This window comes from Adiantum capillus-veneris, chromosome 17 (assembly GCF_014529385.1).
Source record: "Adiantum capillus-veneris isolate H3 chromosome 17, ASM1452938v2, whole genome shotgun sequence".
Taxonomy (NCBI): domain Eukaryota; kingdom Viridiplantae; phylum Streptophyta; class Polypodiopsida; order Polypodiales; family Pteridaceae; genus Adiantum; species Adiantum capillus-veneris.
In genome coordinates this window covers 136,371,707-136,443,795 of record NC_140947.1, presented here as the reverse complement: position 1 = coordinate 136,443,795, position 72,089 = coordinate 136,371,707, and the positions used below count along the sequence as shown (strand labels likewise).

General features: G+C 43.8%; 1 pseudogene across 1 annotated transcript; it reads right to left on the bottom strand.

Moving 5' to 3' along the window:
* Nucleotides 1-40,920: 40,920 nt before the first annotated feature.
* LOC147438143 (2-alkenal reductase (NADP(+)-dependent)-like) lies at nt 40,921-66,058 on the bottom strand (annotated as a pseudogene). The gene is made up of 6 exons (XR_015184940.1): nt 65,617-66,058; nt 65,346-65,535; nt 65,090-65,256; nt 42,825-42,907; nt 42,517-42,643; nt 40,921-41,806 (listed from the first exon to the last, which is right to left on the bottom strand). The product of XR_015184940.1 is annotated as a 2-alkenal reductase (NADP(+)-dependent)-like (transcript).
* Between the last annotated feature and the right edge of the window lie 6,031 nt (nt 66,059-72,089).

Here is a 72,089-nt window from a genome sequence, read left to right as displayed (position 1 = left end):
GGCATTCTAGAGGCACTCTCAAATGCGGAACCAATGACAGAAATAGCAAAAAAGGGCATGATTTTCGATTATTTTAAGGGTTGTTGTTTGATTACGAAATTTTCTGAGTAACCCAAGTACATATGTCCTTATACAGCATAAAGCTACAGGTATATGGGGCCAAACGCCAAATCAAGCCCCTAGGTGTGTGTATATAAGTAGAAATAGCCATTTTTCAGGAAAAATATTGGTAAAATAGAGAAATCCAACCATAAAAATTGCATGTGAGTGTATATAATGTGTTGCGGTGATGTTTGTGATTTATTATGATTTTTGGGGATTTTTTGGGTTCTATTTGCTATTTTCCTTTTAATTTTGCTAATTTTCGGCAGAAAAACTTCAAAAATACAAAAAGCAGGTGAAAAACAGTCGTAATAAAAACAAAAAATATGGGGATGACCAGTGACTATAGGACAACCTATGGTACAATGGGGGTGCAATTATGAGACTGGAGCGAAAAGCGTGTTTTGGCCAGGTTTTGACCAGGTTTTGATCGAAATGCCAAATTTCTGGTAAATAGAGCAAATGGAGTCTAAATCAAGAAATTTTTGAGCCTAAACCGCATCTCGCAAGAAGATAGGAGCACATGTCAAATTTCATGAAAAGTGGTTCGGGGACCCTCATTATAAGAAATTTTCACCCCATTTTTAGCTCATTCTCACTATTGACTTTGTAGAGAGAGCTTCTGCCACCTAGAGCGGATCGACCTTCCAACAGCTTCTACGACGTGCACGTCTACCCGACCAGCTCCAGACATGAGAGGTAGGCTCACCACCTTCATTATGTCGCGAAAACTAGCGTAGGGGTCACACACAAAGCGAGCGGTAGAGACCTACAAGTAGAGACGGTGGCCTAACGGCTAACCCAAAAGCAAAAAGACTTCATCGGCAGCTTACCCTAGTCTAGGAGACCAGTCCTGGATAACCAAAGGCAGTGGAAAACCATCGGGAAAAACCCTAATTCACAGAAACCCGCAAGAGGCCACCAAATGGAAAATCGGCGAAACGGCGACCAAATGCTACCAAAATTCATGGGTAGGAGCATCTCGACATGCTCGACAAGTCTATATGACCCGCATGACCAAAAAGTGACCCGAAGCAGCACTAAACCTCAGAAACGGCATCAAACACACAAAGCGTCAAAATGCACTTGCGGCCAAACCGCAAGTCCGTTTGCCACCAAACTTCACGAGCGGCTTTCCTAGACCATCAACAACCAAGTCCTATGGTGGTAAACCACCACAAATCATCAAAGGTATGTAAACGCAACCACGGGTGCTTCTAGAGCGACAAATTGCCAAATAGAGCTCCGGTGAATCCAAAGTCGACGAAAACCATACGGCAAGGATCCCCAAGGGATCGGGAAGCTATGGAGACCAACATCGAGAAATTTCATCGCCAAAAAGCACTCCAAAAGTCAGAAAATGGCTCGGAGGCTCTGAAGTCCATACAAGGAGTTATACTCTATCCATTTGACTTTTTTGTTGAAATTAGGCTCAAAAGGGACTTAGGGGGGCAAAGGGCAAGCACTGGGAGCACCAGCACTGAAAAAATCACCAGGAGACATCCTACGCGTAGGATGTCTCAAGGACACTTTTTGACACAGACTCCAACATTTTTTGTCATGCACATGTTCTAAATGACATTGACAAGCCATACACCAAGTTTCATCACATTTGGACCAAGTTTGATCTCATATGCATGGAAAAACGCAAAGTTACAGCATACAGGAAATAATGGGCCAAAGACCTACCAAATCTTGTCCAAATCCCATGAAACTTGCACCACACATTCACCAACACATCAAAAAACAATCTGTGTGGTCAGGGAGAAAAAAATGATGAAATAGACATCCTACGCGTAGGATGTCTAATGGACCTTTTTGGCTTGCAAAGGATGTTTCATCATTCCAGATCCAATTACCTCATCATCAAGAGCCCATATGTCAAGTCTGAAGCAATTCTAATCACTTTTGACCCCCAACACCTTCAAGATACACTTTTTGAACCCTAAAACACCTCAAAGAGCCCTACAAGTATCAAATCTTGTCCAAATTCAAATCCAAGAACATGGCCATGTTCCATAGGCCAAGGACAACCCACAGAACAAGTTTCATGTCATTTTGATGAAAAAGACATCCTACGCGTAGGATGTCTCCAGCATAAATTTAGCCTTCTGTGTAAAGAATGACATCATGGGAGCCAATACCATGGTGCAATGAGCCCATATACCAATTTTCAACCCATTTGGACATCAATTGCTACCTATGATGGACATTCTACCCAAATTGTGACCTAAAGCCTGAATCAGTCCAAAAATCCACTTTTTGATATCCAAATTCAAATCCAAGCCTATAGCCATGTTCCATGAGCCTTACACTACCTGCATGTCAAATATGAACCAATTCTGATGAAAAAGACATCCTACGCGTAGGATGTCTAGATGGAAAATTTTGGCCAAATTTGCACTGTGAGCACATGCACAGCTTCACAAGTTCCTTTTAGGCTGTAATTTCAATTTTCAAGTCATTTGGATAAGTAAAACTCAGTTTCACAGCTAATATGAAAAAAACGCTAACTTTGGATTACTGAGTGCAACAGGATCTATGGTAGCCTCGAAGTCACCGGCAAAGAAGAAAAGAATGACAATCAAAGATTATCTGGATGAGGTGGAACCTTTTGTCATTCCATAGGGAACACTAAAGCCCACCAGCACTTGGATACAAGAAGATCTGTTAGAGTCAAACGACCTAAAGATCTACCAGGGAGTGTTCAAAGACAATGAAGGCAATGTAATAGAGCTGCCAATGCTGCTAAGAGAGCTCAATGAATTTGTACGAAGCAAAATGGCCGACTACTTGGAGAAAATTGACCTCCATAACTACTTTGAAGCAATACCAGCAAGTGTGGACATCAAAAGAGTATGGGAGTTTGTAATAACTATCAAAGAGGATGGAGTGGCCAAGGTGACAGATTTACAAGGCAGACCAGATACAGAGATCATAATCACAGAGCGGGTTGTAGCCCATGCACTCGACCTCTCCAATGAGGGGGACAATGTAACAAAAAGAAGGGATGAAGTCAAGGTGTACAAGGAGAAAAAGGCAAATTACACCTTTGAAGACATTGCCAACCCAAAGGTGGCAATAATGAGCCAGTTGTACAACCAGTACTTCCACATGTGCACTAAGAGGCCACAGAAGTACAGGATGCCGCCAGGTGCAATTGCCACAACGTTTACTTGGGCAATGACAAAAGGCATCCCAAAGATAATCAACTATGCGGCATACATACATGACAGCTTGGTAAAGATGGGCAACAAAAAGCCAACCTACATAGTGCCAGGAGAACTGATCACCAAGGTGGTATATGGGGCACTACACGCTAAAGGAAGGTGGCATGACCCCCCATCTCAGACTAATTGGTTGAGAGTAAAAGAAGACAAGGAAGATGAGCCGCAAAGGGCACCAAGGGTGGCTACGAGATTGAAGAGACGGCTGGAGCCAGTTGAAGAGGAGCAACCCGAGCAGAAGAAAGGAAAGAAGGAGTTTGCTCAAGTGCCGGCCAAAGAAACCAGGTCTCAGAAAGAGGCAAGGCTCAAGAAGCTGATGGAGAGTTTCCGAGCAGAAAGAGCCCTCAAGGGTGATTTAAACGAACTCTGGAATCCATCTCTCAAGTCTATGTCCGGATCTTCCCGAAGAGTGCAAAGGAACCACTTTGAAGATTATATCAAGAATTTTGAGATTCTTGATGCTGCAGCGGAAAACATTCCCCATGTCCCTTTCACAGAGGAGGAAGTAGAGCAGATAAGGCAGAAACTGCTAGATGAACAGGAAAGCCAAGAAAGAGAAAGAAAAACAAAAGCAGACATGGACTTAAAGGGCAAACTGGCAGCTTTACCAGAGAGCCCTAAAACCAGCCCACAGCCATCTCCACCGCCCTCACCACCTCCCAGCAGCCCTCCACAAGAAGATTATTCAGCTGAGGACAAACAAGACAAAAGGCAAGAAGAGAAGCAAGAGCAAAGGCAGGAACCTGAGCCAAAGGAAGAGGCCAAGCCTGAGTCTGAGCAAAAGAGATTAGATGAGGCCTACTACGCATTTTTGGACCTGCTAGCTGCAGGCTATACAAAGGAAGAAGACGCCACAGTCGCATCCGACTTGGCGAGAACAAGGCATAAAGAACAGATGTAAGGCATTCGGCTAGTGGAACTAAAATAAATTGCTACAGACACTGTAGACCTGCACCCGCCCTCCAAGGACTGGGACGTGGTGATGACAAAGCTAGCCGGATTGCGAGCACAATCCATGGCTTCAAAGAAAGAGATGATAACTCTTAAAGCCACCGAAGAAAAGACTAAAATGGAAAGGGATTCTGTGCAGGCACAAAGCCAAGGCCAAAAAGAGAGAGAAGCTAACCTCCAGGCCAGCTTGGCAACGGCTCTACAAAACTGCCAAGCAATGGAAGAAACAAATGAGGCAATAGCAAAAAGAATGCAAGCAGCTGAAGAAGAGTGTCTGCAGCTCAGTAAGTCATTGCGAGATGCCGAAAGAGAAAGGGATAATCTGACACTACAGCTGGCCGAAGAATCGAAAGAAATAGAGGCCATGAGAAATGCTAAGGAAAAAGCAGAGATAGAACAAGAAGCAAGCCTAGATGAAATCCTTGATCTCAAGGACCAATTAAAAGTCAAAGATCAAACCATCCAGAGGCTGCGAGCATCACCTGCTAGAGTTAGAGCTACGAGCTCGACTCAAATCATTTTCGAGAGTCAAATATATGAAAAGCAAATGCAGAAACTTCAGAAGGAGTTGACTCTCGAGAAAAAGCAGAGGTTAATGATGGCTGAAGGTTCTATCGTAATGCAAACAAGAATGGAGGAGGGCCAAAAAGCCCTGCAAGAAGAAGTGGAAAGCATAAAGAAAAAGCTCGAGGAGGCGGAAAGAGTAAACGCTGAACTTAATGACCTCCTCGTGAATATGGGCGGACAAGCTGAAGCGGAAAAGCAAACACTCCTCAGGCAAATTGAGGAGTTGAAAGGCCAGCAAGGAGGAGAGGCAGAAAGCTCAGGGCCAGCTGCCAATGAAGGCATCGACCTCGAAAATGTGGCAGAACCTGTGGACACACACATGCAAGAGGAAAGCATAGCAGGATCCTCTCAAGAGCCACATGATCTAACACAAGAAGAGGAGGAAAAATTGCGTAAGGCAATAGAGGCAGAGCTAAGAGAAAGCACAAAGGAAGCCTTGGAATGGGAGCAGAGGGTATTCAAATCTATGACCATTTAGAATATCGACACCAGCAATATCAGACGCGAGTGGCTTCAACCCTCTCTCCCATATCCATTGCTGAAATATGAGGCAGCAACAATAAACAAGCGGATCAGAGAAGAGCCAACGGAACCTCTCTACAATGCAGACACCTCGAAACCAGAAGGAGTTAAGTTTATAGTGGATTCTCAGCCAAAGTGGAGGAAGGCTTGGCTTACCAAGTACCCACAATACCTAATCCACTTGGTAGAGGCACCTAAACATATCAGATACAACTTCAGCTTCTGTCCTCTACCAAGGGTTAGGACGTGGAAGGCACAAGAAATTTTGCAAAGAAGCCAACCCACTTGGCTGAATTACCCAAAGCTGCCTGGTGTGAAGGCAGGTGAGAGAATAAGTGTCCAATACATGGTGAAAACCCTAACGGGCTCCATAAAAGTGTTCACTGGCTCACCTGACCTTACATGCATTATGATGAGAAAAATCTACAGAACCATCCTAGCAGTGTTCGAGACCTTCAAGCCAGGCCAAGTGACCGACAACATATTCTTCTTCCAGGATACATACAGATGTGCTTATGATCTGTCAGGTCATCCTTCCAAGGAGGTGATACATGCGTTGTATCAAAGAATCATGTTTCTACCATCCTATCACCTCCAGGCTTTTGAAGAAGCATTTTATACAGGGTTCTTCACCATGAATACAGATATCTTTGGCCCAACAATGGTGAACCTACATGCCAGGTACGAATCATTGCTAAAGATGCGGGAAACGATAAGATGAAGCAGCTGATCAAGGCCATGTCGGGGACGACATGAACAAGGAGGGGGGGGATGTTAGAAGCTGGACACACCCCACGGAATCTAACTACTCGGAGGACTATTATTTTTGTAATTATTCATTCAATGAGGAAAACCCGATTTTTCACCTTGTAAATATTGGGACTTACAGAAGTTTCGAGATTGTATCCCAGTTTTGATAGTTAGATTGAGTAGATGGTTGATTTTGGAACTTTAGGGTTTGCGAAGTTGTAAGGTATATATACCACTTTTTGACCTTAATTAAAAAACCTTTTGTCATTTCAAAACAAGTTTGAAGTCTGTGAGTGAGCGTACTGTGTACGAGAGAGAGAGTGTGAGCTTCATCTTGACGCTACGTGTGCTCCGGTGGTCGGAATCGAGTGCGGAGAAGTGCAGCGTGTTGCCCCCGACTAGAGCTACGCATCGATACCAACATTGTGAGCGTACAGTCCGGCTTTGTGAGCTCCTTCTACGAGCTTCATCGGTTGTTTGGGTGAGCATACGTTGTTCGATTTTGCATTGCAGCATGTCCACGTGTTCACATTGAGTAGAACTACACATTAGGCACTTTAGATTTCGGAAACGAAGACCTACAGATTTTGGCCAGACATCCTACGTGTTTCTGCACCAGGTGTTTTGGGTCGGGATTTTGGTTCCTAGACCTTAGGGAGAGCGACCTATTGGTATTAGTAGGGTCTCCTTCAAGTTCTCTGGTGTTTCGAGATCGTTTGATGGGTGTTCGGCTCTAGAAAGCATTGTAGGAAGTTTCCTCTCTTGCACTCTTGAAGGCTGTGACTTAGACAATTGGTAGAGACCTCTGTAGGAATTAGTTAGGAGTCGGTCAAGTGTAGGTTGACACCTTATGCTTGCTTCCACGCGCCTGCAGGTCGAGCTTCATCCTCAGCTGACATAACATGTTAGGTGAGTTCTCGCTGTGCTGACATCCGTTGCGGCGTATTCGTCCAACACCATGTTTCAGAGGCACGTACACTTGAGACTTCGCCGCTCTAGAGGCAATGAGTATTACTAGTATCGATTTTAACACTATGGGGACAGAGAGTTCCCGACCAATCTGGACCACCCTTCTCTTAGGCATTGGCAACCTGAGCCAAGCCCTCACTTTCCACCCCCACACTCACACTTCCTTGTGTGTCCTACTTACTACCACAATAATTGTTCAACATAAACATTCCTTGATTAGATTCCGAATCACAATCTTCGTTAAGGCAGCCCTTCAACGAGTATTACAAAACGGCACCAAGACAGTATTCTAGTAAAAACTCTACTCAAACTTATTCACTAAAATTCCAATGTTCTAGAGGTACAACATCCCCCCTCCAGCGAGAGTTTACTCCTCCCGTTGTCGCCTAGCTGCCCATACAACTAGGTATGTCCACCGCATACAAAGCACGACATGGACACTCCCATCGTATAGAAAGCAAGTCGTGGATTCAAGAGCCCTTAACGAGGAACTCTGCCCCCTGTGATTAGTAGGGGGATCAGGACTAGTTCAATATTGGAAATAGAATGAACATGTCGAGCTAAATTTTTCCTAGCAGACATTCTTTCCTATTGCAAATAGTATATCCATCAATCATTTCTTTCCTACTTTAGACTTAAATGCACAATGAATTCAAATGCCGAGATTTTCATCGCATTTCTCCAACATGTTTGGGGATATGTTCTTTCCTAGCTAAACGTGTGCAATGTTAATTAAACAACTGAAAAAAATTGTGACCTACCCCTTCCATTTCTTCGTCAATGGCTCGTGAGATGGCCGGTGCTTGTTCGTCCATGGAAGCTTTTCCTTTTCCGTTCACATTGCTCGTTCCCACCTCGCGGTCGTGGGCACCACCGAAGCGAGTTCTCTTAACCGGGGCCATTTTATACTCACTACTTAAACTTGAAGAAAAGAACTAAAGTCCAAGAGCATCATAACAATCCAAATGGCAGATTAGAATCATTGATCAATCCTCCTTATGCAAGAGGGTTAGATTTTTTCTTCGAGACCTAGTAATTTTTATGGGTAATACTTTACTTATCCTATGGGAACCGACTCTAAAGTTAATCACTTGGCTTAGATGATTAAGAAATTCAGAATTTTACTAATTGATTTACAAAAGAGATGAAGTAAGCAAGTTCAATCACTTTCCTAGAGCAATTTGAAGATGCAGAATTACTGCAGGCATGTGTGATAGAAAATTCTCTTCTTAATGGCCTAATGACGGTTTAATTTTCAGCCTTAATCACATCTTAATGTGGGAGAAGATTGAGTCTAATTTAATTACAATACTATTGAGTGGTAAAAGAAATGAATTTCATCAAATCTACACTATTACTGGCTGACAATTTATTAACTATGCTGCCTAGAGAGAGAATCTTTCCTAATCATGTATTAATCCTTGATTAAGAATGATGAATGGCTGCATAATTTAGTTAATTGAATGATGATTATGTAATGGAGTATAGCTATGTAAACTTAGAGAGCAGCTATTGGGAATTATAGCTAAAAGTAGGCATAGTAGACGAAGAATTTGGGAGAATGAAGAACCGGAATTAAACCATAATTACCGTGATTAGGGGCTGAGAATCCTCTTGATTTTCTGATCCAATGAATCCTCAAGATGAGAATTTCAGCAGCACCTCCCTCCTTGCTTCTCCTTCAAAAACTGTGTGTGTTCCAGCAGCACCTCCCCAAGGTGTGTGTGTGTATTGGGTGTGTGTGTGAGCATGTGTCTTGATGTGTGTGTGTGTCTTGATGTGTGTGTGTGAGCATGTGTCTTGATGTGTGTGTGTGTGTGTGTGTGTGTGTGTGTGTGTGTGTGTGTGTGTGTGTGAGCACACCTTTAAATAGGCCTCCTCAAGCTAAAAATCGAACCTGCTTGCTATTTGCATATGGGAGCTACTCCAGTTAAGCATAGCTAGTCCAGTTGCCTACCCACCAAGTGTCCAGTTGGCTTGGTTAATTAGCTCTCACACTTAGTTGCAAGCTTGGAAACTCTCCCAAGACTCCCACAAGGACAAAAGGCACCCCCTAGCTGCTAAAGCTGACCCGGAGTGGCCTGGGGCCTGTTCCCACACAGCCTCGGCTCCGGTGCCTCCCCGCTCAATTTTTGGAAAAATTGATTTTAAGCTAAAACGGGTCATACGAGTCGGATTTTAATGCCGTAAATTGCTATACTGAGTTCTAACTAAGGCGTACTGGCCTGTGTACCTACCATATTTAGCCCTCGGGGTCCAAAAATGCATTTTTCTCAAATTGTACGGGTGCAGTTTTTCGAGACGGTCAAAATTGGACGGGTCGGGTGACCAAAAACTTACTATTTTTGGAAATTTTTTACAAAAATTATTTTAATTCACATTTCAGCTTTAAAATATTCTAAACATCATGGCACTGACAGAATTCAGAAAACTGCTAAAAATAGTAACTTTTTTCCATTATGTTCATTTCATGGTACAATGATGCTCTCTTTGGGTTGGGTCAGAGACCTTACAACCTCCCCAACGTGAAAAATTTGAGATGTCCTCATCTCAAGAATGTGTTTGGGTAATCCTTTATGAGCGTTGGTTCGTCCTCCCAAGTTGCATCTTCTTCAGGATAATCCTTCCAGATGCTCCGTGATAGTTCTGTTGCATAACTTCCTTTCCCTTGTTTCAAGTATATAGTCCGGTTGGAGCTCGAGAACTCCTTGTGATGGCATGACTATTTGATGTGAGTCCAAGAATTGATCAGGGTTAGGAATATAGGGTTTGAGTAAGATGACGTGGAACACATCATGAACCTTCAAGTTTGCAGGTAACTTTAGCTTGTAGGCTTGGTCACTCACAACCTTAATGATCTCGAATGGCCCACAATACCTTGGGCTTAGCTTCTTATATCTGCCTAGTGATAAGTTTCTTTTCTTTGGTCGGACTCGCAGAAAAACCTTATCCCCTTCTTTGAAAGTTCTTTCCGAACGGTTCTTATCTGCATAGTGCTTTTGTCTATCCTGAGCGGCCTGTATGTCTTGGCGAATAGCTCTAGTCTGAGCTTCCATATCATCTAAGATCTTCCTAGAGGCTTCTACCTTGATGGTTGGATCTGAGAAGTTCAGTGGTGCTAAACAGTCATGTCCATAAAGAGCTTTGAAGGGTGACATTCCAATGCTCCTGTGTTCGGAAGATTTATAAGCATACTCCACCAAAGGTAGATATTGTAACCACTTCTTTGGTTCTTGCGAACAATAGGCTCTGAGAATGTCCTCGATGACTTGATTAACTCTTTCAGTTTGCCCATCTGTCTGCGGATGGTATGCTGTACTGAAAGCTAATTGTGACCCAATAGATTGGAAAAGAGAAGTCCAAAATTTTGATGTAAACTTGGCATCTCTATCACTGACGATACGCTTGGGTAGGCCATGTAGCCTAAAAATCTCCTTGATGAATACCCGGCTAACATCTAAAGCAGTAAAGGTTGTCTTTATGGGTATTAGATGAGCCACTTTTGTGAGCATATCAACAACCACAAAAACAGAATGATAACCTCCTGTAGAAGGTAATCATGTAACAAAATCCATATTGATGCATTCCCATTTCATCTGGGGTATGTCAAGAGGTTGAAGTTGCCCTGGTAACTTGATCCTTTTGGCCTTTATCCGCTGACAAGAAAGACATTGCCTCACATAGCGAAGTATGTCTCCTTTCATTCAAGACCAAAAATAACTCCTCCTGACAGCATGAAGAGTCTTAGCATAGCCCGGATGTCCAGATGTAGGGCTATTGTGTGCTTCATATAGAATAGCCTTCTTTAGAGCTGGGTCTCTGGGTACATAGAGTCTATGTCTGTAGTAAAGAAATCCTCCCATAAGAGAGTAATCTTTAGCTTCAGGCATCTTACTTTGCTGGACTAATGATACTATACGTTGGTACTTTGGATCTACCAAGGATGCTTCTTTGATTCTATCCCAGATAGGGTTATTTGGAATAGAGATAGCTGCGAGAAAAGATTTTCAGCTAAGTCCATTTGTAACTGCATTCTCCTTCCCTGGTCTATACTTTATGTCAAGGTCATATTCCTGTAATAGCTCTATCCATCGTCGTTGTCGCATATTGAGAATAGGTTGAGTAAAAATCCATTTTAAGCTCTTGTGGTCTGTAACCAGCTGAAACTTGCGTTCGAGAAGATAATGTCTCCATAACTTCAGCGCATCTATAACCGCTAAAAGTTCCAAATCATGAGTAGGATAATTCTTCTCGTGATCCCTCAGCTTTCGCAAAGTATACACCACTGGTCTTCCTTCTTGAGTAAGAACTCCGCCTAGAGCAAATTTGCTAGCATCTGTCACTACTTCAAATTCTTTACTGAAGTCTGGAAGTTTTAAAATAGGAGCGGAGACCAAGAATTCTTTTAGCTTAGCAAAGCTAGACTCGTGCTCGGTCTTCCATTCGATCTTCATTCCTTTCTTCAGGAGTTCCGTCAAAGGTGCAGCAATACGTGCATAATCCTTGACAAAAATCCTGTACCATCCCGTTATCCCAAGAAATCCTCTTACTTCGCTGACGGTGGATGGTTGAGGCCAATCAACGATATCCTTGACTTTTTCTGGGTCTACTGAAATCCCTTCAGCCGATATGACAAATCCAAGATAATTGACCTTGGGTGACCAAAAGGTGCACTTGCTCTCTTTAGCGTAAAGTTGGTGTTCCCGAAGAAGATCAAGTACTTTGTGAACGTGTTCTTCATGATCCGCCTCGTTCTTAGAATAGATCAGAATGTCATCAAAGAAAACCAAGACAAAAATCATGCAAGTAAGGTCTGAAAATATCCTGCATAAGTCGATTGAAGCTTGCAGGAGCATTTGTTAGACCAAAAGACATTACTGTGAATTCGTATTGTCCATACATATTGTTGAAAGCCGTCTTTGGAATATTTGATTCTTTAATCCTGATTTGGTAATATCCTGACCTTAGATCAATCTTTGTAAACATTTTGGCGCCGTGGAGCCTGTCCAAGAGTTCATCAATCCTTGGAATTGGATACTTGTTCTTGACAGTTACCTGGTTCAGTCTACGGTAATCTATGCATAGACTTAAGGTTCCATCCTTCTTCTGAAAAAGAACTAGAGCACCCCAAGGAGAAGTACTGGTTCGAATGAATCCTTGCTCAATGAGTTGCCTAAGTTGTTCCTTGAGTTTGATGGCCTATGGAAGTGACATTTTATAAGGTCTTTTTGAGATGGGTTCACATCCAGGAATAGTCTCAATCTCATGATCTACCTCCCTATGTGGAGGAAGATTCATAAGGTCTTCGGGGAATACATCATCATACTCCCTCAACCAGTTTGGTCGGAGTGAGGTATCTGATTGGTCCACCTTGTTGAGCTTTACCGCATAAATTTGCTGCCCCTTTCTTAGTCCCTTCAAGAGTCAGCTGTCCTTAACTAGAGTAGCCCTAGGTCTCCCATTTCCCCCCTAGATTAAGGCTTCATTACCCAGGTTATCTGTAAAGGTAAAGTTCCCTTGTGTGCAATGGATATCAGCTTTGTTTTGCTTTAACCAGTCCATCCCTAGTATCCCATCAAAGAATCCTAAGGGTAGGGTTCGAAATTGGGCAGAAGTTGGGTGTCCCCCTAAATCAAAGTTGATTTTTCCTGCAGAATGTTGAGATACTACTTCCTTGCCGTTTGCTAACTCTACAACTAGCTTGCTTGTTGGATACCTATCTAGCTTTAGCTTCCTCATGCATCTGGGTGAAAGAAATTAAAGAGTACTACCACAATCTATAAGGAAGTTAACTTGTTCACCTCTGAGAGATCCTGGTGTATGAATGACTGCATATTTCTCACAACCATTGGGGTTGTCAATTGCAGCATGCAGGGTTGCTCTCTCCACCACTTCATCACCCACAGTTGGTTGTACCACTGCGGCATTCACTCTGGCGGTAGCTCCACGCCCTCGCCCTCGCCCTCTGTTCATCCTTCCACATCCTCCTCTTCCATTCGCTTGGCCATGCCCATGGGTATTCAAGGGTATGGCATTGGCGTTGGTTGCCTGGGTGTTCCTAGGGCACTTGGATCTGTAATGTCCATATTCGTCGCAACCATAGCATCGAACATCAGGGAACTCCATGGTTGTGGTGGTAGCCACAATAGGGCGCTGGTCATATGCTTGGTTGGCTGGTCTGTTATTCCAAGCAGTCATCCTTGCCCTTTTTGCCCAATGATTTCTCCTATTCTGGTTAACCTTTTGTACTTCAAGAGCTAGAGGTTTGGCCCTCAACAAGGCATCCTGTAGTGTTGTTGGCCTGAGAGCTTCCAACCGAGTATTCAAAGGGTCGATTAGCCCTTGGTACAACCTCGCCACCTATTGTTCCAAGGTCATCTTAGGAGCATATCTCCAAAGAGTGACAAATTTTGCATAATATTCTTCGACAGATGAAGTCAACTGCCGAAGTGAAAAGAATTCATTCATCTTCGAGGTCCTATAGGCAGGTAGTAAATAACACCCCATTATCGCAGCTTTGATGTCTTCCCAGGATTGGGAAGATCCCTTAATATCCAGGTCCCTGCAATGTTGCTTCCACCATATCTTGGCATCGCCAGTCAAGCCGAACATCGCAAGCATGGTCTGATTCACGGGTTGGGTCCCCGCAGCTTCAAAGTAATCGTCCATGGCTTCCATCCACACTTCCGCATCTCTCTCCACATTTGCCCCCTCGCCCTTGAAGAGTGGAGGCTGGGCTTGCTTAAGGAGGAGCTTCTTCTCTTGTGCTGCCGAGTATAGAGCAATAGGCGGTGCCTACATGGGTTATACGAGATTCTTGATACCATTACTTGGATTTCAAAATAGACACGAGACTTTAAATAAAATTCAAGATTCCGCTTTATCAAGAGACAGATATTCAGAGACAAAAAGCACTTTATTGATGAAAATTTATTACAATCGAAACCCCTCAAGGTTTAGGATAACTGATGATCAACTTATTACATGGCTTTTTGGATTGCGTATAAAATACGCCTAGGAGATGGTGTTCACATGATGCACTACTTTTTTCGTGAAGTAGTTCCTGTACTCATCCTTGAGTGGATAATAAACTAAGATATCAAGCCAGGATTCTTCTTTTGGTACTCCAAAAGTTCTGACTTTGTTCGCTAGGATCACCTCGGTGACCTTTTCCAAGAGCCAGTCGTTGATGGTTTGATTGGAGTTGCCTGAAACAGTCAGGTCCAATCGGGTAGGCAGCAAGTAGAATAACTCCACCACCCTCAACTCTTCTCCCCAACGTATCTTCTTCAAATCGGTAGCCAGGCATCCTAGCTTCCGAGCGTTGATGTAGTAAACCCCTCCTGCAAGTGTCCAATCAAGTCCCCATCCTCTATCGATGCGAGTGGAGTGTGGCGTATGAGCCTTCATCAGTATCTCCATGACATCTCGCCTGAACTGGTAAACTGGGGATCGTCGAGCTTGCTCATAAATAAGCTCAAACACTTGGAACTTCTGATATTCTAGCACGGGGTCTTCCTGCAACACCAATGCAAGGAATTTGGATCAGCTACCTATATACTTCCAGTTCCTTTTAAATGTTCAAACAGTACGACTTTATTTCTCAGCCTAACCTAGGATCTGATACCAGGTGTGGGGTCCCCACCCCGCCGTATCCAACGACGGATCTGATGGTGAACCTAGTGGCCACTAGATCTATAGCGGAAGCAAACAAAGTGGTTCAGGGTTCAACTAGCGGACGATCTCTCATCACAAAGTGAGTCGAGCTCGAGCCTACTAGCAATGAGATCTAGCTCCACCTCGCAAGGGAAGCATACTTAAACTATCTAGCGATCCTAACACCCACCTTCCAAGAGGAGAGAAACCCCGAGTGCCTTTTTCCCCATGTACACTTGAGACTTCGCCGCTCTAGGGGCAATGAGTATTACTAGTATCGATTTTAACACTATGGGGACAGAGAGTTCCCGACCAATCGGGACCACCCTTCTCTTAGGAATTGGCAACCTGAGCCAAGCCCCCACTTTCCACCCCCACACTCACACTTCCTTGTGTGTCCTACTTACTACCACAATAATTGTTCAACATAAACATTCCTTGATTAGATTCCGAATCACAATGTTCGTTAAGACAACCCTTCAACGAGTATTACAAAACGGCACCAAGACAGTATTCTAGTAAAAACTCTACTCAAACTTATTCACTAAAATTCCAATGTTCTAGAGGTACAACATCCCCCCTCCAGCGAGAGTTTACTCCTCCCGTTGTCACCTAGCTGCCCATACAACTAGGTATGTCCACCGCATAGAAAGTTAAACATGGACACTCCCACTGCATAGAAAGCAAGTCATGGATTCAAGATCCCTTAACGAGTAACTCTTCCCCCTGTGATCAATAGTGTTGGGGTATAAAGCCCAATGTGGTCGCCCAGGTAAGTGGGCGGGCCGCCAGGTATGTACGCATATTCTTTTGTAAAAACCTAATAAGAACTCACTATGCTCTACACATTACAGTAGAGCGAGTTCACCATATCGTCGTGCTCTTCTTCTCGCACTCTCTCTCGCGTCGCACTTCCGCTCGTACTCCTTCAACTAGTATCAGAGCTCAGATCGAGGCTCGGGGCAGCACTGCAGGAGGCTAGAGTCACCAACTCAGATTAGAGTAAAATTCGACAGGCGAAAACACGGCCCCAAATATCGTGGGAGAGCTCGAAGGATTGGTGTTGTCAGAATTTCATTATGAGGTCATCTCGGCCACCGTTCGGCTTCGACAAAGGTCTGTGCAGGCCATTTTCGACTACGTGGTCTCGACGGGTGCAGATCCGACTCTACAAATTTGGGGTTTTCGGCCTACGACTGCAGGTGCTGAGGATATCGACACTCCTAGAGTGTTGATTTGTGGCTGTCTACACATCGAAGGACGGCTCACAGTTCTTGGAGGCGTGTCACATACGACATGGGCGCATCTACACACAGACTGTAGGCGACATCCACTAGTTCATCAGGTAGCTTGTGTTTGCTGCTTGATATTCCAGATTTCATCCTGACATTGCAGGTACTTCCACATGGGATGTATTGTCAGAGATGATGTATGTCTGTTGAGGGTTTGCTGGATGTGAGTCACGCAGCAAACAACCGCCGCAGCGGTTACAGCATATAGTGGGAAATTTGTGGATGTATGACTTTGTGGGAATTCTATGTACTATCAGATTTACTGCAGCCTTTGTTGAGGGTCGAGTGAGGTTTTATTGAGTAGGGGGATTCTCGAATGTTGAGATCCTTTCGGTGATACAGGTCTTGGAGCGATCCCTCGAGCACCCTTAGATAGGCAGCTAGGATGTATTGACTGTGAGTTAGACAGTTGGGATTGCATCTTTGCTTTACTACCGTTGAGGCATCGTCACAGTCTATGCTTACAGGACAGTGACAGGACAGTGAGAGACAGTACAAGTGTAGGACAGGTTTACCCGCAACTTACAGTGTCAGAGAGACAGTGTTTTTTGAGGTGTTTTTTGGTCTGTTTTTAGTACACCAGAGCCATTTTACAAAGGAGACTCTGCCAAAATTTCTGCAGAATCTGAAGCTTTCTTGGTTCATTTGACAGGTTGATATTGGTTCAGAGGTCAGTTTACAGGGGAAACTCTGCTGAATTTTTCCCAGAAAAGTAAACTACCGTGAAGCGTAGCTATGGCTGGATCACAGGACACTGTTCTTTACAATATCAAGAAGCTGGATGGAACCAATTTCCCATTGTGGAAGAAGCAGATTTGGCACGTGTTGGTACAAAAGAAGCAGATAAAACCTATAAAGCTCAAGGGGATAAAACCAGAAGATATGGACGAAGATGAATGGAGCGAAATGGATGAATTGGCACTTTCTACCATTATGCTGACTTTGGCAGAAAGCATTTACTTCAATGTAGCAGACGAGATGTCGGCTTATCAAGCATGGTTAAAGCTGAGTGATCTTTATGAGAAGCAGAGTGCGGCTTCACAGGTATACTGGCTTAAGAAGCTTGTTGACTTGAAGATGAAAGAAGGGACACCTATGTCCAATCATCTGAATGAATTCTACACAATCTATAGTCAGTTGTCAGCTCAAGGTGTCAAGTTTGATGAACCTGTTAGAGCTATGTTCCTGTTGATCACATTGCCGGAAAGTTGGGACACTTTTCGCACAGCTTTGAGTAATTTTGCACCTCCAGATGGTTTGAACATAGCAGGTGTAGAAGGAAGTCTGCTTACTGAAGAAACCAATAGAAAGACAATGGACAAAGGCAAAGGAACAGCCTTAGTTGTCAGGGGAAGGACCAAAGAAAAGTACAAAGGTGGAAAGAGGAATCAGTCTCGTAGCAAGTCCCGCAGTGCTAAAGGCAAGAGTGACATAGAATGCTACCATTGTGGCAAGAAGGGTCACATGAAAAGAGACTGCAGAGAATGGAAAGCAGAAAAAGGCAAAGAGAAAGCTGAAGACCATGGTGAGAAGAACAAGTCCTCAGTGAAGATTCAAGAAATAAATGTGACAAACACTGTTGCAGAGGATGACAGTCTAGTGTCAGGAGACATCTACTTCTTGAAGAATACAATGGACTCAGCTCTTCTTACAGCATCTAATGGAAATACACTGAGTGACTGGATTATAGACTCAGGGGCATCACTTCATGTGTCTCCAAACAAGGAGTGGTTTACTTCTTATGTGACCACTAAAGATCATGTTCGGCTAGGCAATGGGCAGACATGTGAGATCTTAGGTGTTGGAGATGTTCAATTGAAGTTTCAGAATGGCTCTTCTTTCACGCTGAAGAATGTGAGACATGTTCCCGCAATTACAAAGAGCTTGATCAGCACAGGTTTACTTGATGATGCTGGCTACGTCACCATTTTTGGACAGAACATGTGGAAGATATCCAAGGGTTCTATGACAGTAGCACATGGAGTAAAGTGTGGAGGACTTTACATGATTTATGTATCAAATGTCTCTAAAAATGTAATCAATGTAACCGAGCAGCCGAACGTTTCTTTGTGGCATAACCGATTAGGACATATGTCCAAGAAGGGAATGGAAATCTTGTCTCGTTCTGGTTATTTGCCTGGCTTTTCATTTAATGATTTTGAATTCTGTGAACATTGTCTGTATGGTAAGCAAACATAGCAGCCACATAAGCATAGAAGCAGTAGAAGAGATACACAGTTGGCACTTGTTCATAGTGATTTGTGTGGACCTATGCCTAACCTATCTCTAGGGGGAGCTTCTTACTTTATGACATTTATAGATGATTACTCGAGGAAAGTATGGGTTTACTTTCTCAAGCACAAGGATGAAGCGTTTAGTGTTTTCAAAACGTTTGTGACACTTGTGGAGAATCAGAGTGGCAAGAAGCTTAAATGCTTACGCACTGACAATGGTGGAGAGTATGTTTCAAAGGCCTTTCAGGACTTTTGTGAGTCAAAAGGTATAAAACGTGAACTTACTGCTCCTGACAATCCTCCTCAAAATGGTGTTGCTGAGAGGATGAATAGGACCATACAAGAGAAGGTCAGAAGTATGTTGTCTAATGCACAGCTGCCAAATGGGTTTTGGGTTGAAGCTGTATCAACAGCTGTTCATCTTGTAAATAGATCTCCTAGCAAGGTTTTGCAGAAGGATTCAGTCCTCCTTTGCGCAGGCCATTTTTGACTAAATAGAATGAACATGTCGAGCTAAACTTTCCCTAGTAGACATTCTTTCCTATTGCAAACAGTATATCCATCAATCATTTCTTTCCTACTTTAGACTTAAATGTACAATGAATTCAAATGCCGAGATTTCCGTCGGATTTCTCCAACATGTTTGGGGATATGTTCTTTCCTAGCTAAACGTGTGCAATGTTAATTAAACAACTGAAAAAAAATTGTGACCTACCTCTTCCATTTCTTCATCAATGGCTCGTGAGATGGCCGGTGCTTGTTCGTCCATGGGAGCTTTTCCTTTTCCGTTCACATTGCTCGTTCCCGCCTCGCGGTCGTGGGCACCACCGAAGCGAGTTCTCTTAACCGGGGCCATTCTATACTCACTACTTAAACTTGAAGAAAAGAACTAAAGTCCGAGAGCATCATAACAATCCAAATGGCAGATTAGAATCATTGATCAATCCTCCTTATGCAAAAGGGTTAGATTTTTTCTTCGAGACCTAGTAATTTTTATGGGTAATACTTTACTTATCCTATGGGAACTGACTCTAAAGTTAATCACTTGGCTTAGATGATTAAGAAATTCAGAATTTTACTAATTGATTTACAAAAGAGATGAAGTAAGCAAGTTCAATCACTTTCCTTGAGCAATTTGAAGATGCAGAATTACTGCAGGCATGTGTGATAGAAAATTCTCTTCTTAATGGCCTAATGACGGTTTAATTTTCAGCCTTAATCACATTTTAATGTGGGAGAAGATTGAGTCTAATTTAATTACAATACTATTGAGTGGTAAAAGAATGAATTTCATCAAATCTACACTATTACAAGCTGACAATTTATTAACTATGCTGCCTAGAGAGAGAATCTTTCCTAATCATGTATTAATCCTTGATTAAGAATGATGAATGACTGCATAATTTAGCTAATTGAATGATGATTATGTAATGGAGTATAGCTATGTAAACTTAGAGAGCGGCTATTGGGAATTATAGCTAAAAGTAGGCATAGTAGACGAAGAATTTGGGAGAATAATTATGAGAATTAAGAAGAACCGGAATTAAACCATAATTACCGTGATTAGGGGCTGAAAATCCTCTTGATTTTCTGATCCAATGAATCCTCAAGATGAGAATTTCGGCAGCACCTCCCTCCTTGCTTCTCCTTCAAAAATTGTGTGTTCCGGCATCACCTCCCCAAGGTGTGTGTAGGTGTGTGTATGTGTACTGGGTGTGTGTGTGAGCATGTGTGTGTGTGTGTGTGTGTGTGTGTGTGTGTGTGTGTGAGCACACCTTTAAATAATCCTCCTCGAGCTGAAAATCGAACCTGCTTGCTATTTGCATATGGGAGCTACTCCAGTTAAGCATGGCAAGTCCAGTTGCGTACCCACCAAGTGTCCAGTTGGCTTGGTTAACTGGCTCTCACACTTAGTTGCAAGCTTGGAAACTCTCCCAAGACTCCCACAAGGACAAAAGGCGCCCCCTAGCTGCTAAAGCTGACCCGGAGTGGCCTGGGGTCTGTTCCCACACAGCCTCGGGCTCCGGTGCCTCCCCGCTCAATTTTTGGAAAAATTAATTTTAGGCTAAAACGAGTCATACGAGTCGGATTTTAATGCCGTAAATTGCTGTACTGAGTTCTAACTAATGCGTACTGGCCCGAGTACCTGCCATATTTAGCAGCCCTCGGGGTCCGAAAATGCATTTTTTTCAAATTCGGGGTACGGGTGCAGTTTTTCGAGACGGTCAAAACTGGACGGGTCGGGTGACCAAAAACTTACTATTTTTAGAATTTTTTACAAAAATTATTTTAATTCACATTTCAAAGCTTTAAAATATTCTAAACATCATGGCACTGACAGAATTCGGAAAACTGCTAAAATAGTAACTTTTTTCCATTATGTTCATTTCATGGTACAATGGTGCTCTCTTTGGGTTGGGTCAGAGACCTTACACATCCATAACATGCCTATGTAAGACCTGTGTCGTTTAATCTACACGGTTATGAAAAGAAAGGTGTTAGGATAAATTTGTTCAAAGCTACAAACATCTCAACAAGCAAAGGAGCTTACTTATTTATATGCATAGCTATACTTAACATATTTACCTTGTTTGAGGAGTCCACACTCACCAACTCAATTTGAACTCTAGGGTGTAGATTGATGTCTCTCTCATAAGAAACACCTAGGATTAAAGAAACAAACAAATTATAAATGAGTTGAATACATATCTTAGATTATCCTCAATGTCTCTCAATAATTAGAATTACTTTCTTTTAGAACCCCCAGCCACAGGCCAACCTATGATTTCCATCCCATGTTTACAACATTTTATCAGACAAGTCAGCCCATCAAGTGTCTTTCATTTCTATCTCAAGCTCATCATTTAGTTCTTGCCACAACGGATTCCACGTCTGCAAGATTTCATCATTGACGTCGACAGAAGGATGTTCCAGTGTATCCAATGAGCATATAAAGCATCCCTTGGCTCATAATAACCTTCAAGCAAGAATGTGTTGGTCAAGGGTTTCGATCGTTTAGGGTCCCAACTAACCTGTCTCGCATTCTTCAAATTTATCAATCGACATAGTGGAACCCAAGACAATGGAGTCTCATGCTCTTCCTGCATTGCTCAAACAATATTAAAGCCCGTGCTTTGCTAGAAATATTTCTCTATTACACTCTAAAAGCTCCTATGTACCTTAAGGTTTTTAAGATGTTTGGACAAAATATCTTGGCATAGCGTAACATCTTCATTTATTGGAAATTCACCTCAGCATTTGCTTCAATGAACATATATGCTTCCATTTTTCTATCTTGGTGTAGCATAACATCTTCATTTATTGGAAATTCACTTTTAGCATTTGGTCCAGTGAACATGTATGCCCTTATGTACTTTTTCCTTCCCTTTTGTACCCTTTTTTGATGCAATTTTTTATGCCGCAATGGGTTGCAGGGGCACAATACTGATAGGTCTGCTTTTGGGATGTAAAGCACTAGCAAATTGAGACACATTTGATTGTTCTTCCCTTGATGTCTTTGAAACTCGATGGAGCACATTCAATCCAATATTTTAAAGTAAAATGTATATATGCAAAGGTAAGACAAATCTATATTCATTAGAGATAGTGCAAAATCTCACCAGATTGCTTTTAGGCCATGCGATGAGACTTCTCTCTTCCTTTTTTAGGGTGGTCATTTCCTCGTTGAAGGGACATGAGGGAGTGGAGAATCCTTGCCATCATGTACCTCAATCATAGCACCAGAATAACAACCAAATGGTAGTTTTCTCCCATGAAGACAAGCCAGGTTTGATGTCTTATCAATCTGGCCTTGGCCAATTGCTTCTCTATTATAAATGAACTCAACATATGATCCACATCAGATTTTTTCACAAGGGCCATCTTAATTCTCTTAAAAATTGATGCACATACATCTTATAATCAGTTATTTAATATCCATAGTTTCCCCTTGTGCTTGCCCATCCTAAGTTTGCCTCTACCTTTTCTTTCTCCCTCCCTCCCTATAACAATCTCATTGCATCCTTGTCTATCATTCTCTCTCTTCTTTCATGAGTTAAGTGTTCACTTAATGCAAGACGAGAACAAATGAGAGATTGAGAAAGGAAGAGAAATCAAAAGAAGCAATTACCGGGATGATTCTCTCAAACTAATGGCCTCAAACTTTTAGGGATATAGTAGCTTACATGGAGGTCTTTATATAGTGGAATTTAGAGCACTTTCCATTGCACTTATTCCAAAGATGCTCACTATCTTTCACCCTTATTCTAAGTCTCTCTTCCTTTATGCCTTCTAAAATTCTCTCTCTCTCTCTCTCTCTCTCTCTCTCTCTCTCTCTCTCTCTCTCTCTCTCTCTCTCTCTCTCTCTCAATCACCCGCTTTCTCTAATCTATCTCTCTTACTCCATGCCTTCTAAGTCTATCTCTCTATCCCACTCCCCTTCCCTCACTCTCTAAGTTTCTCCCTTCCACCATCTCCTCCCTCCCCCCCCCTCTCTCTCTCTCTCTCTCTCTCTCTCTCTCTCTCTCTCTCTCTCTCTCTCTCTCTCTCTCTCTCTCTCTCTCTCTCTCTCTCTCTCAATCACCAGCTTTCTCTAATCTATCCCTCTTACTCCATGCCTTCTAAGTCTATCTCTCTATCCCACTCTCCTTCCCTCACTCTCTAAGTTTCTCCCTTCCACCATCTCTTCCCCCCCCCTCTCTCTCTCTCTCTCTCTCTCTCTCTCTCTCTCTCTCTCTCTCTCTCTCTCTCTCTCTCTCTCTCTCTCTCTCTCGTGCTGAGAGTGGTGCCTTGCGTCCAGTTGACCAGCAAGAGAGAGAGAGAGAGAGAGAATAAAGGGGAGGGAGAGAGTCTAATTTTTTGAAATTAAAATTGCAAAGATATCATTTGACTCGACCATTCTCTTTCTCTCTCTAAGACAAGTTATTACAATACATGGAAAATTATTTATCAATGTTTATTGCTTGTCTATATCTGCTTATTATTTCCTCTACCTCGCTTTCTCCCCAACTAATGTCTATGATTTTTTGAAAGATGATGTATTTCCTCTCTCTGTCACCCTCTCTATTTCTCTCATCCTCTCTCTAGTTCTCTCTTTACCTCTTACTCTCCTTCAAAATTAGTGGAGATAGATTGTGATAGACAGAGAGGGAAAGAGAGAACCAGAGAGAGGATGAGAGCGAAATTTATGAATAAATGGAGTGAATGGGAAGGATAGTAGAGAGGGAGACAGACATGGTAGAAGTTGTTACGCGGAGAGAGAGAGAGAGAGAGAGAGAGAGAGAGAGAGAGAGAGAGAGAGAGAGAGAGAGAGAGAGAGAGAGATGGGTAGCCAAATAGAGATGAATAGTGCTTTAAATTGTCTATAAATATACCTTTGTGGATAACAAATTTCATCTAGCCATACACCTTAACCCTAACCAACTCTCTCTGAGCCATGGCTTCCTCTTCATCTTCTAAGGTGAGTTTGTTTTTGGATACTTTTTGTGTTGCACCAATATTCTTTGATTTCCCTACAAGGTTTGCAATGGTCGATCCTAGAGAATTTGGGGTTGTAATAAAAACGAATGTTTGTTGTCTTGTCTACCCCTGAGGGAGATACTCAAACCCAAGTGAAAGATGGTGTGACATTTGGGGACCAGTTTCAATATATATTGGACCCTACCTTGTCTACAAAATTTATCTTCGTTGCAACTAGCAGTCTGGGAATAGATATGCCCACAACATCAAACGTGGCAATGGTTGAGCTATCTGACACCTCTTAAGAAGAAAGGGAAGGATTTGATGGTAAATGTACAAAAAAAACCTTCTAGATTGTGGTTTTGTATAGAAAGTCTTGATGGAAGAGGTTTGGATCAAAGAAGAGAACATAGATAAGAACATTCCTACAAGTTCACAGAAGCTAGAGAAAATACAAAGTACACTAGAGTACATAGTGCTAAATAGCCAATGCTTAAAGCTTAGCAGAATGCTTTCAAGGTGCTTAATCAAGAAAAAGGCTGTGAAAGTGCCACAAGAATATAATGGTGATTGTGTCTATGAGTTGGATCCTGCACCAGAAGGTGTTTCCAAAATGGTGGGGATGGAACAAAAGTGTGACGGTCATTGTTAAGTGACGCTTGTTCAGTCTAGAATGAAGTATCTGACTATTATCAAGTGAAGTAAATGTGGTGGACATTTTACGTGCAAAAATAACACATGCCCAATCAGAGCAATAAATGGATGTCCAAATGAGACATCTAACTAAAAAGTTGATGACATCAATTTTGTCAGTAGGAATGTTAAGCTCAATAAACAAAAAATTTGAGGTGCTTCCATTGTGGAAAAGTCAAGTTCTTCTTTGGGAATGCCCTTGCACTGTCTATTACTTACTAAGAATAGTTGGACATGTTTGTTCATCCATCTTGAAAGTCATAACCACCCAATTGCAATAGGTGTGTTGCAATCTGCAATATAGCGGACCAAAGAGCTTGTGCCTTGTGTGGTGTCAGAAACACCTACGACTGGTCCTAGGCATTTGCAATTGAATCTTGCAAAGCAAATGGTTATGGGAGCAGTTGTTCAAGAAAATGAGAAGTCGCTTAATAGTAACGAGCTACCCTCTGTTTTGGAAGAAATGTGACCATTGATCCATACACAAAGGTGACATTGCATCTTATCTAGGGGGCTGGTCAACTTTCATGCATACTAACGGTCAAATGATTCCCACATTTTTAGTTTTAAGCAAAGAATCCCGCCACTGCCACGAGGAATGAAATTGGCACCGAGTCTCATTTGCTTAGGCTGAAGAACACATGTGGGTATAAGTATTTTCATGGCGTGCTATTTCCAAGACAATGCAAAGATCCAAACAAAAGGTGCCGCATGTTCAAAATGTCGATCAGTGGACCCAAGTCTGTGGACCCAAGTCTGGTGTCAAGCTAGTCAATAGAATGCAACAAGATGGGAATGGAGACTTGTGAAGAAGCTGGGTTTTCTTTTATTACATATAGAGGATTGTGGGTTGGACAACAATGGATGCAAATGTTTACGATAATGCTAAGTATTTCCTGATCAGTAATGAATCTTTTCTCATTCGTTTGGGGCAATGCACAACCTTGCATTTATGTAGAATTCAAGAACTGCAAGCCATTGCTATATGTGAGATGAAAGGAGAAGACATGCACGTGAAAGTAATGTTCTGGGAAATGATAAATGCAGTGTTGTTGGTGGATAACAGACACCGTCCAACTGATTTTAGAGGATTCATGGTCGATGAGGCTGAAGCAAAGTGGAAAGCCATTTGCACGGTGTTTAACGGAGGGCCAAAAAATTTTATGGATTGAAGAGAGCACTCATGCTTGTTTCACTGGGAGCAAAGCTTACAAATTCACACGCATCAATATAGGCATAGGAATTTCCAAGTTCAGCACAAGCGTATGTGTGAATTGTGGCACACATATGAGCTTGGTGGGAATTTGACAAAGTGTGTGATTAAAATCTATCGCAAATGGATAGTAGTTAGCTGAGTTTGTGGCATGTAAGATACCCTTGTTGAAGGGAAACACTTTGTTGGGGTAAACATTACAAAGCCATATTCACTTTGTTGGGGTAAAGTTTGTTATAGGCAACATGTATTGTCACTTACAACAACTATGTTGCAAGAAGTAGATTATTTTTCATATATTCCTACAACGAACTTGGTAGAAACAAAGCACGTGAGTTGGTTAGCAGGCAAGGGCAACAAGGAAATATTGAGCTTGTATGATGCTTGCGTGTCTAATCTATTGAATGCTTTGCTCCGAAGCGTGAAAATGCTTGCTTTCATGGAGGGCAGATATCATGGGGCTTGACCGTCTACAAAAAAATTGGCTCATCGAGCAGAACAAGGACAAGCACCCACACCAACCTCCATTGTAAGAGAAATTGAGAGTGAACTCGGAGGTACACCTCTCTTTCAACAACCATCAGTACAAGAAGACAATATTACAGTATATAGGAAGCAAAAATAGACAAGGCATGTCAGCTTTGAGGAAGAAAATGCTTCACATTTACCTGAGTTCCTAACACAAAACATTCCACGTAATTGAGGATGTGTCCGAGCAGCTCCTTGGTGGCCAATCAAGAAGGTGATGAACAATAGGGTGGACTAGTGGTGGTTGAGGAGACAAACATCTCAAAGACAATGTGGACAATTTTTCGTATACCAAAGGGTTGCACCATCCTTTTGGGGTATCAAAACTTGAGAAAGTGGAACACCAATGCCCGGCAAGAGTACCAACATATGGGCAGTGGAATAGGAAACAAACTTGACTGCTTCTGAGTTGCAAAATTTGGAGTCAGGAGGGTTCACAATAAAGAAGATTGCAGTTCAAGAAAACCACAATGTGTGTTATCGTCCAGGAGTTTCAATTCAAGCCTCTAAGAGAAATTGACTCAATAGTTACCATGCAAGCTCAAATTGTGCACCATACTGTTGTTAAGACAAACATGCATGAGAAATTTGTGGTTGAAACAACCAATTCATAGGTCCGAGGCGAGATGTACGAAGTTCATATCGCAAGTAGCCCAATGTGTACATGTGGAGACTTTGTAGAATGAGTAGCACGAAGCAAACTGTACATGGCTAGCAAGAATATTTACTATATCTTCCTTTGGTACTTTGGCTTGAATGTGAATCGTAACATGTTTATCCATCAAAGCAAGCTAACAAATGAAGATCAGTTCTCGGTGTTCAATTGTCGTCACGCAAAGAGTGTAGTGTATTTATTGTATCCTAAGAATCTCTTGGCCCTTTGATTTTCTTTTTTGTGATTCCTTTTTTAGAAATTCAACAAATTATTTCGCTTTCATGTTCATTGCTTGTATTTGCTCTTTTTCAACTAAATGGTGTCAATTAAAGAAAGTCTTACATGCTATCAATAGAGTGCATGATGTTGATAGCTCGTAGAGAGAATTCCAAGAACATGAGAGAATAAAAACTATAGATCCTAGAGAGAGAGAGAGAGAGAGAGAGAGAGAGAGAGAGAGAGAGAGAGAGAGAGAGAGAAGTAGTAGATCCTATAGAGAGAGTCGCACTAAGCGGGTTGACATTGTGTTTTGAAAGAGATGGCATGTAGACTAGTTAGTGGAAATCTGGTTAAGAGAATTGCTCCAAGTGATATAAGAAAAAAGAGTGATGAGAGAGAGAGAGAGAGAGAGTGAGTTCAGTTTGTCAACCACACTAGTTATTGTATCATTTCAAGGTCTCTTAATATAAAATAATAACAACATAAGCTCCCTTCTAAAAGCTTTAAGGAAGCATTTTTATAGAGATGAACATTTTAAGAAAAGCCCTAAAAAATCTCGCTCTAAAGCTCCTCAAAAAGCTTCCTCCATTTCCATCCCCATAAAACAGTCAACCTCTTTAAAGCGCTACAAAGTAGCTTCGATAACATTGCAACAGTGCTCAAGGAGAAAGATCCCATCTCTGCACTTGAAGATGCAATCAAATCATTTCTAGAGGAAGAGGAAAGACTTGGCACTCACACAAGGTCTCAAAATAGTGCATTGGTTGTAAAAGATAAAAGTTGCTCAAATTACGGTAAAAGCAACCATAAATCACAAGATTATTTTTGTATTAAGATGTGCCCTCATTGCAACAAGAAGGGACATGTACCTAATAGGTATTGTTTCAAGGATAATACTAAGAATCAAAGAATCCTAGAGATTATAAAGGCAAAATACATGTAATAGTAGTAGTATTAGAAGAAGAAGAAGAAGAAGAAGAAGACAATGTTAGCTCTATCTACCATGAGAATGTATTGTAATGGATTTAAACACTGTTCCAAACCCAAATTTTGGTGGTAAGACCTATCGTCTTGCATTAGATTCATCTTTGTGAGCCATATATAGTTACCTAATGTAACTCATATTAGATTCTATAATAAGAATCCAGGCTTCTAGTATAAGCTTCAACTTATGGGGGCATCTGCTAGGGTAATGTTGAGTATGTATTTACCCCTTGTAATTTTCAGTATTAAACACACACATATGTAAAGTTCTCATTATGAGGAGAAGCCATCATGCATAAAGAAAAATCACTTGCCAGAAAACCAAAATCTCCACGGCCAGTCCAGGCTTGTGGTAAAAGGGTTTTCTCAAAAGAAAGGTATTGACTTCAATGAAATATTTTCTCCTGCTGTAAAAATGAACTCAATTAATCTTATCTTAAGCTTTGTGGCTGCTCATGATTTAAATATTGAGCAAATGGATGTAAATACAACATTCCCTCAACGGTGACTTAGAGGAGAAAATTTGCATGCCTCAACCGAAGGGATATGAAGTAAAAGGTAAGGAGAAAATGGTTTGCAGATTAAAGAAGAGCTTATATGGTTTAAAGCAAGCATCAAGACAGTGGTACTTGAAGTTCGATCGATGGATGTTGGATCACGGATTCAAAAGATGCAACTCAGATCACTGCGTTTACACAAAGAATTTGCGAGATGGGAAGTTCATCATCCTAATATTGTATGTTGATGACATGTTGATTGCAAGTGCTAACATGCAGGACATCAAAGACCTAAAAAAGGAGTTGCCTAAATCTTTTCAATAAAATATTTAGGTGCTGCAAAGAGGATACTTGGTATGAAGATACCAAGGGACAGGACAAAGAAGACACTAAAGCTATCTCAAGAGGATTACATCAAGAAGAGGTTTACAATGCAAGATGCAAAACCAAGGATATGTGTCCAAAGACACAAGAAGAGATAGCGTATATGTCTACAGTTCCATATGTTGCAGCGGTAGGTTCTCTAATATATGCTATGGTCTAGACAAGGCTAGATATTGCGCATGCAGTGGGAGTTGTGAGTAGGTTCATGGATGTCCAGGTAAAGAGCATTGGCAAGCTGTCAAGTGGATACTTGGGTATCTAAAGGGGAAAACCACGAATGATTTGTATTTTGGAGACACTGACATTTTCTTGCAAGGGTATGCTGATGCAGATATGGCAGGTGACAAAGACACTCGAAGGAGCACTACTGGCTACGTCTTCACAATTGGAAGCACAACAGTAAGTTGGGCTTCAAATCTGCAGAAAGTGGTCTCACTTTCTACCACGGAAGCATAATATGTAGCAATGACGGAAGCAAGCAAAGAGATTTTGTGGCTTCACAGATTCTTGGAGGAGCTTGGATACAAGCAAGACAATTGTGTCTTGTACAGTGACAGTCAAAGTGTCATTCATCTTGCAAAGAATTCAGTCTTTCACTCAAGGACAAAGCACATTGAGGTGAGATATCACTTCATACGTACCCTTTTGGAAGAAAGACAGCTAAAGCTAGAAAAGGTGCACACAAGTGAAAATCCTGCATACATATTTACAAAAGTAGTCAACAAGGAGAAGTTGAGCTTTTGCTCATTTTCAATCGGCATTCAAGGATAAGAAGCCAGGATGGAAAGCAATCACAAGTTTGATGTGGAGATAAGTCTCCAACTGGAAGATTGTTACGTATGGAGCCTGATTTACCCCTTGTAACTTTCAGTATTAAAAACGCACATATGCAAGGTCCCCGTTATGAGGAGAAGCCATTGTGCGTGAAGAAATATCACTCATCAAAAAACCAAAATTTCCACGGCTTGAGCTTGAAACTGACTTCGTCGAAATATTATGGCCGGACGTTGACCGAAAAGTGGTTAAAAAACGATAGTCAATTGGCTGATGGCCGATAGTCACTGACCGATGGCCGGTGAACGGAAGTCATGGCCGATGGCCAGTGGCCAAATTCAATACGGACTTGTCTTCTCAAGGACGACCACACATGGACACATTGGAGAGTCCAACTTAAACTTGTCTACACAAGGGCGGCTACACACGATTGCCTCTCAAAGGAGGCCTTTTCTACACACATTTCGGATTATGAAGTTGATGCAGGATGAGAGGTGATGAGAGTGAAGCAAGGCGAGAGCTCCAAAAGGGTATAATCCCTTTGTAATCTACTTCTTGTTTTTGAAGTACTAAAGCCATTGAGTGAGTGTTTTTTCGTGGACGTAGCCCACATTGGGTGAACCACATATATCGTGTGTGCTATCTCTCTCTCTCTCTCTACTCTATAATCTCTCATATGTGAAAAATATCTCTCTCCATTATGCAAACTACTCTAATATCTACTTAGCTACATCCTATTTCCTAACAATTAAGCCTTTCGATTATATTCTATATATGACCAATTGCTAAAGCCAAGCATACTAGCATGCGCCCTTATATACATGGATACAGCCTCTTATATAGAGTCCTCTAATGCATGCTTCTCATGCTATGCACACATTGTTAGTATATTTGGAAGGTCTTTTGAAAGTCCTTTTAGAAAAGAAAGATATAAGAGCTCTCTAAGGAGGGAAGGGCTAACTTTACGTAGAAAACAGAAAAAAGGTTGATATTAACAAAATTATGAAAAATGTGTCACCTACTCATTCGATAATCTTGCAATCTTTGAAAACAATCACCTTTTCATCCAATGCAAGTGTCATTTTCATGAGGTAGATTTCACTCATTCAATATAACTTTTGTTATTAAACGAAATGAAAATTTTCACAAAATTATCCAATAATGGTAAATTTTGATTTTTTTGGCACCGCCAATGCATCCAGAACATCCAAAAACCTAAAAACCGGATGTCTGCTTGCCTTGTCCTGACACCCAAAGATAGAGAAAGTACCCAAAAACCCTTAGAAAGGGACTTTGGTCAAACGCTTTGTAGTGCATTTTAAGAAAATTTCCTAGAGAAACCCTTCAAATGATCTCCAAAATTTTATAATGGTTTCACATTATAGACACATGCTACTTGTTGTAGCCTACATGCTACTTATCCTCTATCATATTTGGCGCATATCCCTCTCACCTTTATTTCCACCTTCCATCTTGTGCATCCATAAGATCACTATGCTAAATTTGTATTCATTCTCATTTTAATCAATTAAGCAAGTTCATGTCATTGTATTGAGCACACTGTCCAATCAACTCTCTTTCTATTGCTATGGCACTTACACAATGATGAATGCCACATTGGTTTATCTACCATAACACTTACAACTTTCTCTCCTAATGCAATCAACTATGCTTGCATCTCAAAGGCATGTGAAAATTTGCAAGAAGTTGACTTCATTGATTGATGCCCTACACACAAGGGCCAAGAGATCCAGGTTGTTTGTAGCTAGGTCTTATCTCCAGATGGAACTTCCTATGCTTGCATGTTGAAAGCATGTGGTATCATGGTATGCGTCCATATGGGCTAAACAAATTTCATGATGAAATTGTCAGACGAGAGACGTTGTGAGCGGGATGAAAACACACACAGCGCCTCTATAACGACCCGTCACACACTCTTGGGAAGATACACACACACACTATGGGGCACCACTCGGCTTAGACAACACACCTGGCCGAGACAGGGAACACACCTCTGGAGTGAGAGGAGAGAGACTATCCACTTGCCCACTCCACACAGACACACACACACACATACACACCCAAAACACTCAGCTCAAAAGAGGAGAATTTCTGATGGTTAGATACAATTGAGCTTGGGCCAACACCAATGGGGCAAACAGCTCACACAATATGGGTACAAGATACCAGATACAATCACAAATTGGAGAAGAAGCTTCACTCACCGGAGAAGATTACACAGAAAAACAGCAGAAAAAGAGTGAGGAATTTGGCAAAATGGACAGCGCCATCGTGTCCGGAACGGCCCAAAACCCCACTCTACAATGTCAAAGTGCTCAAATCCGACCTCGGATGAGCAGTTTACGGCCAAAACAGGCTCCAAAATGGGCAAAAACACACCTGCGGCTGTTCCTCCTCTCTTCTCCACGTTTTTTCTGGTCTTCTCTCTGTTTTTTCAGTTCCCACACTTAGCCTTATTAGTTGGGCACCCTTGGCCTTTTAGATGACCTCAAACGGACCCCGAACAGGCCAAAAACTGACCTCGCAGTGCATAGTTGTCACCTTTTTGCATCATTCGCACACCTGGCACTCAGCTTTTTTCCAATAATGCATCTCGCCACCACGTGAAGTGGCCCCAAAAAAAGGTCCTCATGATGACCTTTCTGCATAATTCTCACAAGCAAACACCCACGTTGTGTCCGTCCTCATCTGCGTGCAAATATTGACCTCGTTCGCCCTCCTGACGCCACTAGATGCCATCTGACGCACCTGCTGACCTCACGTCGTCGGCCCGCGGATAGCTTCCTCGAGAAGTTTTACGCGCTACCAACTCCTCATTATTGTATAAAAAACACACTGGTACTGGTAATAGTGAAAATCGCTGCACTATGTACATGTTGTCCTACCTGTACACATGTGGGCCCCACATAACCACCTAGCTAAGGAAAATGGGCAATCCTTTATTTGATGCACCATGCATGTATATGTACATATGCGCAATCCCTTGCTCCAAAAAACTCCTGACATAATTTGCCCATCCCCTAGCCTGCTAGATCATTCATGATCAGCAGCAGCAAAGAGAGATATGAGACTCGCCGCATCACAGGTCTCCTCATACCTCACCAACACAGCTTGATCCACAGACAGCTCATCTTGCTCCACCATCATCAACCTGGCATGATACAACTTAAGACGCAATCCATTTACCCTTGACGTATGTAGAACACCATCCAGGTTAGCCAGCTGATATGTGCCATTTGGAAAACACTCCACTACCTTGAAAGGGCCTTCCCACTGAATCTGAAACTTCTTTTGGAAGGTGTTGTCCAGCTTACTATTGTAGCGCAAAACCAAGTCATGTTTCTTGATACCCTTACTTTTAACCTTTTCATTTATCTTTGCCAAAGCCTTATCCTGCATCTGCCCATAATGTTCCAATGCGCTCATCCTATCCAACTGGACCTCTTGTAGCTGCAAGAGCCTTTCTTTGAATGCATCACTAGGCGGCCCAAGCAACTTCTCTAACATCTTGACCGCAGGCAACTCTACCTCCACAGGCAATAGTGCTTCCTTTCCATACACCAAATGAAATGGAGTAAACCCTGTACCTGTCTTCACCGAAGTACGGTAAGCCCATAATGCACTAGGCAATTCCAAATCCCAATTCTTTCCTTGGTGCTCTGTCACTTTAGAAAGAATTTATACCAACTCACCATTGAACCTTTCATTTAAGCCATTACACTGCGGGTAATAAGGAGTGGTATGCTGGTGCCTAATCTTCATCTTTGTGCATAAGAAGTCTAGCAGTTTAGCTCTAAATCCTGGCCCCTTATCTGAAAGTAGCTCTAATGGCACCCCAAACTTGCAACATATTTCATCATACACAAATTTTGCCACATCCTTTGCAGTGATCTGTTTTACTGCTGTAGCCTCTGCCCATCTAGAAAGATAGTCCACTGCCGTCAAGATATAGCTTTTGCCCCTGCTTGTGATAGGTAACGGGCCTATTGCATCAATCCCCCACTTTTCAAACACATCAAACGCCATAATGGTTTTTCGTAGCTCTGGCTTCAACACTCTCTTCCCAAATGCTTGACACCTATTGCAAGACCTACACCAATGGTGAACATCCTTGTGCAAACTAGGCCATACATACCCCTCTTGCAAAATCTTATGCAAGGTGATCTTTAGAGCAAAATGGCCACCACATGCGCCTTCGTGATTCTCTTCCAACACTCTGTAAAGCTCCTCCCGCCAAGGTACACGTCTCAACACGAGATCAGCCCCTTTCATGTATAAGACGTCACCAATCAATTTGTACCTGTATGCTCTACGCACAAAGCCATACTTCTTAGACTTCTGAATCTCCTTTGGAATGATTCCTGTTAGCAAAAACTCCTCTTCTTGAGCCAAACTTTCCCGGCCATGATAAAGAGGTAAAGTGGTCCTCAACACAAATAGCTCCCCAATCATGCCTTGAGCTGCTTCATGTGCCTCTCCATTTAGAGCACGTTCAATGTGTCTGATACTCCATGCTTCAAACTTTTTTAACAGGCCTTTAATTCTGAAGCACATTTCCTTCAATGAGGTGTTCTTGCTCTTCCACACACCCAACACTTGCTTCACCACTAACAAGGCATCACCTTTTATGCTCAACCTTCGAACCCCATGCTTCAAACAAATGTGTAATCCGGCTTCCAATGTAGCATATTCAGCCTCATTGTTACTATGAGCATCCAATTTGAACCCTCTCTTGCATACTAGCTTCCCCTCTGGATCATAAAGTGCTATACCCCCTGAAGCTGCATCATGGCTCTTTCTGTATGAACCATCAAAGAACAACACATGTGCATTGCTGATCTGTGGCACTTCTTCAACTACCTTTCTCACCACCTCTTCCTTAACAATAAGGGGATTCTCCTTGTAGGTCAACAAATCAGCTAGGGTAGCCCTTGTACTATCTTCCACTAGAAAAGAGAACTCAAACTCTTGCAGCTCAATTACCCATTTCTTCACCACATTTGACATGTTAATACCATTAATTAACTGTGGCAAAAAGGCATAACTCGTCAAGAAAACAAAAGGCCGTGGTAGCAAGTAATGACGAAATCGTCGACAAGCAAATATTACACTAGCCATCACTAGCTCTACTTCCGATAACTTTCTCTCCGCTACCAACTTCACTCGGCTTGCACAATACACTGGCCTCATATAATGGCTGCCCTTCCCCTTTTGCAATAGCATGGCTCCAATGGCATCATCCCCCACTGATGGATTTACATAAAAAACTTTCTCCCAATCAGGAGCCTGCATGGCTGACAACCCCCCTAACACCTCTTTCACCTCTTGAAACACTTCTTCACACTTGTCATCCCATTGCAATGGATCATGCTTTGCCACTTGCTGTAATGGATAAAGAAGCTGCGAAGACAATGGAATAAACCGTGCCATGTACTTCACTTTGTGTATAAAGGTTGCCAATTGCTTCGTATTCATAGGTGATGGAAGAAGAATAATAGACTTCACCTTATCTGGATCAGCCTCAATGCCATTTTCTGACACCATATGGCCCAATAACTTCACCCTTGGCTGTGCTAGATGACATTTCTTTGGATTTAGTTGTCCTCCACATTCATCATATCGAGCCAATACCATCTGCAGCTTCTCATGGTGTTCAGCCCTACTGCTATAAACACAGAAGTCATCCATAAAAGCCTTAACACAACTACCAATGAATGGTTCCAGCACCCAATTTGCTCTTTCTTGATAGAAAGATGGTCCATTTGACAACCCAAACGGCAACACTGTGTAGCAATAGCAGCCCCATGGCGTAATAAATGTTGTTTTTGTGCGGTCTTTAAGAGCAATCTTCAATTGAAAATAGCCTGAAAAACCATCACACACACTGTACCTCTCATAACCTGCCACTGAATCCAAGATCTGATCGATGAATGGAAGAGGATATGGGTTCTTCTTAGTGGCTGCGTTTAAGGGTTTAAAATCTACACAAATTCTCCACTTCCCATCCTTCTTTGGACTGACTACTACTGGACTCACCCATTCTGTGGTCTCCACTGGAACTATGAACCCTGCCTTCAATAACTTGTCCACCTCTACCCGCAAGGCTTCCATTTTCTCTTGACCCATCCTTCTTAGCCTTTGCCGTACTGGCTTAGCACCTTCTTTCAGCTCTATATGCATCTCTTCGCCCTTGAACCCTCTGATCTCTTCATATGAAGTAATGAACAAATCAGGAAAACTAGCCAGCATATGCAAAAATATATCCTTCTCCATAGCTGAGAGGTCTCCACTAATCATTTGCGTCATTAATTCCTGGTTTTTTGACAACTCAACCTTGGTTTGCATCAGCCCTTCAATCACTTCATAAGGTCCTTCACTTTCATCTTCAACTTCATTCGCAAATGCGACTAAACCACACTCCTGGATTTCTTTATCCATCAAAAGAAATGCAACATCAACATCCTCATCACTGCTGGTAGTGCTATCACTGTCCTCATCTGTCACCGTGGAAGAGTCTTCATCACTAGACTCATCCTCATCTTCATAAAGCTCCTCTAATCGTTTCCTTGTGTCCATATTATAAAGCTTCTTGGTACCTGTCTTTCCATAGAGGCTAATCGTACCATGTCGCCAATCTTGAACAGCTCCCACTGCACGTAACCATGGTCTGCCCAGTATAATAGGATATGCTCCCAACCCTGCTGGCATCACATGAAAATCAACCACTGCCTTTGCATCATATGCCTCCACTTCTAAGCTCTTTACAACACCCAAGCATTTTACTTTTTGATGGTTTGCCAATCTGATCCGAAAACCTGACACCCCAGCCACTGTGAGACCCATCTTCTCAACGCATGAGTGTGTTATGACGCATATTTGGGCTCCGCCATCCACATAACCTTGTCCCAAATTTTTCCTTTTATGCCACACATCTACTATTGGACAAATGTCTGGTAGCTCGTCCATTGCCAACACCTTCACTGAACCTCTCTCTGGCTCTTTCTCCATTGGGTTAACCATCCTCTTCCACTGTCGCTTTAGCTTAGGCACCATCTCTATAAGCTGCCCAAAAGTAACATCTGCCTTCCTGCTCGTCAGATCCTCCTTCAAGTCATAGCTTAATTGCCCATCCCCTAGTGGAAAATCTGAAACATGAAACTTTCGACGAGCTCTCCTTTTCCTCTTGGCCTTGACATCCTCGCCTTCATGGCTCTTTCCTTTCTTCTTACTAGGACCTGGGGCACTTCTTCCTTCCTTATCCTCTGTGGTCCTCTTCCCAATAGGCATCACTAATGTATCCTCTAGCTTTGATGCCTTCTCCAAGGTGACTACACTTAGCACTTTTGTCTTTCCCTTTTCCTCCTGGGTCAGTCCACTGGTTCCTTCGTCTCCCTTAATTTCGATGCCATAATCATTTGATCTAGTTAGCACCTGTCTTGGCAATGGATACATGTCTCCCCCCATCCTTGGTGGCTTATCACATTGCGGGCTGATGTGACCCAACTCTCCACAATTATAACATGTGGGCGTCTGCCTCCAAAACCTACTATTACTTTGTCCAGCACCATTCCTAGGTCTTTCTTCACCTCCTGGCTGATTTGCAAACCGCCCTCGACCTCGATTATTTCCCACTTGACCTAGCATGTTTAGGCTGAGATTCTTCATCAGATCAACCACTTGCCTCATGTCTTGCCTTAGGCCATCATCTTGCACTGCTGTAGTGACCACTGCTGGCATAACCTGAGTAGTAACAGGAACCACTGGTTCATGATGAACCCCTGACATGCGCCCTTGTAAAGACTCTATAGGCTGAAATTCAGACCTCATTGGCAAAGACTCCACCCCTAACTGGCTCATTTTCCTCAGCTTCCACTCTTTGTTCCTTGCTACCTCTAGTGCATCTTCATATGTCCTAGGCTTCTTTAGCTCCACTCTCCAACGTATATTCTCCCAAAGACCAACCAAGAACCTGTCCTTCTTCATCATGTCAGGCGGGGGTACCTGTGGTGCTAAAGCCTTGCACATTCGCTCCCATGCCAATGAAAACTTACGTATGTACGCATCTACTGGCTCACCTTCCTTTTGCACCAAAGCCTGTACTTCTTGCCACACTTTGTCAGGGTCTTCTATCTTCACAAACTCCACTTCCAATCCATGCCTTAGATTGTCCCAACTCAATCTTATAGGTGGATCAGCCATACGCAACTCCTCTTCAAATGCTTTGGACCAAGCTCGTGCATCACTCTTCAAACAAATTTGGAGAAGGCGTAACATTTGCGTAGGGTCATGAATCTGGTTGCTAATGCAGGCAACCTCCATCTTTTCCAAAAATTCTTCCACATCTTCATCACTTCTTCCATGAAACTCGGGATAAGAGAAAGCCATGGCTACCCAAATTATGATGCTTTGAGAACCCCTTCGAACACACGTGCAAGAACCCAAAACTTTTCACTTCCCAATCCCTAGAAACTTCAATGGAGCTCAACTTTAGATAAGGACAAACACATGCACATCAAATGAGTTTTCATAGTTGATCATCGGAATGACAACAGGCAAAGGACATTCCAGGATCTCTCTCAATCTTCTTGGCCCAAACATAAAGACTATGCGCTGCTGGAAAAAGATCTTACTGGACACATGAACATTAATCTGAATTCTTTGCGTTAAATGAAAAGGAGTGAACTGAGGGCCATTTTGATCATCCATTAAAGCCAACCATGAAGCTCCCAAGAAGGCACACCTGACTCAACCTCTGATTTTGCCAAAATTTCAGCAGCATAACAGCATAAATGGCTCAAAATACCAAAAAACCAGCCATCATAACTTGGGAAAATTTCGACAGAGTTTCCCCAGAAGTAGAGCAGTAGGAACCCAAAATATAGACTGTCTATGTATGCATAAACTGTCAACAATAGAACCCGAGCATCAAGTAGGACTCACTAGTACATAGCCTATGGCGAGGTCACGAAAAGGGTGCTCCAGCTACCTGTATCACCGAAAGGATCTCCACATTTGAGAATCCCCCAACTCAATAAAAACCTCACGCTATCGACCCTCACACGAAAGCTAATGCAAATCGCGTATAGTCAAGTCTCAGAAATGACTATCTTCCAGACCAAGTCTCATAAATGGCTGGGACTGCCAAATAAAACTATATATGGCTCCACAAAGGCGTACAATGGCAGTTTCCACAAGTAACGTACAATCCAACAGACAATGCGCTCAAATAGGCGCCAAGTGATGCATTCCCACAACAACTGCAAGTGACATCACTGTACTCCAGCTACCTGTACCTGTGTGAATCACCTGTACCTGTCCCTGTCCCTGTTCCTGTAACCTGTAACCTGTAACCTGTAATCTGCAACCTGTAATCCCGAAGCTCGAAGCTCGAAGCTCGAAGCAGAAGGTACTCGAAGAAGATCCTCCGTGGGGGCGCCAAAAGAATGTGAGCGGGATGAAAACACACACAGCGCCTCTATAACGACCCGTCACACACTCTTGGGAAGATACACACACACACTATGGGGCACCACTCGGCTTAGACAACACACCTGGCCGAGACAGGGAACACACCTCTGGAGTGAGAGGAGAGAGACTATCCACTTGCCCACTCCACACAGACACACACACACACATACACACCCAAAACACTCAGCTCAAAAGAGGAGAATTTCTGATGGTTAGATACAATTGAGCTTGGGCCAACACCAATGGGGCAAACAGCTCACACAATATGGGTACAAGATACCAGATACAATCACAAATTGGAGAAGAAGCTTCACTCACCGGAGAAGATTACACAGAAAAACAGCAGAAAAAGAGTGAGGAATTTGGCAAAATGGACAGCGCCATCGCGTCCGGAACGGCCCAAAACCCCACTCTACAATGTCAAAGTGCTCAAATCCGACCTCGGATGAGCAGTTTACGGCCAAAACAGGCTCCAAAATGGGCAAAAACACACCTGCGGCTGTTCCTCCTCTCTTCTCCACGTTTTTTCTGGTCTTCTCTCTGTTTTTTCAGTTCCCACACTTAGCCTTATTAGTTGGGCACCCTTGGCCTTTTAGATGACCTCAAACGGACCCCGAACAGGCCAAAAACTGACCTCGCAGTGCATAGTTGTCACCTTTTTGCATCATTCGCACACCTGGCACTCAGCTTTTTTCCAATAATGCATCTCGCCACCACGTGAAGTGGCCCCAAAAAAAGGTCCTCATGATGACCTTTCTGCATAATTCTCACAAGCAAACACCCACGTTGTGTCCGTCCTCATCTGCGTGCAAATATTGACCTCGTTCGCCCTCCTGACGCCACTAGATGCCATCTGACGCACCTGCTGACCTCACGTCGTCGGCCCGCGGATAGCTTCCTCGAGAAGTTTTACGCGCTACCAACTCCTCATTATTGTATAAAAAACACACTGGTACTGGTAATAGTGAAAATCGCTGCACTATGTACATGTTGTCCTACCTGTACACATGTGGGCCCCACATAACCACCTAGCTAAGGAAAATGGGCAATCCTTTATTTGATGCACCATGCATGTATATGTACATATGCGCAATCCCTTGCTCCAAAAAACTCCTGACAACGTTGAAGACAAATGTGGTGGTGCCTAGCAATGTTTTGGTGGAGGTGTAAGCCAATAGAGGTGAATTCAACGTGGAGAGAGCATATAAGCTTTACATTGTGTTCACCTAATGAAAAGTGGGGGACTCTCATTAAAGCTAGTGGCTATGCTTGCAACTTGAAGGCATGTGGTATTATGCAAGGCATTGATTGCTCATACCAGACAATGATGAGATTGTTAGTCAAGGGTTGCTGAAAAAAAAACTCTTGTCTCTATACATAATGGCAAGATGTCCTCTATTGAGGATCAAGAAGGTGCCATGTGGCAAAAGAGAGAGATAGAGAGAGAGAGAGAGAGAGAGAGAGAGAGAGAGAGAGAGAGAGCTAATGCTTTTGTTATGATGTTAACAACACTAAGAGAAAGAGAACAGTAAGAGGTAATGGTGTAGTATTGTTGGTGACCTTGCTCTTGCATCCCCTTTGATTGTAATGGCCATATTTGTCAAATTTTAGACTTGAGTAGTTTGTCTCCTGCTTCTCACAAAAGAAATGCAGTTCAAGGCGTAACTTCTTGCACCCTTAAGCAAGCTCTCAACATGGAGTTGGGGGAATCAACATCATTTGCAACTGCCAGAATGTTGATAATGAGACCGAGCCCGAGCAACAAAGATGTCCCATGATAAAATAAGTATGGTGAGACGCTATAATACATCTATATTTAGCAAGTATTCTTGATTGACACATGCAGACAGATTGCCTATAGTCTCATCTTTGTGTCCTACAAACAATCTATATCAATGCACATGGAAAACAATATTACAGGGAATTGCATGTGTGCTTAGTAGGATTAAAGTACCTTCTTAACCATTGAAAGGGGAGTATGTGCCGGAGAAATCTTAGTGAGAAAATCCACGTTGGGATGATGACATAAGTTACTCTTGATTCACTTCCATTGGAAGGCTTTAATGCATTGCTTGGACAAGCTACCTCTTTAACCACTTCTTGCAAGAGAAGCTGGCGGGGCGGTGTACTATTATAAGTAATGTATGAATTTTATTTAGGCAAATGCAAGAGAAACTGGCGGGGCGGTGTACTATCATAAGTAATGTATGCATTTTATTTAGGCAACTGCAAGCTAATGATTGGTTGATGAGAGACAAAATGTGAAGTAAAAGTTTGATATCTTAGATGAAGGGGATATTAAGTGTCGATTGCCCCTACAATGCACATGACTGGGGGTGACATCCACAGCCAAAAGAAGCTCAAAGCAGAGTCTCATGGTGTCTCGCCATCATCTGTAAGCAAGACAGCTTTTCCAATGTTCTTGCCTCCCAACAATCCAACAAATGCTTTTGTAAACTCATCAATCCCTCTTCCAAGGATATCCATATGGTAACTAATCTTCCCTTGTTGCAACAACTCACCGACCTCCTTGATGAAGTCATCCCTCATATGCCAATAGTCTCCTACCATGAAACCTTCCATTTTCAAGCTCTTCCCAATGACATGCATCAGATTTCGCACACCTTCCCTCTCCTTGTACTCCTGCCATCACAATCACTAGTGAAAATGCAAGCTAATGGGCCAACAACTTGGACATTATTCATCACAACCATCACTACTTTCTCTTCCTCTCATGTGCTTGCAAAAACAAGCATATGCACGTGGGTGAAAGAATGTTAACATGCATAGAAAAAGATGCCCCAGACACTCTGATTAGCATAATTTAGAAGTATGCTAACGTGCATAATAACATGAGCTAGATCTCACAAATCTATGTCGTATTACATATCAATCGGAAGCTCTTAAAATAAGAAATCCAAATGTACAAACTCTTACAAATTTCAATATTATTTGTAAAAAATTTACCATATGACCAAGTTTTTTGAACTGTGCCAAGCTGAATATGTTGAATAGCACAAAATAATGTGTCGCATTAACATGCTTTCACCTATGTACATGTGCACACACATACAAGCAAAGCTTCTTTACTCTTTAATGTTTGCAAGAAGCCCCAATGAGCATTGAATAGTTTTGTATGCCTATAGTTCGCACACAAATTCAAGCCATGATTAAGTGGAGGGCTAATATGGGTTAAAGAACTAATCCCAGGACAACTTATGAAGCATATTTTTTGCTTCAACATACACCACTTATCAGATCAGTACAGACAATAATATTATAATCCTTTGAGAGAACATCAAAAGCAACAATAAAGATTTATTGCAGGAGAAGAGCACTTCACATAGTTGTACCTTGTTGTACTGAGAAATCATCCCACAAGCAATAATCCGCCCCTTTCTTCTTATGTTCTCGAGTGCTGCCTCGAGTGTGTTTCCTCCCACATTCTCAAAATAAACATCAAACCCACTTGGAAAGTACCTAGAAAAGATGACATTGATGTAGTGAACCCATCAGATGGGTTTGATAATGTATGAGCCAGCGGAAAACGAAATTGCAACTCTTTCCTACAAAGAATACCAACCAAACAGAAAGTGCACAAAGTACACTAAATACAACAAAAAACCAATGTACAGCGGAAGTCTTCAATATATCCAGGCACCTTTTTAAAGTTAAATTCAGATCCTTCTCAGTTTTGTAATTGAAAGCTTCATCGAAGTGGTAGACCTCCTTCAGCACTCTCACCTGTACAACTTTCCTTAATCTATCAATGCAAAATCCAAAACCATTGACATGACTTACATGTACAAGTCGTGACACCCAAACAATGCAAGGCATGCTCTAGTAGGTTGAAAAAGGGTGCCCATAGATAATCAAATGTTTATTTTTGTTTAAAACATAGATTCTTTTTAAGTCTCCTTTTCAAAAAAGCCACTAGGCTACATCCCTCTAATGTTGCTTACCATGTTCTACTTCTAATGGGAGTGATGCACAGAGGTTGAAGTCTTAAGTCAAAACATGCCAAATCAATATGTTGATTACATGTATGCATGCTCAAAAGAGTCAAATCCCATGCTTGAAGGTGCAAGTTGACCCAGAAGTAATTAGAAATGCCCTCTATACCCAAAAGAGAAGGAATTTTTCAACGGCGGAAAAAACAAAAAAGAAAACGCATGGTTTCATTTACCGGCCCTTAAACCTGGCTATGGCTCGACAAATAGAAGAGGGGAGAAGGGCAATACCTAAGGGGAAACCTCACTTTTGGCCTTTACAACCTACCTAGTACCTACACATAGAAGGAAAAATGTGGACTCAGAGCTATTGCCTGAGCACACTCTCCAATCTATGAATGCTTAAGAGTGTTCAGGAGGGCAAGTTGGCACACATAGTTAGTAAATCCATATCACAAGAAGATTTACAAATTTTCTCATGTAGGAAAATGGACTCTTTTCCAGTGTTTTTCATACAATGAATAACATCACAAGCTTTTGTTCGAGAGGCACTGCATACCTAGCTAGGTACGATTGGGGGCAGGGGACCACCGGCCCCCCACCGGGCCGGTGATCCCCTGCCCCCAATCGTACCTAGCTAGGTATGCAGTGCCTCCCTCACAGAAGCTCATGATGTTGAGGTAAGTCACAATGCGGGAATTATTATGAGAATTTGTCCAAAACTTCTTGTGTATGTGAAGGCTTTCCTGAGCTCAAGCAATGACACTATTATGCCAATAATGAAGGCTAAGGATCCTATGCTCCCTATAAGTAACTACTGCACCCTCCTGATACGCCACACATTGGCCAAGCTTTACGCTCATGAGCTGAGTCATTGGGCACAAGAGAGGGTGTCCGAGCACGGGTACACATGAATTCAGGAGAGGATTCTCTACGATTAATCATACATCTATATTTCGAGCTATACCAAAAATGTCGGAGAGTTTCAAGTGAGATTACATGGGGTGTCTTGGCATGCGACGGGTAGATCAAGTTCATGCACCATCAGAGATTGTTCACTCCATGGCAGGGATATCTGCTCTCTCCTATACTTTTGGTATGTATATTGATATAGAGAGTGATAGCGGTGCAGAGTTATCACCGGTTGAATACTCTTGTTGCTTTACACAGATCGTATTTATTGAGAGGGGCTACAAAGACAGCTGTGGAGCTAAGCACAGGATAGAGATTTGTCTGTGAACCTTGGCATCACGCAAGGTCGTTAGACTGAAATTGGGAGCTACACCGATTGTGGTTGAGGCACTTACAAGATCAGTATCTTCTTCTGGGGGCTTCCATGTCATCAACCTGTTAGATGCCGGTATGCACATTATAAACCTGGTTTCAATTGCATGGCTTTATTATGGACAGATCGACACCCTTTCACTACTCCTTGGACGCACCATCGCTTGCACTCACATATTGACAAGTCAGATTGTGGTTGAGGCACTGGAATTGAAGCTGATCTCTTGAGACAGCTAATTCCAGTGTTGGAAGGATTTCAACTACTTAGAGTAGGAAGAGTTCAGACAGCAGACTAGACAGAAATCAGAGACTAGACTGAAATGTGAATATTGAAATAAGAATCAGACTTAAGACTGGAATAAGGTTCAGATTCAGATTCAGAAGACTGTCGAGAAGTAAGTATCACTGGAATATATATACCATGATTGAGATTACAGCGAATATGATTAGAGAGAGAGAGAGAGAGAGAGAGAGTGTAGCCGATAATACTGCCACTGATGCTCAAGTGCAATTATAGCTCAAAGCGCTAATACAAGTGATAACAATTGCCAACCCGATAACAATGTAATGGGCCCTATTTATACACTTCGGGTTTACTGTAGTAATTACTCTAGTAATTACTAAGTAATTCGTTGCCCATCTTCTAAGAACACGTTCCCACATGGTGATTATCCAGCCATCTACATCCTTCCCTTTTGGCGAGATTCCAAAATTTTTGAAAAATTCCCGTCTGATGCCGATGTGAGACTGAAAAATCCATCGTCTGGTTCTGGTGTGGAACTGAAAAATCCATTGTCTGGTTCTGATGTTGGGATGCAGGAGTTCAAGAAGGCCAACAGATTGCGAGAGGCAGCTGAAAAGGCCAAGGTGGAGCTGTCATCTCTCCCTGCCTGCTGAAAAGTATCCTTCCATTGGACCGTCTTCCTTTTGCCTTTGTTCTTCGACCGGGTTGGTGCCTGAGAAGTCCCAGCACCAACATTCTCCTTCTGAATCAGTCGGTAAATGGCCTCCTGCTCAAGTTGATCCCGCCGGTCGGTGGTCATCTCTACCTCATAAGGTGTGAGAGAATGATAGGTTTTCGTATCAGGATCATAGAGTGTACGCCTGCCCTTGCTCAGTCTGGTTCTGGCCAGCTTATGACAATGCGAAGCAGTATGGATCCATCCTTGTGGAAGAGGCTGATTTGTTTTGACGCAAGCTTCGAAAAGAATCTTAGCCATCTCCCTATACTGCGGTGCCAGACCCGGCTTTGCTGCAATGTCTTTCTCAGGCAGTTTGGAAGATTCGACCGTTAGCTGTAGTAACTGATTAGTAATCCTAGTCAATCCTCTGACCTGAATCTTCCACTGGCCCATACACCGTTGAATCCTATGTAGCTCTTCTTTCATTGCCTAAATGTCATTGATTTGAAGAGCATCATTGAACAATGTCTGCCAAGTCTTCCATTCCACAGTTGATCGCTCATACCAATCCTGAAGCTCATCAGTTATTTTGAAATATGTGAGTCGATCAACTAGTTCTTGATGTTGAGGATACAGCGCTGGAAAAAATCTTGGCAGCTCAGTTTCTCTTGCCGGAATAGCATACAAGAGAACTAGAGAATCGGACACAAATTCCAGGAAATTGAGAACAGCCTGGTTCTCCTGTTGCATTATCTTTCTAGTGATTCTCACCAGTTGGAATAGGGTTCGGAGAGCAGTTGCCTGTGCTCCTACTGACATCCGCGTTTGGGATCCTCTGCTAGTGGCTGTCTGGTCCTCAAGAATGGCTTTCACTCTCTGATCCAAAACACCTCTGGCAGCTTGCAGTTGTACCAGAACTTCCTTGAGTTGGACCCTAACATCCTTCATGCAACGGTAAGTTGATTTGTTACCCAGCAGAAGTTTTAGTTCTAGGGCTAAAGACCGACAATCTGCAGTAGACTATCTTTGCCAGTGCGGGTTTACCACTCTCTCATTAGCATTGAGTATCCATTCCGGAACTCGTTCCAACAGCTGAACTGTACTAGGATGTGCAGGTAGTCTATAAACTTCTTGATCATGGAAAGCAACGGATTTCCAATGTGCTACCATTTCCCTGGCTCCCACATATAGTCTTTGAAATCTTTCTAAATCAGTCCAGAGAGCATCATCCTCTAGATACTGTCTGGTGATGGAGGCCTGTTGATATCTCAGCTGCTTATTCAAAGTAATGAGCTGCAGTGAATGCTGATGATCAATCACTGGTCCCTCGTCCTGAACCTTCATTTTCCCTTTAGCTTCTCTGCTGTGATGGGACTGATCAATTGGCTGATCTCCAGTGTTACTGGGCTGCTGCTCTTCAGTCTGCTGATGACCCGACTGGTGCTCTTTATCCTGTCCTTCCTGCTGACCCTCATTCTCTTCTGGTTGGTCTGGCTGTGATTGGCCTCCTTCATCTAGCCCTGTCTCACCAGTACCAGGTCCTGGAGGTGGAGATGGTGGTGGGGCATCATCATCATCCTTTGTATGCCCGGCTTCTTGATCATCCTCCTCCTGATCAACTTCATCTTCTTCGTCTTCTTCATCCTCCTCTGGGGAAGTCTGCTGCTCAATATAATCCATTATTGCTTGGTTCATAAGAGCATTGTTGAACTCACTCACCTTGTCCTGCAAATCGCTCTGCAGACTTTCCATCAAGGACTTTAAATTTTCTAAATCAAAAACAGAATTGCCTGCGGGGTTTAAAATTTCAGACAAGCTATTGTAGATGTATCTGTCAGTCAGCGAACGCTTCAGAGCTGTATGGTGTAATAGCAGCTTTCTGAATTCTGCCCGCTTCATTCTGAGCACCGTTTCAACTCCTCGACAGCTCTCAATGCTTCATTCCTTTGACTCTTTAAGATCATAATTTCAGACTCAGCTTTAGCTAACTTTTTGTTCAACAACTCCTGAGCCCTTTCTGATTGAGCTTCCAATACCCTGTGTTGTATGTTCTGCACTTCCTGGGCTTTCTGGAGTGCTTCTGCCAAGTCGGCTTTAAGCTTGTTGACTTCATCTTCTGATTCAGCAACCTCCACCAATTGTCCCATACAGCTGACAATGGTATTCCAAGAAGACTGTATCAGTACTGAACATCTGTCTTTGACCGTAGTTGGATCAGAATCAACAGGTTCATATATTGCCACAGGAGCCATATAGGGTAAAGTTGCATAATCACTTTTGCTGAGTGAAAGATGCCCTCTCAATTTCTAAGTTTGCATTTGCTGCAACTTATCCTTTTTAACCAGTTGTAGAGGGTTTCCAAAAATGGCAAGAATTGCTCCAGATAAGGTCGAGGACGCTGGACCTTTCCCTTTATCCAGTTGACTCTTGCCTTTGTCTCCTGACTGGTCTGATACCTTCTCCTCAGTGAATGACTGGCTTCACATGATCTTTCCCAGAGCCAGTAGCAAGAACTGACTGATCAGGCATAGTTTGCTGAGCAAATTGCTGCTCAGTTTTACTCTTCTCAACTTTCTCAGTGCTCACTCCCTTAACCTGGCTTTCTATTTGCTTCAAGAACTCACCGCTTTTTGTCAGCGTAATTCTTGGCTTCTTTGAACTGCCAGCTTCCTCTGCAGTGGCTTTCCTTTTCAGGTCATTGGAAATCGTTTGACTGTCCGTTTCCTCGTCGTCTGAGAACAGTTCAATCTTCTTTGGTTCAGAAATAGGCTGCTCACTCCAAGCCTGCTTTACCTGCTCATTAACATCTGCAGCAGTAGCCCAATACAGAAATTGCCAGACATACCATGCCTTGAAAACAGTTTGAGATTTCAGCTTGGCAATCTGTTGGAGTACATTATGCGAGAGTATTTGACACAAGTTGATATGGACTTGTGGATCCAGTATCTTGGCCAACAGCATAGCAAATAATTTTTCTGACACATAAGTTGGGTTATTCTTAAGACTGACGGCTTCAGCTACAAACCTGTAAGCAGCGGAGGCTTCCAGTCTTGCTACTCGAACTCCTTGAGCACTTGCCTTGCGCTTCTTTCTAGCTGTTTCATCCTCCTTTAGAGCAATACTTATTTGCTGCGCAGTCGCCACCAATGGTTTGGGCTCATTAGGCATCCGAAATGCAAATGCAATGGCTTCTGGTGTCACTGACACCTTCCTATTATTTATTATAGCACTGTTGTTTTCAGCATCAAAGGAATCAAGAACTTGCTTGATGATTTCTGCATCAAAAGCAATCCTTGTCGCTTGTAACACCACTCGCAAATCCCAGAGTTGTAGCAGAGTCATTGCGTGATCAGTAAAGACATATCGTTGGATTTTACTGTATGGAAGAACAGGAAGGCTTGCCTTTGCCTCAGCAACTATAGCCTGGGTTTCTTCAAGAGTTTCCTACATCTTCTCTGAGCGTTTCCTTCTACCCATACACTGTGAGGTTGACGACGATGAAACAAGCGAAGACGAAGAGGACTTGTGTCAAAGCCGTTTCTTGGTGTTGCTGGTAAGGCTGTCTGACAGTCAACTATTTCGTCAGAGGTTGAAGTTTGCGGCTGTAGTGAAGAAACTTCGGAGCTCGACGATGGCGAATGGTTGAAAGGAGGAAAGTGTCACGCAGGAGATTTATGAGGAAAAATGCTAACTCTCCTGATTGTTATACGTGTTCGCGCCATAAAAGCTCCACTACTCGCCGCTCCTAGGCTTGTGTGCGCCGTTGCTGTCGTGGCAAACATGCATTGGACAAGACTACAACCCATCCTTGTAATAATTACCACTGGCATACCACTTGACCGTTGCCCACTTAAAATTAGGAAAGTCTGTCCATACTGGTTCTGGACTGATTCCCACTCTGGCTGGACCATACTGGTACTGGTTCTCAGGTCAACCTGATCTGGTTCTTCTGGTACTGGTTCTGAAGCTGTAACTGGTTGCACATGAAAAAGACCAAAAATGTCTGATCCTGGTATCTCTTGATCAACATCCGCCAGTTCCTTAGTACCTTGTTCCAACCCAATTTCTCTGGTCTCTGAATAATAAAGTTTGATCTTTGCGCCATTATATACTCCTAGCAACATCAGTCCACATAAATCTTTCAATCTAACTGTGCCATTGGAGAAGACCCAATCCACCTCAAAAGGTCCTGCCCAGGCAATCTTCAAATTCGGCTTCTTGGGACCCAATTTAGACTGATATAGAAGCACTAAGTCTCCTTTCTGGAATTCTCGGATTTTAATTCGGCGATCATGCCAGTGCTTCCTTCTTTGTTGAACAATCTCCTGTTCCAATATAGCTCTTTGCCTGAGTTCATTTAACTGCATCGGTTCATCCAGTCTTTTCTTAAGATTATGGTTGAAATCTAATCCATACTTCACAGCCATTCTCAGACTGGGGATTACAAACTCCATAGGAACCACAGCTTCTGTACCACACACCATTCTGAATGGTGTCATTCCAGTAGTTACCTTATAAGCTGTCCTATAAGCCCATAGAGCAGTCTGAAGCTTTAAATCCCACCGGTCTGGTTTCTTTTGCACCACCTTAGTGAGAATAGTCTTGATTGTCTTATTGCTACTTTCAGCCTGTCCATTGCATCTGGGATAGTAAGGGGTAGATTTCCGATGCTTGACTGAAAGCATATCCAATAGGATCTCCATAGTATCATTGATAAAGTGTGTCCCTTGATCGGTCACAATTTCCACTGGACATCCATATCGGCAGACAATATTCTCAAACAGAAACCTTGCAGTTGACTTAGCTGTGTTGTCAGGAAGAGCTTTAGCTTCAACCCACTTGGTAACATAACAAGTAGCCATCATGATGTACTTGTTCTTCCTGGGAGCCACCTTCTTAAAAGGTCCCATAAAATCCAGTCCCCATTTCATGAATACTCCCAATGGTTGTATCGGCATTAAGAGAGTCATGTCTGCAGCTGTTGGTCGGCCCATTCTTTGGCATATGTCACAAGTTTTACAAAAGCTTCTGACATCAGCAATCATTGTTTGCCACCACAGACCTGCTTGCAAAATCTTCTTGTAGGTTACTTCGTTGGAAAAATGTCCACCAGACTCGCCATTATGCGCTTCTGAGATAACTTGCATTCTTCCTTCCATAGGGACACATCTTCGAAGTATACCATCCACACCTAATCGATAAAGTACTCCCACAATGATGGTAAATTTCAGACTTTTTATGATCAGAGCTTTCTTCGGATTCTGTTTCCAATCCTCTGGAAAAGCACCTTTGGAAAGAAATTGATAAATATCATACCATTCAAGATCCACTGATTCTTCTGCTTCTAACTGAAATAAATCAGCATCCACTGGCTCATCTCTCAGAGGTGATTCTGAATATCCTTCTGTACTTCTGGAAAGCAAGTCAGCTCCACAGTGGTTTCGGCCAGGCTTATGGAAAATTCTGAATTCAAATTCCATAAGGAACATCATCCATCTTATCAGCCTGCCTTGAATAATAACTTTGTTAATCAAAAATAGAAGAGCTTGATGATCCACATAAAAATGGAATAACTTCCCCAATAAGTAATGCCTGAACTTCGTGGCGCTAAAAACCATTCCGAGGGCTTCTCTTTCAGTAGTCGTATAGCCTTGTTCAGCCTGACTGAATCTCCGACTAGCAAAATAGACCGAATAGTCTGTTCTGCCATCTGGCTGAGCTAATATTGCCCCCATTGCCAATCTTGAAGCATCTACATGTACATGAAAAATAATATCCCAGTTCGGCTGCCTGAGCACTGGTTTATTGGTAATGGCTTTTCTCAAATTCTGGAAACTCTCCTCACACTCAGCAGTCCAATGGAACTTACTGGTCTTCTTTGTAAGCTCATATAGTGGTATTGCTTGAGAAGCAAACTTGTGTACAAATCTTCTATAGAAATTCACATACCCCAAGAAAGAACTCAACTCAGAAGCAGTTCTGGGTGCTTTAGCTTGCTGGACACACTGTATTTTGTCATTGGCCATTTCTATTCCATTGCGGGAAACCACATGTCCCAATAGCTGTCCCTTCCAAACCAGAAAGACAGATTTGAATGGATTTAAGAAAATCCTTTTTTCCTGGCAGCGTTTAAAAACCATCTCTAGGAATAGAAGGTGTTGTTCCTTATCTGAATAGACAGTGAAGTCATCCATGAAAATGGCGAGGAACCGATGAAGAAATTCATTAAACATCTCCATCATACACCGCTGAAAAGTAGCTGGTGCATTGCACAGGCCAAAAGGCATCACCAAATACATGAATGCTCCCCACTCAGTGATGAAAGTGGTCTTAGCCCTATCTTCGGGAGCAATCTGTAACTGGTTATAGCCGCTATAACCATCCATGAAGCTATACGTCTCATATCCTGCGATCTCATCAAGCAACATATCAGTAAAAGGTAAGGGAAATGGATCCTTAATGGTTTGGGCATTTAGTTTCCTATAGTCGACACAAACCCTTAATTTCCCATTCTTCTTAGGAAATACAACTATTGGAAATAACCAATCACTACTTGCTACTTCCGTAATGAACCCAGCCTTGAGAAGATTATCAATCTCCTCCTTGACCTTCTTTGCATAGTTGGGGTTCATCCAGTATCTTTGCAATCTGACTGGCCTAGCATCCGGTTTAAGTGGTATTCGGTGCTGACAGACTTCAGGATCTACTCCCTGCAAATCTGTATGTTCCCAGGCAAATACATCTTTATAGTTCTGGAACATTTTCCGTGCCTTTTCCTTCATTGCCGGTTTTAGATGCTTGTTGACTTTGTGAAACAGGCCTGTTCAATCCAAAAGGGCGGTAGACTTTACTTTAAACCTTGATTTAGCTTTCACCCATTATTAGTCGTCTATTATACCTGCGCTATAGTGACACAAGAGAGGGGAATGGGATACAGATGCTAGAATGCACCTGTATGAGAAGACCGACACCAGATTGGCCCCTAACTTAGGCACCCCTTTCGTTATTCTTTATTGTTTAAAAGAGGGAATAAACGCTGTGGTTCTTTCCAAGCTGCCCCGCACAACCTTGGCTGAATTTTGACTGTTCTGGCCTGATTTCGGCAACATAACTATACTAGAACCCTTCACGGTCAGTATTCCCACGCATTGAATGACTTTCCCGACGCATACGAGGACTTTGCAAAACCTGGCGAGAATCTGCAGCACGCTGAATTCTCTGTTTTCAGCCCCGAAAATGCGCCAGATCACCTGTACAGCGGTCCCCTTGCGTCCCCGAACCTCCTGGGGGTATTAGGGTCCGTTTAGGGCCAAAACCCTAAACCTGCAAAAATACACAGCAGGCTGTAATTCACTGTTTCGGGCTCCATTTCGCGTGCCGGTCGCATCTGTAGCAAGTCCTCGAGCTCCCGCACCTGTAGGGCTACTTGCCCTTTGAATCGGACGAGATTTCTGGCGTGAAACCTCTCCGAATTCACCTGTACCTGCGGGAGGATTAGCCGCTAGCTAATCCAGTACCTATACAAGAGGCTCTTGCCTCGGCAATCGCGCATGAACCCACACAACTGTACATTGGTCAAATGAAGAGCCCACTAGAGGGGCATAACATACTGCCAAAGGGGAGAGAGAGGGCAGTGCGTAGCGTGCAGGGCATCACTCTTGGCACCGCACTGTGCATAAGAGGGAAAGCAAGCACTCCATAGCTCTTAACCTGTGACAAAATCTGAAAATGAGCCTCTCCCAGCTTAAAATTCAGCGCCACTTCTTGTTGCATGAGGAAAGTGCACCAGAAGGTGCCACTTGGCACATTTACAAACATTTTCCCGTTTTGGGGTTGCCGCCTAAAAATCTCCCAACCGGTTGCCCAGTTGACTTCACGGCAGAGTAAGAAAATGTTCCCTTTGTCATTCCGGAGGTAATGACGCCAACACATTTTCAGGTCCCAAAATAGCAATTCCCTAAATTTTAGGAGATGCTGCCATTGTATCTTTCTAGGTCATCCGACCCTCTTTGTACACTGCGGCCAAATCCAGAACTGAAATGTAGCCTCTGTAGCAAAGGATTCCACTTTGGCTAGTCAATGACCCCACTTTGGCTAACCATAGTCCTTGTCCAACCTTAGTGCTCTCTTGCCCTCAGACCTGGACTCCCTCTGGACAGTTCCACACTAGCTATGCAATGCAGGGCAGTTAGATTTCCCGAGGGGTGTTTCCAAAAAGTAAAAGTAAATAGATAATAAGAAAGAAATCAACAAAAAGGATAGATAGTAGTCACACGCTGGTGACATACCCCCCTCTTGAAATCTCAAACGTCCTCGTTTGCATCTATGTCGTACAGGCTCCTAGTCAACATTGATGTATTCAACACCTGTCGACACATGTACGACACATACATGCTCATTGTCAACCCTCGTGTATTCAACACCTCGTCGACTCATGTATTGCCTGCGTGTGAACCCTGTCCCAATGACATAGTGGTAGCTTCGCACTCTGCCATTGCTTTGAGTCACTAACTTTCCAATGACAAAATGGTAGCTGCACATTTTGCCACTGTCTTATAGTACACGTTGGATCCCGTAACACTTTCGAGCATACCCAAACCGACAGTTTAAGAATGCAGTTACACATGTACTCTTCAATAGAAGCAATCACTGTATCCTTGACAAACTGACAAGAAATACTCACTTCTATAGCACTAACCAAACTTTTGGACATTCCATAAGAGCAATTGCCAAACTGACAATCTGTACAGCTCTAACATTCATGTAACAGGTATTTCATTTGAGCTCACTTTAAATACCATGTACATCATTTGTTTCAGAAGCCATTGTCACACTGACAATCCATGTAGCTTTGAAACTCAAGGGATCAAGGTAGGTTGCAAATCGAAGGCTTCCAGGTAAAGTGATAACACAGTTGGTGACTCTGCAAGTTCACCTTCTTCCATCCACTTAGCATCCATTGGTGGATAGTTTCTGAACTTTACCAAGTAACGCCTAGCAACCTTGCCTTTCACTTTCCTTTCTTTGTGTGCCAAAATCTGTTCAGGGACCAAGATCTCGTCAAGTTCTCGACTTCCGGCTGATCTTCAACTGGCATATCTTCTGGCACATCACCCACATAGGGTCTGAGAAGACTCACATGAAACGCATTGTGAATCTTCCAACTGTCAGGCAATTTCAGCCTATATGCAACATCACTGATTATGTCGCATACTTGAAAAGGCCCATAGTAATGCATGCTGAGCTTTGGAAACAGTCTTTCCTTGCCCTTCATCTTCTTTAACCTTGCCTTTTCAAAGCGTAAAAGCACCCAATCACCAAGTGAATATACCACTTCACGACGGTGACGATCAACTGCTTTCTTTTGCTTTGCCTGAGTCCTTTCCAAGGCCACTTTGACCTTCTTGTACATTTCATCCATGTCCTGAACATACTTATCTGCTTCAAATATCTTGTCCTTTGTATGCAATATGGGAGGAACTTTCTTGCCACCTTCAACTATCTCAAAAGGTGCCTTGCCAGTTGATGAATGCACTGTATTATTGTATGCATACTCCACCAATGGCAAATATTGCTCCCACTTTCCTTTATGCTCTGACACATAACACTTCAGCAGATCTAGGACAGTAGAATTTGCCTCTTCTGACCGCCCATCTGTTTGAGGATGAAATGACGAAGAGAATTTGAGCGTTGTGCCCATATTCTCAAACAAGCCTCTCCAGAACAAACTTGTCATGCGTGGATCACGGTCGCTAACAATCGACTGTGGCATGCCATGATACTTGAAAATATTGCTCATAAACAAGCGTGCCATCTGATCTGGCTTTATCTTCTTCCTGACAGGAATAAAATGAGCCTGTTTGCTGAATCTGCAAATAATGGTCCAAATACCATCGTTTCCTGTCTACGTTCTCGGAAGATCAAAGATAAAATCCATAGCAATACTTTCCCATGGTTTATCTGGAATAGGTAGTGGTTGCAATAACCCTGGTGCCTTTTGCCTGTCAAACTTGACCTTTTGGCATATTAGGCATTCTCGCACAAAGGCATCCACATCCCTTCTCAATGTAGGCCAATAGAAGAATGTCTCAACCGCTTTAACTGTAGCATCGATACCACGATGCCCTGCATACGGTGGGACATGACTCTCTTCCATGACTTTGCGTCGCAATGGCTTTGTGACACACAATCTGCCATGCATCATCATGAACCCATCTTTAAGAAGATAGTGTTCATGACGTCTATCCATTAGCTGCTCGAAGACCCTTGCAAAATCTTCATCATTTGCTTACTGTTCTCTCATATCATCAAGTTCATGATGATAAGGAATTGACACAGCTGAAATTTGTGGCTTCCTTGACAAGGCATCAGCCACAACCTTCTTCTTGCCTTCTACATGCACAATCTGAAAATGGAACATGGACAAGATATTCGCCCATCGCATATGCTTCTCAGATAACTTTGTCTGTGTCAAGAAGTATCGCAAGGTCTGATGGTCCGTTTGGACAACGAAATCTGCACCTAGCAGGTAGTGTTTCCAACTTAAGAGCGCATGAATCACAGCCAGTAACTCTTTCTCATAGACCTGCATGGTCATCTCTGGCCCTTGCAAAATTCTGCTCTCATAGGCTACTACCCTGCCATCTTGCGTTAGCATTACACCAATGCTACTACCACAGGCATCACACTGGACCACAAATGACTTCCTAAGATCTGGCAATACAATGACTGGATCTGAAGTCATCTTTTCCTTTAAGAGATTAAAAGCTGAAATCTCTTTCTGTGTCCATCTAAAGGTGACTGCCTTCTTTTGAAGAGCATGTAAAGGTGAAGCAATCTCAACGAAATTTCGGATAAACCTTCTGTAATAGGAGCATAGTCCCAAGAAGCTTCGGACATCATGCACCGTCTTCAAATTTGGCCATGACTTGATCGCTTCAACTTTTGCAAGATCCATTCTAACACCATCCTTTGAGACAATGTGTCCAAGAAAGTGGATCTCTTCCAGAAAAAATTCACTTTTCTTTGCATTGATGAGCAACCTATGACTGCGTAGCTCTTCGAATACAATGGCCAAGTGATGCCTATGCTCCTCTTCATTCTTTGAGTAGACTATCATGTCATCAAAGAATGTACCAACAAACTGCTGGTGTGGACGGAAAATTATGTCCATCATCCTATTGAACGTAGCAGGAGCATTTGTGAGACCAAAGGGCATCACTAAAAATTCGTAAAGGCCAAACGTTGTTCTAAAAGCAGTCTTGTGCACATCCTCTGATCTAATGCGGATCTGATGGTACCCACTCTTTAGATCTATCCTGCTAAACATAGCTGCTCCTTCTAATTTGTCCATAATATCATCAATTCTAGGTATAGGGAACCTATTCTTGATGGTATTCTTGTTCAATGCACGGTAGTCGATGCACATACGCCATGAGCCATCCTTTTTCTGCACCAACAACACTGGAGAACAGAATGGGGATGAACTGGGCTGAATCAGCCCCTTTTCTAACAGCTCCTGTACTTGGCCCATTATCTCTTTCTTGGCCCATTATCTCTTTCTGCTGAGCCGCACTAACCCTGTACGGAGGCTTATTTGGTGGGCTACTGCCTGGCACCAAATCTATCGCATGGTCCTCGGGTCTCTCTGGCGGTAATTGAGACGGTAATGAATCGGAAAAACAGTCACTATACTGTTGTAAAAACATTGACCTTTCTTTATCTAGCACACATAAATTTGATTCATCACAATCTGACACTTCACGTGCAAAAACCAAGTACGCAGAAAGATGCTTTTTCATTACAGAAGTAATAGCAGAAGCTGATACAGTAGGAATAGACTCCCCTTTAAGCTTTACATCCAGAATGAGTCTTTCCCCTGCTCTGTACAGTGATCTTTTTGTTGTAGGCATCCAGGATTCCCTGTACACGAAACAACCAAGGAATACCTAACAACACATCACATCCGTCCAATGGCATGATGTAAAATTCTTCAACATCTACATAGGACTGGATATGTAGACGCAACTTTCCAATGATGGGCGTCACAGCCTCTGTATGGCCAGGACATGCCAAACCTGCCTCTGCTGTATACCCCATCTCTTCAGGTTTGATTCCCAACTTTGAAGCCAATTCTGGGGAAATAAAGTTGGCTTTGGCACCTGGATCAAAGAAGATAAGCACTGTTTGATCCCTGACCTTTCCCCATGCTCTGCAAAGCCCACTTGCATCTGAATTTGGCTTGTCGCCCACCATATCTGGCACTAGACCAGCCATGGGCTTCTTTCCTTTCCTGTCCTCCTTGTCTTCAGAATCAGCTGGCCTTTTCTTTGTAGGACAATTGTAAGCAATGTGGCCAGGCTGCTCACATATAAAGCATTTGTTCTCTGTCCTCAGGACCTTCTTTTGCTCTTCTGACTTGCGAGGAAAACGTCTTTTCAATTTCTTTGCTGGTCCTTTTTCTGATTCAGCCGTAGCTTTGTCTTTCCCTGCGTTGGCTGACTCCTGAGTCCCTTTAGGAGCCTCATTGGGAACGTGCTTCTTGGCTGAATTTTTCTTGCCTGATCCTGCCTTGACGACAGTGTTAAATTCACAATCTTCTCCCTTGAGCAAACCATTGCCAGTGTTTGCTACCTCGATGAGCTGCGTCAAAGTAGTGACTTTTGTCTTCGTGCAGTACTTTCTTAATCCTTTAGGTAGGCCACAACAGTATTTTTCAATCTGTTCTGTCAATGGCACAAACCTATAGGAAGTTACTGGAAGTAGAGCTTTCCAAAACTTCCGATTGTAATCATCCAGATTTCTGCAAGTGGCAGCATTTAGCTAGTGCCATTCTATCATGACATCTGCTTCGAAATCATCAGATAACCATGCTGCTGCAAAAATCTGCTTGAAGTAAATCCATGTGGATGGAGCTTGCCCTTGAAGCAAGTAAGTTGTCCACCATTGTCCCACATTCCCTGTCAAGAAAGTGGCTGCCTTGCGGACCTTTGAAGCCTCTGTAAAGTTTCCCCCTGCATAGGCCTTGTCAAACTGCTGGAGGAATGAAAGAGCCTTCTTCCTGTCATCAAACCCTGTAAAGGTCGTGAATGACACTCCTTTGCCACCTTCTTTGTACGGAGTTGGCCTCTCCAGCGGCGTTAAATTGTCATATGGAAGTGACTGAAACATGGGAACACTGTTAGGGTTCATCTGTGTTCCTTGGCCGCTATTAACTTGACCTGGAAATGCCATATTTGGCTGTTGATTTGTAATTCCAGCCATACCAAAATTTGCTTGTGGCATCCCAAATTGGCCCTGAGTGCTCTGAAACCCTGGTAGCATGCCCGTGACACCATACATGGGGTTAGGCATCATCGTTTGAGCACCCCCGAACACTGTTCCTGGCGTGTAAAACTGATTTCCAGGTGCATGACCAGCCATGCTTTGGAATACCGATCCACCTCCAAAATAGCCAGGGTGTACTGAAGGTGGTGGGAAGACCTGTTGCATAGCCTGTAGGTTGCTTCCCTGCCCGTTAGAACCAGCTATAGGCTGCTGAAAGGTGGCGGGCTGAACTGGTACAGCCTGAAAGATTGGCATCTCAGCCACCTGTTCTTGCACCTTAGGCATAGATTGTGGAGACTGCATGTTCTCCGTCAAGTGTACAGGTGTTTCCATTGACTGTGCGGTATGAATCACCTGTGCTCGAGCCTTAACAGGCTTTTGAATATGATCCAGTGACCCAACTTGCTGAGACGGAACAGGAGGTTGCAGAAAGGCTAAAAACCTTGGGTTCTGCATTACTTGTGTGAACATAGCCACAACAGTAGCCAACTGGGTCCTGAATATATCGTCATCTGTCTGTGGTGGTCTTGAGGACTCACCCACTTCATGTGTCTGTTGACCCTGTGAAGAGGAAACCTCTTCAGTCACATCATCTGGTCTGTCAGCCATAATTGCAATTCCCTGTGTCTGGTCTATGATCCCCTGTGTCTTCAAGCCTAAACTGACCAAGGCTCACTGCTATGGGAAAAAGTGATTTAATCCCGTCGATGGAACCATGTAACCGGCCTGTTCAATCCAAAAAGGGCGGTAGACTTTACTTTAAACCTTGATTTAGTTTTCACCCATTATTAGTCGTCTATTTTACCTGTACTTTCAAGACACAACAAAGAGGAGAGGGGTACAGGCTGCTAGATTGCACCTGTATGAGTAGACAGACACCAGATTGGCCCCTAACTTAGGCGCCCCTTTCGGTATTTCTTTATTGTTCAAAAGAGGGAATAAACGCTGTGGTTCCCTACAAGCTGCCCCACACAAACTCGGCTGAATTTCCACTGTTCCAGCCCGATTTCGGCAGCATAACTGTACTAGAACCCTTCACAGTCAGTATTCCCACGCATTGAATGACTTTCCCGACGCATACGGGCACTTTGCAAAACCTGGCGAGAATCTGCAGCACGCTGAATTCTCTGTTTTCAGCCCTGAAAATGCACCAGATCACCTGTACAGCGGTCCCCTTGCGTCCCCGAACCTCCTGGGGGTATTAGGGTCCGTTTAGGGCCAAAACCCTAAACCTGCAAAAATACACAGCAGGCTGTAATTCACTGTTTCGGGCTCCGTTTCGCGTGCCGGTCGCATCCGTAGCAAGTCCTCGAGCTCCCGCACCTGTAGGGCTACTTGCCCTTTGAATCGAACGAGATTTCTGGCGTGAAACCTCTCCGAATTCACCTGTACCTGCGGGGGAATTAGCAGCTAGCTAATCCAGTACCTGTGCAAGAGGCTCTTGCCTCGGCAATCGCGCATGAACCCACACAACTGTACATTGGTCAAATGAAAAGCCCACTAGAGGGGCATAACATACTGCCAAAGGGGAGAGAGAGGGCAGTGCGTAGCGTGCAGGGCATCACTCCTGGCACCGCACTGTACATAGGAGGGAAAGCAAGCACTCCATAGCTCTTAACCTGTGACAAAATCTGAAAATGAGGCTCTCCCCTCTTCAAATTCAGCGCCACTTCTTGTTGCATGAGGCAAGTGCACCAGAATGTGCCACTTGGCACATTTACAAGCATTTTCCCATTTCGGGGTTGCTGCCTAAAAATATCCCAACCGGTTGCCCAGTTGACTTCACGGCAGAGTAAGAAAATGTTCCCTTTGTCATTCCGGAGGTAATGACGCCAACACATTTTCAGGTCCCAAAATAGCAATTCCCTAAATTTTAGGAGATGCTGCCATTGTATCTTTCTAGGTCATCCGACCCTCTTTGTACACTGCGGCCAAATCCAGAACTGAAATGTAGCCTCTGTAGCAAAGGATTCCTAGTCAATGACCCCACTTTGGCTAACCATAGTCCTTGTCCAACCTTAGTGCTCTCTTACCCTCAGGCCTGGACTCCCTCTGGACAGTTCCACACTAGCTATGCAATGCAGGGCAGTTAGATTTCCCGAAGGGTGTTTCCAAAAAGTGAAAGTAAATAGATAATAAGAAAGAAATCAACAAAAAGGATAGATAGTAGTCACACACTGGTGACACTTTGATCATTTTGGGATTTTCCTCTGATCCCAGGTTCCACTCCTCTACTTCCTGATCATCTGGAAGCAACCAGTTTGGTCCTCCTCCTTTTCGTTTGGTCGATTCTTCAACGCAGTCCCAAGAAGGTCCATTTATTTCTGAATCATTATTCTGATCAGGTGGATACTCTTCAGAACATGCTGATTCTTCCATTATACCAGTATCTGCTGGTTCCTCCATTCTTCCAGTTAGTTGAACGGTTCTTTCCCCAGTATTGACTTCGGTAAACTGATCAGGGAATTGTCTCTTCTGCTTGTCAGCTTGCTCTTTGTTCAGTAGGACTGCATTCAAATCAATTTCTGCCAAAGGAAATATGTTCATAGCTGGTAGCATTCGCTCAATTTTCTTAGCTCGGTATTTCTGACACAACTCCTTCGGCCTCAGTTCCTTTTTTCAGCTCCTGGTGTTGTTGGTCTGGATTTTGATTCTGCCAGGCTCTCCTTCTATGGTTAAGGTCTGATTTGTGTAGTCATGAACAGCATGTGTTGTTCTTAACCATGGGCGGCCTAATAGCATTCCATATGCGCCCTGCACATCCAAAACTAGGAAACTAGTTTTGAATTTCTCCCTCCCAACTCTTATCTGCGTGTTTTCAATCATGCCCGTCGCTTGTACGACCCGATGATCTGTCATTCTTACTTTGAATGGTGCTGGTTTCATGTTAGTGATACCCATTCTTTGCTGAAGATGGGCTCCCATTATGTTGACTCCTGCTCCTTCATCCTATATGACGCTTGAGAGAGGTTCCCACTGCTTCCTAACCTTGTAGTCTACCTAAATAAGTGGAACTTCATCATCCCGGACAGCTGTCAGGTCTACTGTTCTAGCCTCTGCCTCAGTCTTCCTACGTTGTCTGATAAAGTTGGCCACCTCAGGTAGGGTCTTTCTTATATCCTCCAGCTCTACAGTCAGCTTTTGGATTCTATCACAAATTTTCACCTGAATTTCCTCTTGCTCCTGGTCAGACTGATTGTCAGAGCTCGAAGAACTAGTGTCTTCATACTACCATTCTTCTTTAGCAGTACTTCTACTCTTTCCTTCCTCTTCCATCTCACCAGCTAGTCCATGTACCACAGCCAGCATGGTCTCTGTCATGGCCGGTACTAACTGATCTTTATCAGTCGATTGGGCTGGTATCTACTGAATGACTCTAGCCTCGGAACTTTCTGGCTGCTCTAGCAGCTTATTAGCTAAATCCTCTGTGATTTTAGCTGCTAGTTCCCGCTGCTCTTGCCACTCATCTACCACCTTTTCTTTACCCTTGGCCTTCCAAACTTCCCTTTGTTGGGCCCACTTGCTACTGTTGGGATTGGCTGGTACTTCTGAAATGTCTGGAATCTCTTCAATGATCACTCCTTTGCTCCTGGTAACTACTCTGACTGGGACTGGCTCTAGTGCCTTAGCCTCACCGGTGCACCTGGACATTGGGCTACAAAATGACCATACTTCCCACAGGTATAGCAAGTCATGCTCCTGGTCTGGAAGTTGCCTCTTCCTCTTCCTCTGTCCATTCCTGGTTGGTATCTGCCACGTCCTTGACCAGTACTACTGATACCTGGTCTCTCTTCTTGGGCTACTTTGATTGGCTCTGCCTTCACTGGTTGAGTGTAGGCAACCACTGATAGATCCTTTCCTTTCTTAAAATGGTGAATTCTGATGCCACAATTATTCCATAGATGACCAAAGGCCTTGCAGTAGGTACATTGTGGACATTCCGTAGAGATATGATCCTTGGATTTACATCTGGAACACCAAGTTTCCATCTTCCGGACCAGCTGTCTTGTGTGGCTAATTTCTGCAATCTGCTTAGCCATTTCTTCAATTTTCTTGGTCCATGATCCTTTCTTTGATTTTTCCTTTGTCCGTTCATTGGAGCTGCTCTCGGAACTGCTGAACGTTGTACTGGAATCAGAAGCTTCAGTAGCCGAACTACTGCTACTGGTCCTTCGCTTCTTGTGGCTCTTTTCTTTCTTAGCCTGCTGTTCCAGTTTTAATGCTCGCTGGACCAGATCATTGAATTTCTTTGTAGGGGCTGGTACTTCTTGTTCTCTCAACTTTTTGCTTCTCAACCCATTCAGAAACCATGCCCTCAATCTCTTCTCAGACAGCGGTTCTTGCAATTGCCTGGTCAGTTCTTTTATCTTTTCGACATAGCTACGGACTGACAAATTCCTCTGTTTGATCTGATCCAATTCACAGAGAATATCCTCGTCCCCTCGATTGTCGGAATATTCCAACCTGAAGGCCTTAAGTAATTTGTTATATGATCTCAGCTGGTATGCAAGGTAATGGTAATACCATTTTCTTGCTGCTTCCTTCAAGGTTTGTGGAAAGTATTCCCCCCAATCATCTTCATCAATGTTTTTTAGTTCAGCATACTGCTCGAAAGCTTGTATGTGAACATCAGGACCATCCTTTTTCCCTCCTTTGAATATGGGAAAGGAAATCTTCAGTGAAGCGGTGTAATCCTTTCGATTACTGCTGATCCCACCAGTTCTCTTCTTGGCTTCAGAATGACGCTTGGGAGCCTTCTTGCAATTGTCAGTGTCAGCATCCCAATCAATCTCTGTCTCTGTCTCAGTATCAGTATCTTCTCTGTTTTGTCTGCTAGAAGTACGGTGATTTCCCTTTCTGCCCGTGATATACTCATCTTTTTGGTGAGACTGAGAACTCTTGGAACTCTTCGCCTTTCGTGCTTCCTGTTCTGCCCGTCTGCGTCGAGAATGACTGGAGTGCTGTGAGTCCTGCACCTCATCAGCCTGACTATGCTCCTCCTGAGCCTCAGTGTCCGTCATTTTCTCTTGCTTGGGGTCAGACTCTCTTCCTGACACCTCAGGAGTGGGGTCCACACGATTGGTAGATTTCCGGCCACGATTGAACTTTGGTGCCATTGCTGAAAACTTCAACTGGGAGAAGAGTCTTTCAGTCAACGAGCTTCAGCTCTAGCCACCGTGATCGCCAAAATGGAATTGGAGCTGATCTCTTGAGACAGCTAATTCCGGTGTTGAAGGATTTCAATTACTTAGAGTAGGAAGAGTTTAGACAGCGAACTAGACAGAAATCAGAGACTAGACTGAAATGTGAATACTGAAATAAGAATCAAACTTAAGACTGGAATAAGGTTCAGATTCAGATTCAGAAGACTGTCGAGAAGTAAGTATCACTCGAATATATATACCATGATCGAGATTACAGCGAATATGATGAGAGACAGAGAGAGAGAGTGTAGCCGATAATACTGCCACTGATGCTCAAGTGCAATTATAGCTCAAAGCGCTAATACAAGTGATAACAATTGCCAACCCGATAACAATGTAATGGGCCCTATTTATACACTTCGGGTTTACTGTAGTAATTACTCTAATAATTACTAAGTAATTCGCTGCCCATCTTCTAAGAACACGTTCCCATACGGTGATTATCCAGCCGTCTACAGGCACTTACTAGATCAGTATCTTCTTCTGGGGGCTTCCATGTCATCAACCTGTTAGATGCTGATATGCACATTATAAACCTGGTTTCAATTGCATGGCTTTATTATGGACAGATCAACACCCTTTCACTACTCCTTGGACACACCATCACTTGCATTCACATATTCACAAGTCAGCTGGAGTATCAGACAGGATCTATACCATTGTATGAGGAACGACTGTTGATGCTCCTCTGCTGCCCACTCACTACACAAGGTGTGCACCAGCTCTAACCATACGTCCACCAGAATATGGTTGCAATGAGCCACAACGTGATGTGCAGCAGATAGTAATAAAACTATATATGTGGCATGGGCAGGCATCAAAAGCATGGACAGCGGAAGGCAACATATCCAAAATCAGTAAGCATCCCAGACATTTTTGACCTTTGCTCAAGCAAAACTGGTCTTTCATCTTGCACAAGAAAAAATTTAATGAGTGGGTCTTTCCTGCAAGTAGTGGAATGGGCCGTCTACCTGTGGCAACGCGCGAGAGGAGGTAGCAGTGTAGGACATCTCCCATTACAAGCTGAAAAGGGTCGATAAAGTTTCCCCATTTAAAAGGTCACCTTATGAGAGCTACTCTTTGAGTACAGTGAGGAGCCTTAGCTGAATGCAATGCTAACAAATATGCCCTCACAAATGCAGATGCCCTTTTGCCTTCCTAGCTTGGCAAGGTTAAGAAATTGTTTAGCAAGCGTTTTATCATTAAGATTTCTTTTTTCAAGAACAAATAGCATCTAAACAAATTTGCAAGATGACTTACTTTCTCATCGGTCCCAGCGCTGCCCACAACACGGCATCCCTTGAGTTTGGCAAGCTGGCCAGCAAGAAGCCCAACAGCCCCGGCCGCTGCAGAAATGAAGACCTCCTCATTGGCCTGGAGTTGGGTAATGACATTCAGACCCACCCATGCAGTGAGACCCGGAAAACCTGGCAACGGTTTGAGACAAAACCACGCTTTTCATCAGTCACATTGATGAGAAATATGGAAGCGAAATGAAGCTTGGCGAAAAAACCACCTAGAACTCCAAGGTACTGATTGAGAGGTACATTAATAGCATGGGTGTGCTCAATCTTATCGATGCTGAAGAACTCTGATGAGATAAGAGCATAATCAGCTACCGGGGAAATAGTCTGAACAATGTTCCCTTCTTTGAATTTCGGGTCGCTAGAGGCAAGCACTTTGGATATGCTTCCGGCAAAGACTGGCTGTAAGGAGGCAAAAAAGGCTACTTAGTATATATCTTAGAACTCCCGTGTGCTGATTAGAGCATATTGTAGTGGTCTTACCTGGCCAATCTGGAAGGGAGGTATGACAGTGAGCCCATTGTCTTCATTCATGATCTCACGGAGATAAGGATCGACAGAAAGCCAAAGAACCTTGACGAGCAGGAAGCCTGGGGGAGGTGGGACCTGGAATACAAGCTCCGACCGCCTTACTTCGAAGTTGGCTTCAACAGGCATCCCTTGCGGCCTAGATACCATCACCACTTCCTTCTTCCATATTCGCTCTTCAACACCACGTCCACACACCTGAGCTTCACTGGCCTCTTCCATCTCTCTCTCTCTCTCTCTCTCTCTCTCTCTCTCTCTCCCAATGTTTACAACTCAACAGCAAGCATCAGCATAACCACTCTCCCCAGCGTACCTAACCAGCTTCTCTACCCCTCTCTTGATTTCACGAGCTTAGGTACTACACTTTCTGTCTCGTACACACGCGCACTGGTGAGTGCGCGTGCATGGATCCAAAAAAAAGACCACGAGTGAGACTCCCTCCCATCATACTTTCCCACCAAAGTATGAAAGCTCCTTGACGCCCTTGTTCGGGGCGTCGCGGAAACGGGGCCGCGCCAGCTCACCTGCGATGCAAACGAGACCTGCAGGCAAGTAAACGTACATACAAGAAAGCAACTTGAAAACTGAACGCAAGAGGGACACGAGAGTGAGGGACACGAACGAATGATCAATATCATAAGAAAGTGCCGAATACAAGGGACGCAAGTAATCACTTGAAAACGGGGCTGGCAAGTTGGGAGAAGTGGCACATACTTCCCTTATATACTCCCCCGGGTTGAGAGAGCTTGACGCCCACGTCAAGCCGGGGTTTGAGACGTGCCGATACAAAATTTGTTGCCGAGGTTGAGGGGCGGATATTTACAAGGAGGGGAGTTTGGTGTTGCTCAAAAATGTCTAGCTACCTAGGGTGGTGCTAGTTACAAGGGGGGTGAGGACTATTCTATGTGGTGTCATGTTGATCGATGTCCTCCTCTTCAGTGGGCATGTTGTAGAAGCGGAGCACAGGGGGTCGTCCGAGACGAAGCATGATTTCTTTAGGTACCCAAGTGCATTCCGTCATGGGTCGGTTGCGCCACTTGACATAGAATAGTTGTCCCCGGCGCCCAAAGCGCGACTTTAGGATGGCCTCCGGCTCATTTGGCGGGCCATCCTTTACATATTCGGGGACATTCCGACCATAGGTGCTATCCGGTGCAAACCTCTTGAGGAGACTTACATGGAAAGCGTTGTGGATGTTGATTTGTGGGGGTAGCTCCAGCTTGTAGGTGATGTCGTTGTAGCTCTTGAGCACCTTGTATGGCCCGTAGAATCGGTGGTTGAACTTCGGGGAGAGGCCTTGAGGGAGGGTGATATTTTGGGAGCTTACCAGTACCAAGTCACCTTCTTGGAACAGCTCGGCCGGTCTTCTCTTTTGGTTGGCGTATTTGGCTATGCGTACCTTGCTTTGCTCGAGACTCTTCTTTGCGCGTTGCATGCGTGTTTGCCATTGCTGCAAAAACTCTTCACATTCCAGATCCTGGGTATGCACATCGCCTGTTGCCGATGCAAGGGGGGTGATTACCTCTTTACCTGTGGAGAGCTCGAACGGTGTATAGCCGGTGCTGTTGTGGATGGAGTTGTTGTAGTGGAACTTCAGGACGTCCATGTACTCGGACCAGTCCTTCTGATCTGCCTTGACGTAGCTGCGGATGTAGTCTTCAATGCCTTGGTTGACTCTTTCAGTTTGGCCATCGGTTTCTGGGTGGTAGGCGGAGGAGAAGCGGAGCTGGGTGCCTAGCAGCTTGAAGAGCTCGCGCCAGAGGTCGCTGAGGAAGCGGGTGTCGCGATCAAAAACTATGGCTAAGGGGAGGCCGTGGTATTTGAAGACTTTGGCGAAGAAGTGTTTGGCTACTTGGTAGGCGGTGACGGGAGGCTTTGCAGGTATGAAGTGCGCTTGCTTGGTGAAGTAGTCGACGACCACCATGATGGTAGTGTGGCCGTGGGAGGGGGGGAGGTCGACGATGAAGTCCATACTTACCATGTCCCAAGGTCGGGAGGGTGTTGGCATTGAGTGGAGGAGGCCAGCAGGCTTGACTCTTTGAGCTTTGACCAGTTGACAGGTTGGGCAGGTGCGCACGTAGTCGATTACGTCGTCCTTCATTTTTGGCCACATGTAGTGTTGATGGAGTTTGTCATAAGATCTCTTCTGGCCCCCATGTCCAGCTAACTTGCAGTCATGAGCCTCCCACATGAGGTCTTTCTTTAGCTCTGGATCATTGGGGATGTAGATTTTTCCATGCGCGTAGAAGAGGTTATCTTTGACTTCAAAGAGACCCACTGCCGCTTTCCCAGAGATGTGGTCGTTGAGCATGCGGAGGACAGCAGGATCAGCTTTTTGGGCGTCGAGGATGCGTTGGCGTAAAGTGCTGGTTGCTGTGGAGATAGCCGTGAGGGTGGGCATCCGACTGAGGGCATCTAGCATGACATTTGTGGTTCCTCATTTGTGAATGATGTCGATGTCGTATTCTGCCAGTGTGTCTTGCCACCTAGCTTGCTTGGGAGTGATTTTGGGTTGTGTCTGGAAGTATTTGAGGGAGATGTTGTCTGTATAGACCTTTGTGTGTTTGTCTTGGACATAGTGTCGCCACTTTCGGAGGCAGTGGACGACAGCGAGCATTTCCTTCTCATGTGTAGTCCATCTTGTTTCCACATCGGTGAACTTGTGAGATTCGTATGCGATGGGCTGCTGTTCTTGCATGAGGACTCCACCAATGGCACCATCGGATGCATCTGTATGTACTTCAAATGGTTTAGTGAAGTCGGGCAGTCGGTGTACAGGGGTACTACACATGGCGATCTTCAGGTTCTCAAAGGCTTCTTCTTCTTTAGAGGTCCACTGAAAGGGTTTGTGGCCTTTGGTTATCTCTGTAAGTGGCGCAGCAATCTTGCTGAAGTCGCGGATGAAACGGCGTGTGTACTGACAGAAGCCCACGAACTCTTGGACTTCTTTGATTGACGTTGGGGGAGCCCACTTGATGACGGCGTCGACTTTCTTGGGATCCACCATGATGCCTTCTGATGTGACAATGAACCCGAGGAACTCGATTTTCTGGACAGCGAACTCACACTTCTCCAGCTTGGCATAAAGTTGTTGTTCCCGGAGGCGCTGGAGTACTGCGACGACATGCTTCTGATGCTCTTCTAAGGTTTTTCTATAAATGAGCAAATCATCGATGTAAGTGATTAGGTAGTCGTCAATCATGTCGCGGAAACTGTCATGGATGATTCTGCAAAAAGTACCCGGACCGCCGGTGAGACCGAACCCCAGGACCATCCATTCCCAGGAGCCGTAGCGTGTGCGGAAGGCCGTCTTCGGGATGTCTTTAGAGGCGATTCGGACTTGGTGATAACCTGAGCGGAGGTCGATGTGCGTGAAGTATTGGGCACCCTGTAGTCTGTCCAGAAGATCTTCCATGAGGGGAACTGGGTACCTGTTCTTGATAGTTATTTTGTTGAGGGCCCGATAATCCACGCATAGGCGCATTGAACCGTCTTTCTTCTTGACGAACAGGACTGGGGCCCCAAAAGGAGAGCTGCTTGGTCGGATAAAACCTTGATCCTCCAATTCTTGGAGTTTCTTCTTGAGCTCTTTGAGCTCGGTGTCGTTCATGCGGTAGGGGGCCTTTGCCGAGGGTGTGCTTCCTGGGATGAGGTCAATTTCATGTTGAATTTGACGGGGAGGGGGTAGGCCGGGGGGAAGTTCTGGAGGCATGAAATCCTTGTACTTCTGGAGGATGGGGGTCAGTGAGGGGTCACCTACTTTGGCCTGCTCGATGGTGATAGAGTTGAGCCAGGCGGTGGGCTGCTCCTTTGCTTGCATAATGCAGAGGTGAACCTGAGCTCCTTTCTTGAGAGCCCTCTCTGCTTGCTTTGCACTCATGATGTTGAGTTTGGGGGACAAGTATTCTGGGAGTTTCTGTTTGCCTTTCATCGCTGCTAACTGCGCAGGGTCTTGGCGGTTGATGGGGGGGGCTTTGGTTTGCAGATGCGCCTGACGGGTGAATGCCTGCTGCGTTGTGAGTCTGGCGCCTTGTACTGTCACTGCTTTGCCTTGATTATTCAGCAGTAATTGATCCACCTTCATGCCGAGGAGTGCAATGAGGTACTTGTCGTTGAAGGACAGACCAATGATGGCCTCAAAGTCGTCCATTGGGACCACTATGAAGTCAAGGCGACATGTGAATTCACCCATCTCGACCCTGACTTGGCGGGCTGCCTTTACGTTGCTATCCTTTCCTTGGGCAAACTTGACTGTAGTTTCATTGACGGTGGTGAGGCGTAGGCCCAGGCGAGCGACGCACTGCGGGGATAGAAAGTTGTGTGTAGCGCCTGAGTCTACCATGATCCATTGTTGCTGGGTCCCAATTGTTGTCTGGACATACAAGTTCTGAATGTCCGTGATAGCTGCTACCATGCATTGAGGGTGGAGGGATACTGCTCCAATCCGAAGTTGTTGGTCAGCACTAGGGTCAGCCGTTTCTTCTATTCTTCGTTGGGGGGGGGAGGGTGGTTCTTCGATTTGGATGGTGTTGGCTCTGCTAGGGGATGTTGAGGCATAATTGCGCTTGCGTACACAAGCGTAGTAGGGACCATGAGCCCTCCTGCAGTCGCTGCACCAGACGCGGTCAGGGTGCAGGTTGTTATTATTGCCGTTGTAAGTCTGGGAGGCAAAACTGTTGGGTGTGGGGTTGTAGGAGTTGCTTGCAAAAACGCTGCGTGGGACTAAGGCGCCATTTCCGCGGCCTAGTCCCGGGTTGGAATTGGGTGGTGGGGGTAACATTGCTTCTGTTATTATGTACAAATCCGCGGCCTTGCCCGGCGGGTGGGTTAGGCCAGTGGTTGGGTGCAAAATTGTTGGGGCGAGGGTTATTTGGAGGCAAACCTGGTGTGGGGTTTGCATCACGGAGCTTTTCTGCCATGTTGGCGGCCACTTCCCAGGTGTTGGGATTCTGTTTCTCTACCTCTCGACGGGCCCAGTGCTTAAGGCCGTACAGGAAACCATGTAGCCTGTCTGCTGTGTGCATCAATGGGAGTTGGAGCATGAGTCGCCGGTATTTGACAATGTAGTCTGATATGTGGCCGTCTTGGTGTAGATCGCGCCACGAATCCCTTACTTTGTTGCCCTCATTCTCTGGGACAAAGTAGCTGAGCATGTCTCTTTGTAGGTCCTCCCAGTCCTCCCAGTGCTTTGATTGCTGTTCAGTGAGGAACCAGACATAGGCGTCGTCGACCAGAAAGGTTTTGGCCACTTGCACATATCTGCGTCTGCCTATGTTGTTCCACTGCATGTAGTCTTCTACCTCGTTGAACCACTTGTTGAGTTCCAGTGAGGTGCGGTTGCCTTTGTATTTCTCTGGGGGACTGGGTTTGAATTTTCCCAGTCTGTTTTCGTCTTCTAGGTGTCTGTCAGGGCTGTAGTAGCGTCTTTCACTTCGATCATCCTGGTAATCTTCGTCTTCGAGTCGCGGTCGTCTTTGTGTGTTACGCCGCGTGTTGACATTGCTGGGGCCTGGTTGGTCTTCGTATCGTTGGCCTAGCTGTGTTTGAATCAATTCGCCCAGGTTAGCCGACATCAAGTTGATCTGTTGTTCCACAGAGGCCATGATGCGGGCCTCCAGTCTTCTTTCTATTGTGTCTTGTGCATCTTGTCGTGTCTTCGTTTCCTTCTTCTTCTTCTTATTTAGATCAGGCTCGGTTCTGTATCCGTCATCATATTCTTGATCTCCAACCATTTCTGTACTTTTGTGGCCGAAACCGAAAAGAAAAACTCAAAAATGTCGAAAACTAAAAAACTGTGCGAAAACGGCTTGAAAACGTTGAAAAACTATGAAACAGTGCGAAACAGGGTCCAAAACGACGAAAACCGTGAAAAACGGCTCAAAAACGATGAAAACCGATCCCAAACGGTGTAAGACGGGGCAAAATGAGGTAAAATGTTGAAAAACGATGGAGAACGCATCAAAACGGGTAAAACGGGGCAACATGGGCCGAGAACGCGGAGAAAACGTGGAAAAAACGAGGCAGACGGGCCGAAAACGTGGTGACAACCACGGGCCGCGGGCCGACGTCGGGTCGGCGGGGACTCGAGCCGAAGCTCTGATACCAAGTGTGACGCCCTCGTTCAGGGCGTCGCGGAAACGGGGCCGCGCCGGCTCACCTGCAGGCAAGCAAACGCACATACAAGAACGCAGCTTGAAAACTGAACGCAAGAGGGACACGAGAGTGAGGGACGCGAACGAATGATCAATATCATAAGAAAGTGCCGAATACAAGGGACGCAAGTAATCACTTGAAAACGGGGCTGGCAAGTTGGGGGAAGTGGCACATACTTCCCTTATATCCTTGTTGTAGTCTATAGTGAAAGCATAGGGAGAGAGTTACAGTTTAACAACCTCTCTCTCTCTCTCTCTCTCTCTCTCTCATGGACA